This window comes from Dromiciops gliroides, chromosome 3 (assembly GCF_019393635.1).
Source record: "Dromiciops gliroides isolate mDroGli1 chromosome 3, mDroGli1.pri, whole genome shotgun sequence".
Classification (NCBI taxonomy): Eukaryota; Metazoa; Chordata; class Mammalia; order Microbiotheria; family Microbiotheriidae; genus Dromiciops; species Dromiciops gliroides.
The window spans coordinates 438117407-438189495 of NC_057863.1; positions in this window are offsets into that span (position 1 = coordinate 438117407).

Below are 72089 nucleotides of genomic sequence, written 5' to 3' on the forward strand. Positions count from 1 at the left end.
CTTTAAGGTTTCTAGCTCTTCTAGCAAGGCATGCCACCCCCAAAACCTTTGAGTCAAGCACAAATCAGATTACAATTTGATTAGGAAATATTTAACAAAATAAAAAATATGCAATAAAATATATATAATGTGAATTTGCAGTTTTCTAAGTCAATACATGGCTTACAAGGATCCAGTTGGGGTGGTGGGAGACCAGAGTCAGGAAGACTATTTGGTAGGCTACTGAAATAATCTAGGTGAGAGGTGACCAAGGCCTGAATAAAGGCTCTAGCTGCAGAAGTAGAGAGGAAGAGTTAGAGGTGGGAAATGGTATGGAGATAGAAATGGCAAGATTGGGCAAGTGGTTGGATATGGAGGGCAAAGGAAAGGGAGGAGTTGCATATAGCACAAAATAAAAGAGACTGCAAGAGACATAAAACAGGAGACTTGAAGAATGGTGGTACTTTTGTCAGAAATAGGGAAGTTAGGAAGAGGGAAGGTTCTTTGGAGGAAAGAGAATTAATTCATTTTGGCCACATAGTGTTTGACATGTCTCTGAGACCTTCTGTTTGAAATGTCTAATAGGCAAGTGGTGATGCTGGGCTGAAGCTTGGGGAGAGAGTAGGGCTAGATACATGGATCTATGAATCATCTACAAAGAGAATATAGTTAAACCCATGAGAGCTTGATGATGTTACCAAAAGGAGAATGAGAGGGAAGTTGTTGAATGAATGAATTGGATAAGTATATGAACTTACCTCAGCCCCCAAATTCTAAAGCTCCATAAAATATAATTTATGGCATTCTTTTTATTATTGTCCATTTGATAATGGGCCGTTTCATGGGCTCTCCATTATTATTTTATAGATAATTATAATGTCATTATCATCATTTTATAAACCTATAAGTACTATGGAAATGGGAGCTATTATGATTCAGTAGTAGAGGAGACCTCTCTGGCCATCTAATCCAATGTCTCTTACTCCAAATAGGAAGAGAGAAAAGAAGCTCTGGGTTTCAAGTCAAAGAAGAGAAGCTACAAGTTTCAGCTTGGTACAAATGAAAAGGTTCCTGAAAAGCACAGTGGTATTACAGTGCTACATTGGAAGGCATCAAGTTCTGGGGTCACTTGGTCTTTAGCTAAACCCTGGGTGATGGCTTAGGCCTTACAAGGTCATACATTTATTTTTTTGTTTGTTTGTTTTTGTGAAGCAATTGGGGTTAAGCGACTTGCCCAGGGTCTCACAGCTGGTAAGTGTCAAGTGTCTGAGGCCAGATTTGAACTCAGGTCTTCCTGAATCCAGGGTGGATGTTCTATCCACTGAGCAACCTAGCTGCCCCAAGGTCATACATTTATAACTGAGAAGGGAGCTTGGAAGTCATCAGACCTGGGGGCAGCTAGGTGGTGCAGTGGATAAAGCACCGGCCCTGGATTCAGGAGGACCTGAGTTCAAATCTGACCTCAGACACATGACACTTACTAGCTGTGTGACCCTGGGCAAGTCACTTAACCCTCATTGCCTTGCAACAAAAAGTCAGCAACTCAAACTATTCATTTTATTGGTGGAAAAAAAAACAGATGCCCAGAGAAAATAACTTACCCAAGGTCACATAAGTAGTAAGTGCTGAAAATTGGCTAATCATGGGGACACCTTTGTCAGAAATCTCTTCCTCACAAGTCCTGTCATGGTCTGCTAGCTCCTTCCAGCTTAAAGGTAGTAGGGTCAGGGTGTCCCCAAAGTCTTAGTGAACTTTTGGGCTTTTTAAATAGTAAATTAGGACCTTTGGGACAGCCTGTATAACTGAGATAGCCCCACTGTGCTCTAAGATTCTATGCTTCTGTGAGAGAAGAGGAAATGCTTAAAGGAAGGAGAACAGCAAAATCCAGGAGAGAAAGAAGATTCGCTATGGTTTCCTCCTCCTTTTTACTTTCCAAGTCAACAACCCTTTCACTCTACCACAGCTACTTCCATCAAGGTATTGTAGAGAGCTAATTGCTTGTTGAAATAGATGACCTCTGATATCCCTTCCAACACTGAGATTCTATTGTCTTACATTTGTGTTCTGAACTAGTATAGAGAATACAAGGAACAATGAATAATGAACAACATTATAACAGGGTTTATATTATTATTTTAGTTAATTAAGACTTATAGAATGACCATAATGAAGTTGGTCCACAGCTATAGCAGAGGAGTAAATGGATGGAGTGCCTTCTCTTGACATGCTGTTGCTAATAATAATAATAATAATAATAACAGCAACAACATTTTTATAGCACTTACTATGTGCCAGGCATTGTGCTAAGTACTTTAGAATTATTATCTCATTTGATCCTCACAATGATCCTTAGAGGTAGGTGCTATTATCATACCCACTTCATGGATGAGGAAACAGGCAACTAGTGGTTAAGTGATTTGTCTTGGGTCCCACAGCTAGTGTCTGAATCCAGATTTGAACTCGGGTCTTCCTGACATCAGCCCCATCATTTTATCCACTGAGCCACCTAGTATCTCTAAAAGCATTTGTTCTCCTTCTAATATATGTTGAAAATTTTTATGCAGATTAACAGTCAACAAGGAAACCATAGAAACTTTGCTTGGTGTGGGTACATATATTGCTCTTTTTGGCCCTTCTTGTGGGGTTAGCATTGTCTAATGGTTAAGAAGTCAAACTGAGGAGAGACCCAGAGACCTGGCTCATAAATCTCCTCTTGGTTCCTCCCCTATTGGTTCTGTGAACTTTGGCAAAAATATAATCTCTCAGGGTTACTATGCTGCTCATAATTGTTCCTTCTTTGAAGGAAATGACTGAGTGGAATAGCAAGTTTATTTTTAAAAACCTTTTGAATCATAAGGGAAAATATTAGTCAGACTATCTCCTAACTTTTCTCAATGATTATATCTCTAATACTGTATCAGTCTTTCTTTTATGCCCAAGACACTTGCTACTTGATCAGGGAAGAGGTAGGTTGAAGATAAGGAGTGAATAATGTTCTCTTCTATATTTAAAATAGACAAAAGTGATATCCTGGGATTCAAGGAACACCAGGGTCTAGAGCCTTCTTCCTTTTCCAGATATATTTCATGCTACTCTGCTTCATATAACCTACATGTCAATCCAGCATCAACATGTCTTGCACTTTCATTCCTATGTCTTTGTCCATACTATTCCTTAAGACTGAATTTTACTACCTACTAAGGCCATCCTCTCAACTTTTGTCTTGCCACTGGACCCTGATAACTCTGGAAAAGAGAGTGATAACTTTGCATAGCTCTTCCTCACTTAAATCCAATCCATTGGAGTGTCAAGAAATCACCATCATGATTTCTTTGGTGCCCTTCAAGAATGAAGAATAATCTAATCCATCTCTTATTGAAATTCTACTCAACCTTGAATTCCTCCTCCAGGAAGTCTTCTCTGATCTCTCCAACCCAAAGCAATCTCCTAGGAATTCTCATCATGCCTCATTAGTACCTCTCAAGCAATTATATTCAGTTTAGCATGTAGCCTTTATGTCAAAGACTCTCTCATGAAGTGAAGGACTCAGGTACATTTGGGGGGATTTCTCTCATTCTCTTCCCTTGGCCCCACACCCAGGAAACCTGGGAAAATATGCATGATACCCCTCAATATTCAGACATCAACTCCTCACCTTGCAAGAACATTGTTTACACTATCACAGGATGAAGTTTTATGAAAAGGACAACAACATGGAAATATTGTAATTAACAACCCTTAGTCTCAGTTAACAAGCATTTATTAAGTGTATAATAAGTGTCAGGTGCTTAGGGATAAAAAGAAAGGCAAAAACCCGGATCAACTGCCCTCAAGGAACTCATTCTAATGGGAGAGGAAAATGTGCAAATAACTGAGAAGTCATGATATACATACATACATACATACATACATATATATCAAATAAAATTCAGTCACAAAGAGGAGGCATTAGCAGTGTGGGGAGGTGAAAGGGGGGAGTGTAGAAGGACACAGAAGTTGGGATTTGTTGTTGTTTGGTCATTTCCATCATGTTGTAACGATTGGAATGACGCCACCTGCTGGATACTTACTGTAGAAGAGTTCTGCCCATGAAGCAAAGGTCTTTGAGGGCAAGACCAGGCTTCAGGAAGTGACGCGGACTAGTGGGAGGAGGAAGGAAGAGACTGGCGCTCGGTCTCACTCTCTTTCCTCTGGACTCTGGCGGAGAAGGGAGCTAGAAATGTGCTCTCCCTTTAATAGATAGGAATCTAGGCCTTTTTCTCTCTCTTTACCAAATTCTTATTCTCCTTAATAAATGCTTAAAAGTCTAACTCTTGCTAAAGCTTATAATTTATTGGCGACCACTCATTAGATATTTTAGACAGTTTAGCTAGAATTTTAGCCTTAACAGATGGCTGACCACGAAGAGGAAAGCTAACCCTCAGTCTTCTTCTGATCTTCTGGTTGGGTAAGAAATTTCCCCTCCCTCTCCCTTTAACTGCTAAGTACTGGTTTACTGGCTGTGTTTTCCTTTAAATTTTTTCAAATGGACCTTTTAAACTCCCTAATTATCCTATTTTTGATTTTAGTCTGTTTAACCAGACAAATGGGAGATAAGATCATGTTAATGCTTTGTTTTTGTGGATTTTCTATTTTTCTTTTTATTTTTGTTAAAAGAGCCAGCAACTTACTCACACAAGGAAATATCTCTCCCTCTCCCAACCATGCTTTTTCAGAGAAACCTGAAGAGATTCCCGCAGCTTTTCCCAGTTCTAACAGTAATTGTTGCTTTAATTTTGCATGCCTGGAGGCAATGACCCACCCTCTAGAAGCTTTTAATCCCCTAGCACCTGGAGGCAAAGTGGGGGAAGAGGAATCCAGGCCTGAGTTCAAAATCAAGTCTGATTCAAATTGTGCTGGTCCCTCCCCTCCTCTCCAGACCCCACCCTCTACTCCTCCTATGGCCAAGCCCATAGCTTCCCCTGCCTGGGAAGTCCAGAGATCTGATGCGCATGCTCAACTTTCTCTAACTACATTTGCAGCTTCAGGCTCAGCCCTTCCCCAGCCTGGCTGTGCTTCTGAGACAACCTTAGAAAACCCTTTAAATTCCAGATATGCTCGTTTTGTTGATAATTTTGCTAACCTGCTTTTGTCTTTCATTAGTAATCTTATAAAGCATTTGTATGGTGAAAAGACTGACAGACAATATAGGGGGGTTAAAGAAGAAAAATTTAAGCTGTATAAGAATGACAATCATCAACATAGTTCAAGACTCTGCTTCTTTTGCCATGGAAGGGTATATATTGTACAGAAATGTAAAAGTAAGGGGCAAGGTATTGATATGAGTGTTGGGGATTTTAGATATCAGAATCAAAAGTGTTCTGAATTCACTCAGAGTAATAGTATCAGTTCAGAGGTTACATAGGATTTCTATGCTATTATATATACATTTTGAAATTAATGGTATGGGTTTATTTTCATAGAGATTTTCATGCTTTTGAGATTGTGACTTATACTTAGTTTCTAAAACAAGGAGAATATTTGTAAAGCTTTTTATAGTCATATGATCAAGTTTATATTTTATAATACTCTTATTAATATTAAGTTCATATTCATTTAGATTTCCCTAGTTTGAATTTCATTGTCTTTTATTGTTCCGTGTGTATTTTTTTCTATTTATTCATCTCTCTAATTTTGAAACATTGCAAGATGGTTTTGATTTCATAATACAATGTTAATTCTAGGAGTATTGTGCTCCCATATTCTGAGTTGTTTGTTTTTGTTATTTTTTCTCAACTGATTATTTGATCAAACTCTTTAAAGCATTTCCCTAGCAAATTGTTTGCCATGGCAAGTGTAAATTGATTCTAGAAGTATTATTTTTGATAAGCATATTCCAAAAAAAAAAAAAAGAGGGGAACATTTGTAAAAGTTGTCTTTGAGATTGTGTTGTGCTTTAACTTGTATTTAAATATGTTCAGATTTTTTAAGAAAGTAATTGTATGCTAAGTAAAAAAAAGGTATTATTTGAAATTGTTGCATAATTATATATTATATTCTGAGTCAAGATGTATTCACATTTTTTGCAATCATTTATTATCCTCAATTTTTAAATCCATATGAGTCTTGGATTATGGGAACTTATCATTTAAGACATTAATTGCCTTTATTCTGAGTTATCAGATGCCAGTTGGCCAAGATGCCATCCAATCACAAGAGGAATACATGCAAGAGCAGACACTGAACTGTCACATGAGGGGAGACATGCATGAAGTCAAGGTATGGCCAAGGGAACGGCTTTTGACAAATGTTGAGGTTGGATTCTCTTGGTTTAATATTTTATTTTATTTTTCCCCACAATATCGTACAGATGGCTGGAAGTATTGATCCCACCCATCTCACTTCTACACCTGGCTTCTATGCTCCCTCCTATATGCCTGATGCCATGGACCATCTCAATCCCATGCATCTGATTAAGTCTGACTCAGTTTCCTCCAATATGTTCGGTGGCATGGACGTATATTCCATCCACCTATTTTAAGCCTGGCATACTGTATGGGCAGTACATATTGCTCAAGTGTGGGAATGCTCATATCCCATCATTTCTCTGTTCTTTTATGGTAACCCCCATAATTATCTCAGGTGTCATGATAAATAACAGTGTTGAATTTGGCCTTGACATCTGTTACTAATTATATTAGATTTTAAAATTTCTCATAATGGCATGAGGATAATTAGGCAGATGATGCAAAAAGTGATGAAACAGATAAAAATTATTTTTAATAATTAATATTGCAGCAATTGTCTTCTCAATTACCCTCCATAAGGGGGGGACTATAGTAATATTATAATTTTAAAGAATGTTTCAATTTTTGTTTTATTATATGTTTCATGTGTAACAACTAAGATTCTGTATTCCCTTAGACATGTTTTTGAGAACTTTCATTGTTTGATTTTATTATTGACAAAGCTATTTTAAAGTTGTGTTAAGCTCAATTTTGTAGGAAATTTCCTGGCTGATTACCAGCATCCACACATCAACCCCTGAAAAGACTTCCATTCTACGACTACACCTAGAGGACATCTGAGAAAAGACTTTCAGAGACTTTAAATGAACAGTTTTGTTTTGTTGTTGTTTTTTTTTTCTCTTTTCTCTTTCTGTTATAATATACACCATCTGTAACGTGTATTCTCTGCAGAGGCCCTCCCTTTGCAAGACTAATGTCAAAGCGTCGGTTCATGAGGACAAAAAAAAAAAATCGCCCCTCTGGACAAAACTTTCCTCTCTTCCTTTTCTATATTGTTGTTCACATATTATTAGTTAGCAATAGTTATTATATTGTTTTTACTGTTCCGTCAAGGAAACATTTTGTTTCTTGAGGAACAACAGGGGGGACTGTAACGATTGGAATGACGCCACCTGCTGGATACTTACTGTAGAAGAGTTCTGCCCATGAAGCAAAGGTCTTTGAGGGCAAGACCAGGCTTCAGGAAGTGACGCGGACTAGTGGGAGGAGGAAGGAAGAGACTGGCGCTCGGTCTCACTCTCTTTCCTCTGGACTCTGGCGGAGAAGGGAGCTAGAAATGTGCTCTCCCTTTAATAGATAGGAATCTAGGCCTTTTTCTCTCTCTTTACCAAATTCTTATTCTCCTTAATAAATGCTTAAAAGTCTAACTCTTGCTAAAGCTTATAATTTATTGGCGACCACTCATTAGATATTTTAGACAGTTTAGCTAGAATTTTAGCCTTAACAATGTCCAACTCTCTGTGACCCCATTTGGGGTTTTCTCAGCAAAAATACTGGATTTGTTTGCCATTTCTTTCTCTGGCTTGTTTTACAGATGGGGAAACTGAGGCCAGAAAGTGTTCAGTCACTTTCTGAATCACAGAGCTAGTGAATGTCTGAGACCTTGTGGTGCAGTGGATAAAGCATCCAGCTTGGAGTCAGGAAGACCCATTTTCCTAAGTTTAAATCTGGCCTCAGACTTACTAACTGTCTGACCCTTGGCAGGTCACTTAACACTGTTTGCCTCAGTTTCCTTATCTATAAAATGAGCTAGAGAAGGAAATGGCAAACTACTCCAGTATCTCTGCCAAGAAAATCCTAAATGAAGAGCCAGACATGACTGAAATGACTAAACGACAACAATACTAATATGATAGCTATGTGAGGGACAGGAGGGGAAATGGGTAGATCGATAGATAGTAGATAAGTAAATGATTTGGATATGGAGATATAGATAGATGGTATAGATGTAGATAAAAGAGATGGGGATTAGATATAGATGATGTAGTAAAGGTAGAAACAGCAGACTTAGCCGCAGATTGGCTCTACAGAGTGAGTATAAGAGGGAAATTGAAGATGACAAAAAAGTTGTGGGAAGATGGTGGCATGCTGGACAGTACTAGAGAAGTTAAGAAGAAGGGAGGGAGTTGGGGTGGATGCTGAGTTTTATTTGGGACATATTGAGTTTGATATTCCTACAGCATATCCAGTTCAAGATGTCCAAAAGGCAATTGTAATGGGAGACTGGAGGTGAGGAAAAAGGTAAGGGCTAAATATATAGATCTGGGAATCATGGACATAATGATGATAAATTAAACCCTTGAGGGCTGATGAGATCTCCAGTTGAATTAGTATAGAGGCAAAAGGGAAGAAAGTCCTTCACAGAGCTTTGGAAGACATTCATCCTCCAGCAAAGGAGATGAGGAAAGGGGGCCAGAAAAGTAGAAAAAGAATCAGGAAAGAGAGATATTACTAGATCCTAGAGAAGAGTGAGTATGCAGAAAAAGTAGATAGTTGGCAGCGCGCAGGTTTACAGAAAGGCCAAGGTAGATGAGGATTAGAAACGGCCATTAGATTTGCCAGTTATGGCATGATTAGTGAGTTTTGGAAAGGTTGGTAGACAAACTGCAGAGATTTTAGAATAAAGGGAGTGGGAAGTAGAGGCAACAATTGTAGAAGGTTAGACCCCTTTTATTTTCCCATTGTAGCTAAATTGGAAAGGGTTGGGAAAAGGGAGGGTAGAAGGACAAATATTCCAGTAATGACTATCTATATCTATAGTGATACACACATATGTGTATAAACTAACCCATCTTCAAGATCCCTTTTCAACATTTATGGCAGTCTGATTAATATGACTGGCTCAGTCCTGATTAGTGGGAATAATGAATCCCTCAAAGTAATCTTGTTGTTCGAATTTGCACTATTTCCATTGGGCTGGAACCAATCACCATATTTTATATAATTATAACTTCAAATTGTTTGAATATGTGTGTGTAGATAGAGATAGAGATATAACTTCCCATGTCAGATAGTTTTATGCAGTGGAAAGAAATCTAACCTTGGAGTCAGGAAGAATTGAGTCAAAGTCCTGCTTTTGGTATATACTAGCTGTTGTTTGTCCCTCATTCTCAAAGAGGACCGTGACATCGGGAGGTGATGTCATGGCTTGCACTGAACTGGATAAGTGAGGGAGGGCTGAGCAAGGTCACCAACCTCACTCTCCTCCAGAGCCATCTGGTTCCAGTGGCAAGATATATATCAGGATGACTGGAGATGGCCCAGGATGTTTTTAAGGCAATTGGGGTTAAGTACCTTACCCATGGTCATATAGATAATAAATATCTAAAGTGAGATTTAAACTCAGGTCCTCTTGACTCCAGGGCCAGTGCTCTATCCACTGTGCCATCTAACTGCCACCATATAATAACTTTGCAACCATGGGCAAGTCACTTAACCTCTTCAAGACTATATCTACCCATGAGTTCTGCATCAAGAGGTAGAATTTCTACATTGGGAGCTTCTCATAATGATGAAAACATAGCTAGGATTTTTCCCTTCTTTATTCATTCATTCATTTATTCATTCATTCATTCATTCATTTATTTGATTATTTATTTATTTAGAATTTTCCTCACTTTACATGTAAAAACAAATCATAACATTGATTTTTAAAACTTGTGTTTCAAATTCTCTTCCTTGCTTCCTATCCCCCTAAAGAACTCAAGCAATTCAATATGTTATACATGTACAGTCATGCAAAATATAGCAAACAAAAAAACTTTAGAAAAAGGAACTAACAACAACAAAATATACTTCCATCTGTATTCAGATACCATCAGTTCTTTCTCTGTAGATGGATTGCATCCAACCTCCTAATTTCGTAAGTCCTTCAGAGTTGTCTTGGATCATTGCATTGCTGCAAATAACTAAGTACTTCACAGTAGATCATCTTACAATATTGCTGTTACTTTGTATACAGTACATTTCACTTTGCATCAGCTCATGTAAGTCTTTCGAGGTTTTTCTGATAGCATCCTGCTCATCTTTTTATTTTTATAGTAAACTATATTTATATAGTACTTTAAAGGGAGATTTCCTTGCAAAACACCCATGAGGTTGATTGTTGCAACAAAAATAATAGCTAACATTTATATAGTACCTTATACCTGACAAAGAATTTTCTTCACAATAGCCCAGCAAAGTAATTATCACCACCACCACCATCATCCTCTTCTTCATCCTCATCTTACATTGCTCTTGCCTTTGCTTCAAAATTTTCCCAGTTACTACTGCGAACTGTGTTTTCCTCCATCCTATTCTCTCCCCATGATATTTACTCTATTTTCTATCTTCTTTTACCCTTTCCCTCCTCAAAAGTGTTTTGCTTCTGACTGCCCCTCCCCCAATCTGACCTCCCTTCCTTCACCCCTCCCTTCATACACCCTTCTCCTTCCACTTCCCCCATTTTGTTTTTGGTGAGGCAATTGGGGTTAAGTGACTTGCCCAGGGTCACACAGCTAGTAAGTGTCAAGTGTCTCTGAGGCTGGATTTGAACTCACGTCCTCCTGAATCCAGGGCTGGTGCTTTATCCACTGCACCACCCAGCTGCCCTCCCCCATTTAAAAAAATTTCTCCTCTACTGGATTATAAGCCTCTTTCAAGAAAAGACTTTACTCTGTTTATTTCCTTCAATACTTAGCTTAAAGTACCTTGAGTTATGAATAAGTGAATACTAAATTTAAAAATTTAAATAGTAAATTTAAAAAATCAAAAAAGTTATAGCTGTCTCAATTAGTGCAAACAATGAATCCCATAAAGTCATCCCATGTTTTCTAATGCAAACAATTTAAAGTTCTAATTATGTAAAATATGTTGATTGGTTCCAATCCAATGGAAATATACAGTGCAAATTCAGACAATGAGACTACTGGGGATTCATTATTCCCACTAATCGGGACTGAGCTGGTGATATGAATCAGATCGCCACAGCTATTGAAAAGGGATAGAGATGGGTTAGTCTAGCCTTGCATTTGAAAATGAAGGTTTTTATATCCTTTTTGTAAAATCTAAACTGATTAGTCTATAGGTATTTTCATTATATGAAAATTTTACAATACAGCAAATATCTATCATTGTATACCATTGATGAACCAGTGCTCATCTGACCTCAGCTAATTGAATTTTCTCCCCTATTTTCCATTTTGGGGAGAAAGAGGTAAAGTTTGAAGGAGTTATAGGGAAATGGTTTATAGTTATGTTTACATAGACTTCTTTTAAAATAAAAGGATTGTTCCTATAGAAGCCATGGCAGTTTATAGCAGCTACAAATATCCTCAAAGCTCTCTCTGGGCCCTTTATTTTTAAGTCTATAGCTGAACCCTCCCTTCTCTCACCCCTTAACCCAAATTCCATTTACTTAAGGCAGTAGCAGGGCTGGCAATACCCTGATATCATCGTTATTATTTTTTGTGGACTGATTTTAAGACATGCTTGAATTGATGCCTAGTACAGTGCATTGTGTCAAGCTTTGTCATGATTTATCTCAGGTTAAATGACACCACTCTATGGAGGGCAACTCAGGTATTGTGTGATGGCCCTGCACACTCCTACATCTTTAATCCTCCTTTAAAAGAATGGAGGAGCTAGAAACCGAAGGAAATGTTTTCCTCCTCACTAAGGATGACTAGCTAGCCTTTGGTATAATTATTCTAGTGCTTTGTTTATACAATGACCTTACAGTCAAGCCACCATATCAATCAAATGAAATTTTAACTGCAGCATATGAGCTACTAGTATAAAATCTTGCCTTTGGCAAACAGATTTTACTGCATCTACTGAAAGAAAAGCTAACTACCATTATATAAGGGATGGACAGAGAAGAGAAGATCATAGCATCAGAGATTTATGGCTTGAAGGACCTCAGAGATCATCCAATTCACTCTCCATTATAGAGAAGGAAGCTGAAGTCCAGTGAGCCAATCATTCAGTAAGCATTTATTAAGCACATAGTAGGTGTCAGCCATTGTATTAAGCTCTGGGGATACAAAGAAACAAAAGACAGTCCTTGCTCTCAGAGGAGTGAAATGACTTACCCAAAGTCATACACGTAATAAGCACTAGAACCAGGATTTCCACTTAGGTCCTTTGACTTTGGATCCAGAGCTCATTCCACTGTGTCATATCCTGATTCCAAATACCGATTGTATATACCAAAACATCTGGATGAAAAATGAGCATCTCAGTTTAATCATCTGGATATCTTACAATACAGTAAATAGCAAACATGGGAAAGCCTCAACTGAACAAAACTCAACCAATCCTCGGTTAAGCGGATTTCCACTCCCACTGCACTGTAATAACAATAACTGACTTTTATGTGATGTTCTAAAGTTTGTGAATCTTTTTATATATATATCAGCTCACTTGAGCCTCTCAATGGTCCTATGAGGTCATCGTTAAAGGTATTATTATATGATTTTTACAGATAAGGAAACTGAGACTCTGGGAGGTTAAATGACTTGGTCACAACAGTCAGTAAGTGTCAGAGTTTGGGAATTGAATCAAGGTCTTCCTGACTCCAAATCCAGCACTCTCATCCCTCCACAACTATTCACATCATTATCATATGATGACAAAGAATAGCATTATAATATGATGACAAAGAATGGGAAGGAACCTTAGATGTCATTTTGTCCAACCTCCTTATTTCACATATAAGGAAACTAAAACCCAGAGAGCCCAAGTTACATGCCCAAGGTCACTAAAGAAATAAATGACAGAGCCAAAATTTAGCACAGACCCTCTGACCCTAACACCAGCTCTCTTCCTGTGATATCATACCAGTAAGAAAACAGGTAAATGAAAAGAAATAGGTACCTGCTTTTATTTTTTAAAAAAACAGTTGTCAGTATATGCTTTAAGGTCTGTACACATTCAGCCTAATCATCTATAACATCTACAACCGTATCTCCAGTGTAATGCAATGAAAATTTATGTGTAAGATTGAGGTTCCTGACTCTTCAGAGAAAGATGTCATTTTCTTTCCTAAACTGTACTTACTGAGGGAAGAAAATGAACACACCAGAAGGAGTTTCAATGGCAAGAAGAAAAATTGTCCACCATTGCTAAGAGATAGACATTTCCTCTAAGCATCAGGGAGCTGTCCAGCAGAAGACAATTTAGGAGAATCTAGAAGGCAATACTCGTGTCTCTGAGTGCTGCCAACTGTTTTGGATGAATTCAAACCACCCCCTTCTCCCAATATTAGGTGCTTGCGACTTCCAGACCATGTTTCTTCAATTATTCCTTGAACCCTATTTATTCTTGCTACCAATTCATGCTTCCTCTGACCCTTGAATCAGCACTATACCTCTATACCCTATACCTCAAGTAACTAATCCTTACCTATTGCAATCAACCTGATTCAATAAAATTAAATTAAACAAATGTGCATTAAGTGCCTACCATGTGTAAGGCATTGTGTTAGGGGCAGAGAATTCAAATATTCCTGTCCTCAGAAAACTAACGAAGTCGGGGGGAAGGAGAAGGCTAAGGGAAGAGATGAAGATAGTAAAAGGAAGATGAGGGGAGATGATAGAATATATACACACAAATATGAATAGAAAAGAGTATTTGTGATACATATTAATTAATTAACAGGCATTTTTAAGCACTTACTATGTGCTAGTCACTGGGGATGCAAAGAAAAACTAAAAACAATTTCTACCTTCAGAGCTTACATTCTAATGGGAGAAATATGAAAGGTATACAACAGACATACAGAATAGATGATACAAGGCTACCTTTGAGTTGAAGGTTGAGGAAGGAAAGAGGAATTGGGAAAGGCTATCTACAAAAGATGCCATTTGAGCTGAATCTTGAAGAAAGCCAGAAATTCTAAGAGGAGGAGATAAGGTGGGAGGATATCCTAGGCATGGAAGACATCTAGAATAAAGTCATCAAGACAGGAGATAGAACACTGTGTGTGAAGAACATCAGAGTAAGCCAGTATGACTGAACTCTAGGCTGTGACGTAGGGAATCATGTGGAAGAAGACCATAAAAGTAGGGAAGGATCGGGTTGGGAAGAGCTTTAAATGCCAGAGGGATTTTGACTTGCTGCTGGAGATAATAAAGAGTCACTGGCATTTTTTGAGTTGGAAAAGTGAGATGGACAGACCTGTGATTTAGGAGAATCATTTTGGCAGCTCTGTGGAGGGTGACTTGGAATAGAGAGTGACTTGAGGCAGGGAAAGCAATTAGGAGGCTATTATATCAGGTAAGAAGTAATGAGGGTCTGAACAAGAGTGTATTACTAGAGAGAAGGGAAGACAGGTAAGAGATGTCATAGAAGTTTTATGTATGCATATATAAAATATGTGTATGTATATAGTAGTTATATACTTGTATGTATTTCCTATGTATGTAACTTCTGTGTGTATGCACATATTCATTTATCATATATATACATACATACACACACACACATATATATATACACAACATAAATTCAAAATTACTTCAGAAGGTCAGAAACACTAACAATTGGTGCATAATGAAAGACCTCATACAGGAAGTGGCACTGGACCTAAGCCTTAAGGGATACTAGGAATTCCAAAAAGCAGAGATAAGAAGAGCATGAGTGCAATCCAGGAAGGGAATGAACTATGCAAAGGCATGGAAGTGGGACATCACATGTCAGAATGAACAATAGTAAGTTAGTGAGTTTGTCCGGACCATAGACTGGGAATAGTAGAATAAAATAAGTCTGATTAAGTATACCGAAGCTAGGTTCTGCAAGGCTTTAGCAATAGGAGAACGCATTTTGTCCTAGAGGTAATGGGCAGCCACTGAATGAATGTCTTTACCTTTGCTCTAAGTGGAGACCTTCTACCTAAAGTTTTTCCCTGTTTCTTAGCTCAAACAAACATTCTCAGGCATCACAATGGGAGATCCCCAACTCTAGCCAATAGGTTGGAGGAGACCCATCTTGAGTGCAGGAAAGAGAAACATTATAGAAACAAAATAGGTTTGTTGCTAAAACCTCAAGAAAAGCTAAACTTCAACGAATCAGATTAAATTTTGATGCGGTTTAATAAACCTTTGGGGTCCCCTATTAACCCCGGATTTTTAACTCTTGCTCTGAGAACAATAATTAAATCAATACCTCTATCATTTCTGAAAAAGGTGTGACAATGTACTATCTCATAGCTATACTCAAGAATCTTGTGGTTCCTTCCATCAAAATTCTCTTCCCTGGCCAACCAGGCCCTTATATATGTTTTCTACCCCTATTAGAATACAAGCTCTTTGAGGGCAGGGACTGTCTCACTTCAATATTCGTGTCCCAGTGCCTAGAACAATGCTTGGTCCACTTTACACTTGCCTTTTCATTCATTCATTATGACTTTACTGTTTTGGAAGTCTCTAGATGTTTGATTGAATTATTTACTTATGATCTGAATATTAGGTATCATAGAGACACAGGTTCAGATGTGTTGAAAATATGATAAACTTACTTTATCACTTTTTTTTTTTGCAGGGCAATGGGGGTTAAGTGACTTGCCCAGAGTCACACAGCTAGTAAGTGTCAAGTGTCTGAGGCCGCATTTGAACTCAGGTTGTCCTGACTCTAGGGCTGGTGCTTTATCCACTGTGCCACCTAGCTGCCCCCTACTTTATCTCTTAATGAGAATCTAGGACTTGTAAGTGTTGTGATTACTGACCTTGGCACAACCTGAATCATTCCTTCTCCTGGAGTTACACCTGAGAAGACATCAGACATAATCCAGTGCTACCAGTTACTTTCTCTACTCCAGCCTTGGATCTATTTCCCTCGCAAGGATGCCCTTTGTTTTGTTTCTCCTCCCATCTCCCCAGTCATCCAAAGCCCATTATGCTGCCTCCCTTGGCCTACTCTTTCGGTAATGATGGGTGAGCAATTCATCTAGATTGCTCCCTTGCATTAGAGAAATGAAGGCAGAGATTCCAGAATAACAGAGAATAGCTTTGTTAGTCTGGTAATTAAGACAGGAGTGACATTCAAACGCTGCCTGGACAGGATGTGGCAAATTACTGTATTCTTTGTGTGAAAAGCTGTTCCCACTCTGCTTTGTCTGCCCTCCTGGGAGCTCATCATCTTCACTAAAAGTCAAAATGGGATTTTGTACCCTCTATTCCCTTACCTTTTTTCCCCCTAATATATATCTGCTTTGTGGGAGCTATGTTTGTCAAAATGTGCTAATTTATAGCATGGTGGGGAAAAATGAAACCTCAGCTTTCAATCCTTATTTTTAGGCAGGTTTACTTATGGTCTCCTCCCTCTCTCTCTCTCTCCCTCCTGGGTTCCCGCCCCTCTGTTTCAGAGGAGGTTATTTGCTAAACAGAACATGTCCTTTTTTTCTGGCAACATATGAGGTAGGCAAATGGCCACTCATCATCCTTTTTTCAAGTATGTTGTACATACAATTCTCTCTCAGCTAATAGCTCTTTCTATTGTCCATAATTTATCACTGTCAAGGTTCTTTACATTTTATTTCCTCCTTATGTGTTTCATGAGAAATCTATGCTCTTTCTATTGTGGTCCTGGATTTCATTAGCATAGACCGTAAGCTATCGATATATATCTCTATATTCTGTAACACACTAAGGCACAGATTCTTTGCAAAGAAATGGGATATGACTTTTATTGGTATGTTTTTCCTCATTTCCTCTCAGTCTCTCTTTTCTCTTCTAAACCATTATAAAGTAGGTACCAAAGGTATCCTGGGTAATTAGCCATTACAGTACTGTCACAGAGGGTTCCACAGTCAATACAGAGATAATTTGGGCAATGGTGAATGACAGTGCTGTCCAGACTTTTGGGATAATCAAGGACACATCCAGCTGTACCAGACATCTGTCAGACCCATGAATCATTTCAACTAGCTTTACAATAGCCAAGCAACCCAAGCAGAGATAAACATTACAACAGCCCACAATCACAGACATGAAGACTTCCTCTTTCAGAAAGCCTGCTTGATGCTCTAAGAGCACAACCTCCATTGCAAACAGAGGACCACATTTATTTTTTTTTCAGGTTATAAAAAAAATAAAAATTAAACTGTTAGGTGGAGGAAATCCCACCACAACAAATGACATCCATGAGAAACGATTTATTAATGGACTGTTTAGTTTGGAAATTGTTTTTGAAACCTATGTGACAGTGGTTGTTTTTTTCCACTTGGTCATTTTTCTGATTCAACATAGAGTGTGTGCATGCCTCTGTGTGTGTGTGTGTGTGTGTGTGTGTGTGTGTATTTTATGCCCCTTAAAACATTGTGCTATTAGGCACATTTTATTTTAACAAGTTATGAAGGATTCTCTCCTAGTGTGGTTTGTTCTTCACATATTGTGATCAAATGAGATGACATATGGAAAGTGCTATTGAAATGCTTACTATTCTTTTTGTGGAGCACAGTGGGACAGTCCCCCATCGTGGGCATTCTTCCCACATTGTCCTAGAATTGTCCCTCATATTGTCTTCTCCCTTGTCTTAGAATGGGGAGCATTGACGATCTTTTACTAAATAAGGATGGGGAGCAATGCCACAATCAAACTTGAATAGATACAAGAGACAACACTTAGACAGCTCATTCATAATTTGGAGAAAGTAGAGCTTTTCACCTCTAAATGAGAGCAGGCAATCTTTGTCATCCACACATATTAAGTCAGAACTCTGATTAGAGACTGATAATAAACTGTCTGAAAATTAATTTACCTGATGGGTGGAAGAAATGCTGAATGATTTTTTAAATATTTAGCATAATAGTTCTCAATACTGTTAGACTACCTGAAAACTCCATTACTGAATTATAGGATCTTTTTTTGGGGGGGTGGGCATGAGGGTTTAGTGACTTGCCCAGGGTCACACAGCTAGTAAGTGTCAAGTGTCTGAGGCCGGATTTGAACTCCTGAATCCAGGGCCGGTGCTTTAACCACTGCACCACCTAGCTGCCCCCAAGAATTTAGAAGATCTTAATTCTAAGCTAGAAGCCTACTCAAAGGTTATCTAGTCTAACTCTTTCATTGTAAAGGTGAGACAACTGAGGCTCAGGGTGATTAAGTGACTTACCTAATGGTCAAACTCAGGATTTAAAGCCCTTCATAATAAGACTCACAACCCTTTCCCGCCTTATTTCATATTACTTCCTTCCATATACTCTCTGATCTGGTAAAACCGTTCTATTAGCTGTTTCCCATATTTAACATCATATTTCCCCCTTCCATGCCTATATACACATCCCCACTTCTGGATTCAACTTTTGCCTTACCTATGTCTTACAGAATTCCTTAGCTTTCTTAGAAATCCAGAGCAGGTGCTACATCTTACAAGAACCCTTTCTGTTTCTCCACCCTCCCTTACCAATTATTCTTATCTCCCCTTCTCCTCTCCTTGCTTCCTCTTTTTCATCTCCTCTCATCCTTTCTCCTTCTCCTTCTCCTTCTCCTCCTCCTCCTCCTCCTCCTCCTCCTCCTCCTCCTTCTTCTTCTTCTTCTTGGTTTTTTGGTTTTTTGTGAGGCAATTGGGGTTAAGTGACTTGCCTAGGGTCACACAGCTAGTGTCAAGTGTCTGAGCCCAGATTTGAACTAAGGTCCTCCTAAATCCAGGGCCAGTGCTTTATCCACTGCACCACCTAGCTGCCCCCTTCTTCTTTTCTCTCTCTCTCCTTTTGTTTTACATATATTTTTAAATTTACTTGCGTACATGTCTAATTGATCTGGAGGAAAGTAAGCTCTTTGAAGTCAGGGGCTATTTTTCATTCTGTCTTTATCCCCACCATGTTAGATACTGCTTTACACATAGTAGTTTCACAAATGTTTACTAACTTGAATTGAATTGACTTCTCCAGCAGAGCCCCAGGGCAAAGATTTTGTCTATCTTGACTTTGTATCTTAGATCTTATGAGAAGTTATTGATACATAAATCATTCTTGTGGAGTCATCTAACAGGAAATTCACCACAAGCTCATTTTTAGTATCTTCACTGTCTGTAGTGGGGCACAGGGACAAAGAGAAACACCCCTTCAAATAAGGCTGCAGAGCTAGAAGTGAATGCATTACAACAGGGACTGTTGATCTAGCTTGGTGAAGCAGCCAGTAAGGGAACAGCACTTTTCTGACAATGGCATAATAAGGAAGGCCAGAAATTAATGAGCTAGAGATTCATGAAGCAGCAAGATTCTATAAGCTAGGCTGTGACCAGGAAGCAAAAGATAGATTCTAAGGGGTCACAGGATAGAAAGTGCTCATTTTCACATATTTACATTCATAAAGTACCTTATAGTTACAAAGTGTATACACATACATCATCTCATTTAGTCTTTTCAAACAGTACGATGAGTTAGCTAGTGCTGGACTTGGAGTCAGGAAGACCTGAATCCAAATTCTGCCTCAGACACATATTTAGCTGTGTGACCATAGGCAAATCACTTACCCTTTATAACCTCAGTTTCTTATCTGTAAAGTGGGGTAATAATAGCACCTACCTCCCAGGATTTTTATGAGTATTAAATGAAATAAAATATGTAAAGTGCTTTGTAAAACTTAAAGCAATACACACACACGGAGAGATTAATATACATATATATATATATATATATACACACACACATATATGTGTGTGTGTGTATACATATAGACCATACTATATATGCATTAAATATATCATCTATATAGGCTACATATACAAATGTATTCTCTCTATATGTATATGCACATATGGACTATACTATATATATTCTCTGTATATACACATACACAGTGAAAGAGAGACATGTACACAGGCCTGTAAATTAGCTATTAATAGTAGTTCTATGCTAGGAAGAAAAGTGCTCAGTTTGGAGATTGCAATCAAATCTTGCCCCCGCCACTTAATACTACTTGGGTGATGTGGGCAAGTCAAGGTACCTAACACCTCTAGAAATTGCCTATTTTTTCTGTCTAGTTGAGAATTAGGGCATTAGATGATCTTGGGACTTTTTCTGCTGGGAAATACATGATCTCCATCATGCAGATGAATAAACAGAGGATCAGAAAGAGGAAATTATTTGCTCAGGTTACAAGGTTAGTTAGTAGCATGACTAGAAATAGCGTTTCCTCTAATTTGAGATTAGGAGCAAAAGACTATGATACAGGAGCAACAAGAAAAAGAAGCTATAACCATATTTATTAAATGTGTGAACAGAATTTAGTTGGTTGCTTGAGGAAAGGTCAGTTAAAATGATGGTAAAATTTCCATGTTCCAATCCCTCCTCTTGAGAGGCAACAATTGTGGCTAGATGGGTCTCACACAGGGTAGATTTAGGGCCAGAGATGACTTTCCAAGAGTCCTCTAGAGACTAACTACTGTCTCTACTAACTACACCTACCTATTGTTCTGTGGTAGTAGCCCTAGAGAAGCACATCCCTGTGGCCAATGTCATAGAACCTTTAGTTTGGAAGAGGCCTTATAGGTTCAATTCCCCATCTTATTGAACAGTGGTGTCAAACTCCTACAGACATGGGGCCACTAGACCATACATAAGGATCCCTTCTAGACACATGTTGACTTAGAAAATCACACATTAACATTATCTATGTTCTATTGTATTTTTATTTGTTTTGTTAAATATTTCCCAATCACATTTTGATGATTCCTGCTACATTTAGGATTGTTTCAAGTGAATGGCTGTGAGTTTGATACCTTTATCACCAACAGTTCATAAGATCATAGATACAGAACTGAAAGGGATCGCAGAGGATCAATAGTTGATCTTCCAGAACTGGGGTCCAAAGAGAAGAAATGATTTGCCTAAGGTCACACAAAGAATAAGTAGAGGACCTGAACCCACATCCTCCAACTCTAAATCTAGCCCTCTTTCCACTATATAACATTTCCTCTCAAACAATGTTAGTTGATAGTTAGGTGACAGCTAGAGTATTGAGTTTGAAGTCAGGAAGACCTAAATTTGAATCCTACCTCAGATGATTAGTACCTGTATGATTCTAGGCAAGTCACTTAATCTGTCTTTCCTCAGTTTCATCATCTGTAAAAGGGGGTTTAAAAATAAAACTACATGCAAGATAGTTGTGAAGATCAAATTAGATAATATGGACAAAGTACATTTGTAAACCTTAAAGTGTTATATCATTTTTCTTTTGCACAGGGCAATGAAGGTTAAGTGACTTGCCCGAGGTCACACAGCTAGTAAGTGTCAAGTGTCTGAGGCCAGATTTGAACTCAGGTCCTCTTGAATGCAGGGCCAGTGCTTTACTGGCTACACCACGTATCTGCCCCCCCCCATATCAATTCTGATGATGATAATGACGATGGTGTTGGTAGTGGAGTTATTTTAACTAGTTATCACTAAGGCAAAAGCCAAGATGCTGAAAAGCATATGAATGCCCTTTGCACACAGTTGAAGATAAATGAAACCAAAGGTAGGAAAATAAAAGATGAAAGATGAAAATAAGCAAGACTAACCTTGAGCAAATTTGTCATCAACATGGATTTAGAGTCCTAGAGTTGGAAGAGACCTTAGAAAGACATTCGATCTGATCCCTAACTTTACAAATCAGGAAACTGAGGCAAAGAGGCACCATGGTTTATTCCAAATCATGAAGACATGAAAGAGCTGAATCATTGTTTGAACCTAAGCCCTCTTATTCCAAATCTGGTACCTTTTTGCTGCTGATCTTTCCCTTTTTCTCAGTATCCTAGGTCCTGTCCTAATTCTGTGTGCTAAGTGCCTTTAATAGCTACACTCATTTTGGATTTCTTTGACTTCTTCCTCACGCCTCCCTTTGCAACTACCTTTCAGCTCTTTTGTATGCTGTATTCCCCCACTAAATTGTAAACTCCTAGAGGGCAAGGACTATCTTTTCAATATTTGTATCTCTAGCACTTAGCACAATGCTTGGCACATAGTCAGTGCTTAATAAATATTTATCGATTACTGACTCTCTAAGCCCCATTCCTATCAAAAAGGAAAGGATCTGAGATCATTTACATCTAACCTGAAATACATTCATAGAGGTGTGCTTTTCTTGTATTTATATATTTTGTTTCAATACAGGAGACAACCCTAAAAGAACTCATGAACAAATTTCAGATAAAGCATCTTTCCTGGAAACAGCTAAGTAAAACTAACTTACACATACACACACATGTACACACTTGTGCACGTGTGTGTGAAAATATATTCTCTGGGGGCAGCTAGGTGGCGCAGTGGATAAAGCACTGGCCTTGAATTCAGGAGGACCTGAGTTCAAATCCAGCCTCAGACACTTGACTCTTAACTAGCTGTGTGACCCTGGGCAAGTCACTTAACCCCCATTGCCCTTAAAAAAAATAATAAATTTTTAAAAAAGAAAAGAAAAGAAAATATATTCTCTGTCTCCTCAGGCCTATTCTTCCTTCTTGTCTTCCTTCTTCCTGAACAAGCAAGAAATGGGATATGAGGTACTTAAGCAGATACAGCAGTGGAATAGCAGACCACCACAGAGAGAGGTATGTGTACTTGTGTGGCGTGGCAGACAGCTAGATGGCTGGAGACCCACTAGAGAAGGAAATGGCAAACCACTCCAGTATCTTTGATAGGAAAATTCCATGGGCAGTATCCACAGGGTCATGAAGAATTGAACACTACTGAATAACTGAACAAAAAAATATGTGTGTATGCATGTGTGTGTGTGTGTGTGTGTGTGTGTACATGGGGTGTTCATGGAGGACTAGCACCTCTAGCATAAGGGCTTCCTGAGCCTGTCACCCAACTCTTACCCATGGCTCCAAGAAGTTGTAGCATGCACAGCAGTCACATCCCTGCAAAAACTGGCTCAACAGATGGATTAAACCAGGTTGAAGGTTACCGATAGACCTCAAACCCAGCAGTGAGTTGGGGAGGTGGGGGGTCTACCCAAGCATGTGAAGGTTTCCCCTGGCAGAATGGGCAGGTGAAAACAATGTGTTCCAGCAGCCATGAATACAGGTAAAACAGGTGCTGTGGGGCACTTAGAACTTGTTCAGGCATCAAAGATGCCAAGGTCACCTACTGCTTCCTAGGCCATTGCCAGTCATCTTGATTTTGTCTTGCCATTGGACCTCGATGACTGCAAGAGAGAGTAAGGCTGACAACATTGTACATCTGTGCCTCATTTAAATCCAATGGTCTTCTTTGAAAATGAAAGATGTACAACATATATGCACATATGTGTATATATCTATATCTATATATATATATACACACATATAGGGGAAGGGAATACACACACATATACACTATGCATAGTGTATATACTCTATGCATGTATATATACATAGGTGTGTATATTATATGTCTATATACATATATATTTTTTAAAAATATAAAATCCTTTGTAATATATAGTCTTAGAGAATTTCCCTGTGTCACTGAAAGGTTAAGCAAAACATAAGAAGTAAGACTTGATCTTAGGTCTTCTTGATTCAGAGGAAAGAAGAATACGCATTTTAAGATAAGCTCAAGCTAGTATCAACAATGTTCACTGTATGTTACTTGCGTTTTCATTTATGTAGTATGTATATTGTTCTTTTCAGTATTGTTTTCTTCATTTCTCGTCACTTCATATAGGTCTTCCCACATTTAATTGGACTCATCACTCCTTATGGTGCAGTAATAGTCCATTATGTTCCTCCACTACAATTTATACAGCCATTCTCCAATTGTTCAGTGTTTTGTTTACTTGCAGCTTTTTGCTATTATAACTAGAGCTTCTATGAATACCTCTTAACAGATGAGGCTTTTCCTGCTGTCAGCCTCCCTGGGGTATAAACCAGGGAGTAAGTTCACTGGATCAAAGAGTATGTGCAATTTTGTAACTTTTCTTGTGTAATTCCAAATCGCTTCCCCAAATGATCAAACTACTTCCCAGTGTCTCCAGCAGTGAGTTGCGTGACTGTTATCCTAGTCTTTCCAAATGATGAATTATTCTTCCTGTTGCCATCTCTACTAATTCGGTAGAATGGAAAGAAAGAGCATTGACTCCAAAGACATGGGCTCACATCCCACCTCCAGTTATCACTACCTTTGTGACCTTGGACAAGTCACTTAATTTCCCTAGGCCTCAGTTTCCTCATCTTTAAAATGAAGGAGATTGATGAGAATGGCCTCCAAAGCTCTCTCTAGTTTTAGATATGTCCTATGAATTTGAGGAGAATGAGATAAAACCTCCAAATTGCTTTGAGTAATGTAATTCTTCATTCAAGTTATTTACATTTTAAAACTTTGTTTCTATAATTTTGGAATGAGAAAATGTTTATCTCTAGTCAAAGAAATTTCTTGAAGCTAGAAGCGGGTGGGAAAATATTAGAAGTGGGGTGAGAAGGCTGATTCTTTACCCTAAAACCAGGCTGAACTTCAAGGTCACCTGACTGTAGATGTTTTATTTTTGCCCAGGCACATCACAGAAAAAGGGAAGGTGTTTAAAATGGAAGATGTGCTCCAGAGGGCTGTGATCATAGGAGCAGTGCCATGAAAGCGAGTGGAGCATCCCTATAGGGATATCTGAAGGAGGGACCTTTCCCCTCCACTTCAGAGCAGTCACATAGTCTCATCTGCTATGAGAACACTGGACATCTATGGATACACTAAAGTCACCATCCTCAGGCCTATTATTCCTTCTGCTCTTGAGATATAAGAATGACTATCTGATCTCAAAATGTCAGAGGCAGGGTGCCTAGACCTGTGAAGACATAAGTCTCCTAGACAAGCCTATGTGTCTGGGATGGCATAGCCTCCTGCCTGCATATTCTCTTCTTGGTTCAGGGCCTTATGAGATCCCAAAAGGCAACTAGTCTTCCCATCTTCCCCCCTTTCCGAACAACCAAGAAGTGGGAAATTAGTTACTGATGTGGTTGTAGTAGTAATAATGGCATTAGCAAACCACCAGAGAGGAGAGATGTTATCCACAGAAAGGAAAAAGCCCATTTAGCATTCATTGGGCTGGACTCAGTGAGTGTGAAGTAGCTAATAACCTAAAATCATTCATGAGCATCCCTGTTGCAAATATCCCAACATGGCTCGAATATTAGCTTCTCAACTGATTATCATCCTTCTATGATTCTTTATTACATAGCATTCCTTTTCTGCATGGGAATCAAATTTCCAATTTTGTATATGATTCATGTTTATATTCTGAATGATTCTTTTCACTTCTTTCTCCCTTATGGGAAGATCCCTTCTGCTTCCTGGAACATGTGTTTTCCGGGGAGTTGTTCCTTGCTTCTTTGGTACATGAGTTGGTGAGAGTTTATGTCTATTTATGAATGAAGGAGGAGCCAAGAATGATTGCCTTGTTTGAGTTTTCCTTGTTATTTTATTTGCTATTCCATTCTATTTTGATAGTTTGATATTTGATTAATAGTTTCTGCACTTCTGTTGGTAAAGGATAAACTGTATTGGGGCACATACTGCCTTTGCATGGAACACAAGGAGAAAAAAGAGGAGGAGGAGGAGGAGAATAGCTAGCATTTATATAGTGTTTTAAGGTTTGCAAAACATTTTATAAATATTATTTTATGTACACAAGAACTATGGGATTTAGGTGCTATTATTATCCCCATTTTACAGATGAGGAAACTGAGGCAAATAGAGACAAAGGAACATGCCCATGGTCACACAGCTAGGGTAAGTGTCTGAAGCTGGATTTGAACTCAGATCTTCCTAACTCCAGGCCTAGCACTCTATCCATTGTGCCACCTGACTGAGTCATTGCAGACTTAATCCAGATACCAGTTACTGTTGCAGGGATCGATCTAAATTACCACATCCTACATGCACATGTAGGCTATACCCAAAGACCATCAATGTTACTGGAAAAACTTTCCTAAGGGAGAGAGTCTTGACAAGGAGTCCTGAACTTATCTTTTTACTATGTATTTTGATACCTGCATTTTAATATAACTGGTTCCTTTTGTAATCTCATAGATTTGATTTTATACATTTAAAAGAATTATTCTAAGAAGAGGTCCATAGGCTCCATCAGCCTGCCAAAGTTGTCTACAACACAAACACAAACATATAGAACTCCTTCCCTAAGGCAATCCATTCCATTCTGGAATAAGCTCTAACTGAGCTCCTTAAGATCAGAGATTGGATTTGTCCCCCCTTTCTTTTTATCCTCAGTGCTTAGCAGGAATTTAATAAATGCTTGCTGACTGAGTGGAGAAATTTTTCTTTGTGACAAGCCCAAATCAGATTTTCTATCATCTCAAACCATTGCTTCTAGTTCTTATTTCAGGAGACAAATAAAGCAAGCTCTCCCCTTCCACATTGGATCCCTTCAAGTATTGGAACATTACTATCATGCCCCACTCGAGTCTTCCCTCCTTTAGGCTAAACACTGCTAGTTCCTTCAATCAAACTTTAGATGACAGTTTGAAGTCCCATTACCATCATAGTCACCCTCCTTTGGAAACTTTCCAAATGGTCAATTTTCTTGCTAAAAAAGCAATAGCCAAAAGAAAATGTAATACTTCCAATGTGGTCTGACCACGTCAGAGTACAGATGGACCAAGTCTTCTTCCATTGACCTAGATACTATGATTCTCTCAATGTAGAATGAGACTACAATACTTTTTCTGACTGACATGTCACACTGTTGACTCATATTCACCTTGCAGTCCATTAAAAGCTCCAGGTTTTTCAAATAATAAATGGATGTCTTGCTACACATTTTCCAATACTTTAATTGTGCCATATATTTTTTTAAGTCAAGAACTGGACTTTGCATTTATCCTTCTTAAACATTGTCTCAGTAGATATGGTCTATCTATCATTCTAGTCTTTGTTAATCTTTATTTTGCTACTTCTGTGTTGGCTATCTGGTCCAACTTTATGCCATCTGCAAATCTGATAAGCATTCCAAATCACTGATACAAGTATTGAACAGAGCAGAACCTACAATGGAAGCCTGTGGCACTCCACTAGACATCTCATTGAAGGTTAACATTGGTCTATCAATCTCAGAATTCTGTCATTCAAACAGCTTCAAATCTACCCAATCCTTCAAATAGCCCAAATCTTGTCACTGTGTTCATAAGAATATCAGAACATACTTTTTTGAATATCTACTGAAATCAAGATATTCTATCATCTATGGCATGCTTCAGATTTGCTGAATAATGCTAGCCAAAAAAAAAAGAGAAATGAGTTTAATCTGATATTAATCCATGCTGGGGCAGGGATGATCTCTTCCTTATCTAAGAGCTCACAAACAAACCCTTGTCCTAGACCGGGGTTCTTAACCTGTCTTGTGTCTTGGACTTTATTGGCAGTTTGATGAAGTCTATGTACCCCTTCTGAGAATAATGTTTTAAAATGTATAAACTAAAATACATAAGATTACAAAAGAATCCACTTATATTGAAATACAATTGGCCAAATTTTTTAAAGTTCATGGACTAGAATTTTGCATAAATCAGTCATCTACACTTGATTCAATTTTTTTCAATTTTGAAAATCAAAATATCTCTTATCTTCCATGATTTTTCAAAGACCACCGAATGATGCTAATAGTTCAGGTCAACCTTGTCTTTCAGCATTCTGGAATTTAGTATATCTGGACCGAGTCTCTTGACCTTACTGAGGGCACTTAAGAGCATCTTGTTTGTAAGCAGGGTGCTTACTAGACTGCTTATGAAATACTTATGCCATCATAATGGCTCTGAGTGGTCATTTAAATATTGAATCTTTCCCTGGTGGAAAGACAGTAAATATTGGAAAATGTCTCATGAGGGTAGTGGCAGACATTTTCAGAATACTGCATTGTTTTTCTTTCTTGATGAGTGATTCCTAGCTGGTTGTGCAAAAGCCTACTTATACTTCTTAATTAATGGGGAAATATGTTGCATGAACTGAAAATTATGGAACATTTTCTCCATCACTTTCTTAAATTTATAAAATCAACAAAACAATAACTCAAAGGGCAACTAGGTGGTGTAGTGGATAAAGCACTGGCATTGAATTCAGGAACCTAAGTTCAAATCTGGCCTCAGACACTTGACACTTATTAGCTGTGTGACCCTGGGCAAGTCACTTGACCCTCATTTCCCCTCAAAAAAAGAAAAACAAAACAATAAATCAAGCCTTTATTTATGATGTATAAATGCTCGCACTGAAAATTTAACAATCAGTGCTGATAGGAGCGAGGGCAGCTAATAAAGGAAGGCAATAAATATAGAGGAGTGGTGGCCACAGAAAGATGCTTTGGTTTGGAAAGTGACAGAGGTAGTGAATGAAGGCACAAGGAACTAGACTAATGGTCTCTTTCTAGTAGCATTGTCAGTATTGATTTGATAACGCTAGAACTGGAAAAGAAGGGGAGGGACCAAAGTCGGTAAGCCAACAAACATTTGTTAAGGTCTGCTCTATACCAGACACTGCCAAATGCAGGGGATACAAAGAAAGGGAAAAGACAGTCCCTGCCCTCAAGGAGCTCACAATTTAGTAAGGAAAACAACATGTTAACAGTTATGTACAAACAAGCTATTTTTTTTTTTTGGTGAGGCAATTGGGGTTAAGTGACTTGCCCAGGATCACATAGCTAGTAAATGTTAACTGTCTGAGGCTAGATTTGAACTCAGGTCCTCCTGACTCCAGGGCCAGTGCTCTATCCACTGCACCATCTAGCTGCCCCCAAACAAGCTATTTACAGGAGAAGTAGGAAATAATTAACAGAGCAAAGGTACTAGAATTAAGGGGGATGTGAGAAAGGCTTCCCATTCTACAGTTAGAAGGAAACCAGGGAAGCCAGGAGGTGGAGATGAAGAAGAAGAAGATTTCATGCAGTAAAAATGCCCAAAGTTGGGAGATAGATTGTCTTGTTTAAGAAACAAAATGGTCTATGGTAGCTGGTGAGAAGATGGCCAAGGAGTAAAGTGGAAGAAGTCTGGGGTCAGTTTGATATAGGACACCAATTGAAGCACAAAGATCAGCAGTAGATGGAGGGGCATGGAATTTGGATATTGATATATGTAAATAAAGTAAGTTGAATTTTTATAATTTGAGGGGTGGGGTCCCTACATCTTTTCAAATTACTAGGACAGTCTATCTCCTCTTTATTACATTGCTCAGACCCTGTTCCTAGGCTTCCTGGTCACTCCAGGTGACTAATTTGTCCTTGGTTTCCCTGAGACTTTCTACATTCATATGCAGTTTTTTCTTTTCTCTTTTCTTTTTTTTTTTCTTTTTGGGGGCAATGGAGGTTAGGTGACTTGCCCAGGGTCACACAGCTAGTATGTATCAAGTGTCTGAATTCAGATTTGAACTCAGGTCCTCCTGAATCCAGGGCTGATGCTTTATCCACTGCGCCACCTAGCTGCCCCCGTATGCAGTTTTATTGAGCTGGAAGAGCCCCAGAGTTCTCCATGAAGCCAACTCTAATAAATGCACTACTGGTGGGCAGCACAAACCAAACTAATTTCCTGAAAAGCAATGCATTGCTCCTCCGGCTTCTCTCGGTGTCTTCACTGTTGTCCTTACTCTTACCTATGGAAATGTTCTATTTCCTGAGCTAAATGTTTAATTTACATCCTACCCTGGCTCTCTCACTGAATTCCCAATCTCTGGCATACTCGGTTCCTTTCTCTGCAAAGCACACTTCCATGTGTGATCCTTTAGCCCAGTTTAAATCAAGTCCAAAGATTTAACTATCTGGTATTGCCTTTTCATAATCTGCTTTAATTGTTATTGATTTGTATGTTTGGAGAGGGCTCTGAGATGATAAAGGCCTTCCGTCTGTTTTGCTGTTCATCATTTATGGAGCGGTCCCCAACCTGCTCTGTTGGCTCTTTAATCTGCCTCTCTTCAGCACTTCCACAGATGGACCTGGTATTAGTGTCCTCCCACCTCCCACCCTGCAGAGGTCCGCAAACTTGTAACAAATTGAATTATCAATAAAAATCCCCAGTAAATAAAGGTCAATTAAACAAAATCAATTATTCAAAAGCAGATTTAATATGGAGAACCATTTGGACTTTTACCCAGAAGTGAAGTGTCACGTAAGGGGAAAAAACTAGAACCAAGCTATGGTACCCATTTGTTTCTGGCACTGTCAAATCCCTAATCTCTATCTACAAAAATACTCTTCCCCCTTACTGGGCAAATTCTCAGCTTTTGGGTTTTTCCCAGGGGTGCAACTGTGGGAAGAGCATAGGGAACTTGAGGTTCATCTAGAGCAGGAGCTCTCGAGTCAAGAAGATTTGAGTTCAAATCTTTCCTCAGACATTTACTGGCTGTGTGACCCTGGGAGAGCCACTTAACTGCTTCCTAAGTTTCTTCAACAATAAATAGAGGTAATAATAGCACATACCTCTCAGCATTGTTGTGAGGATTGAATGAGATAATATTTGTGAATTGCTTAGCATAGTGCCTAACATGGGATAAGAATTTAACAAAAGCATGTTCCCTTCATTCCTTTTTTTCATAGACAACTTTGGCAATCTAGCAAGTCCCATGGATTCCTTTCCAGAATAATGCTGTTAAATCAATGGGAAAAAATTAAAAGATTACAAAAAAGTCAATTATTTAGAAATACAGTTATTAAAATATTTTTTAAAAACAATTTCAAAGACCCTAGTTTTAAAAAAAAGCCACTGAATTCTAGTCTAACCCCTTCACTTCATAGACCAGGAGACTGAGACCCAGAGAGTCTTAAGCAAAGGTCAGTAGCATGAAGTCAACAAAATTTTCACACTAAAAGAATTAAGGAAGATACTCCGATAAATTTTTAATGGAACTTTTCTTTTTCATATCCACAAATTGCTTTGGAATACCCAATGACAATTCATCAAGCAACTCATCTAGTCAAGGACATTATTTTTTCCTATCTTTTCCATCTCTTCTCCCCCTTCTGTGAGGTGAAAGGCAGCTGTCAGGACAGGTCCAGATGCCCCCAAATTGGGAGGAGGTCAGTTTAGTAGCCTCCATTAAAGGGGAACCAAGAACAAGTTCATGCTCAGATTATCTCAAAACTTATCATCTAAGATTCTTAAGAGATCAGGTCACAGCTATGCCATGAAACGCAGAGCACGAAAGAACCTGTCAAGCAGCATTGGTAGTGAAATCCTCCTTTCTGTGTGGAAACTACCAAGTATCTACATTTTTTAATGCAGATAGATTCCTATAGAGGCGTGATGGAGACTACCAGAGAGACAGATTGGTAAATTTTCAGTGTGAGCATTTATATTTGGGAAATCACTACAACCAGGGGGTTTGATTTATAGTTGAAATGTTTTAATAAAGCAGATTAAATTTAAAAGCATGTCCTACATATTTCTCCACCCAACATTCAGCGAGTTGGTTGTTAAACACTTACCAACACATCCCTGCAGGTCTTTTGTGGGGGGGGAAGGGATTTGAGGTTATTTTAGATGGGGGCAGAGGGGGCATGCCTTATGAAGCTTTTAAGAAGCTTCGAAAAGAGCTAGGAGTCAACTTAAGTGGTTAAAAATATTATTAAATGATTACCAGTGCAAATTAACTTGTATGCAACCTGGGCTTCAAAGGCCAGGAGGGAAGAAGGAGTTAGAACAAGGTAATAATGGTTGTCAGGGAAACCATTTTCTGATTAGGAAATGGGAGTTATGGGAATTGTAGACATGCAGAAATGTATAGACAGGAAGTAATCATAATTTCTTTTTTTCTAGCTTACAGCAAGCTGCATGAAATAGAAAGTAATTTCTCTCAGTGCAAAGAAGATTCAGGAGAGTAATGAAAAGGGAGATATTTAGCATTAAATGGGAAGAGCTCAAGAAAGCAAATTAACATCTCAGTAAACTGTAAATGGTTGGTTAAAAGCTAAAATGAAGTCACCAGCAAGGGCTTTTTAACCCAAAACTAATCTGAAGTTAACACCAAAATAGCATATTGTCTACGTGCTTTTGATTGTAATAAATATCCAAGATAAATTTTCTGATTGAACCTGGGAGAAAATCAGAGTTCCATTAGACCATGATTTTTTTTGGAATTCACATTTAGCTAGAAGGACATAAAATGATCCCTAGGAATTTGTATTTCTTTAAATCTTGCTCAACTTCAATTCATTCATATACAGGTATATCATAGGTTTGGGAATCTCCCTCTCCCTGTCTACTTTCAAAGGACCTAAAAAAATTATAACTTTCAATTCTTGCTTTTTTAATAGGAAAGATTTTAGGCAGCTATTTCTCTTTATGAATTCCTTTCTTTTAAAATAATGTTGTATAACTGAAATATATAATGGCAAATTACATATGATAGCCCTATTGCCTTGTGGAGAAGGGGAGAGATGGAAATTGGGGAAAAAAGAAAGAACAATAGGTAGCTAAAAAAAAATGCCTCCTCAACAGTTTTAATCCTTTCCCTTATAACAAGACTTCTTAAACTTTTTCCATAGGTGACCCCTTTTCACCTGAGAAATTTTTACACAACCCCAGGTATATAGGTCTATAAAATAGGTACACATAACCTTTTACTGTTGCCAAATGTTTTGTGATCCCCTCCTTCAGTTACATGACCCCATATAAGGTTGCAACCCACAGTTTGAGAAACTTTGACCTATAGGATCTCTATCCTGGCCTATAATATTTTTAAAGGAAAAGGATCCAAAACTTGCTTCTTTGTCTTTTTCTTTCATATGTTGAAATTATGATATTATTATAATTCTAATATTTGCAAATAAGTTGTAATCTTTTTCCCTTCCTTGCCTGGGTACATTATGAGACAGAAGATAAAGATCTCCCTCAAATATTATTGTATATGTATATGTATATGCATGGGTATTTGTTATGGGTATGGGTATGTATATGTGTATATGTATATGTATATATATTTTTCTGAAAATCAGGCTTCTGAGTTTTATGGTAAAAACAACCCCCACACACACAAAATAGGAAGGGTATGTAGAAATCCATTCCTTGAGATGAATTTATTTTCTTATTCATTGAAATGGCTTTGTTCTGTAAAAGAAAGAAAAAAATGAGTTTGTATAATTTAGAAGAAGAGATGAGAAAAGGCATCTCCCTCCCTTCCTTACAGAAGTCAGGGACTTGGATGGGACAGTTCATGAACTTGGTTCATATGCTGCTTAGATTTATTGAAATGCATTTTCCTCCCCTCTTTTTTAAAATGCTTTGTTATTTTTTAAAATGGCTTATTGGGCAGGGGGGCAGGAGGGTTATATTTGGAAATGAAGATGATACAAAAACAAAAGGGTAATAATAAAAGTTAATTTTTTAAAAGAAATTGCTTTGTTCTTGCATCTCTTTCTTAAGTACACTATAATTGTATATTATGAAATGTCTATACTACTTTGATATATCTTGTTGCTATATTAATATGACTATTTCTATTTGTTCCATGAGAATGCATAAATAGTTTGGGGGAAGAAGGCTTCTTAGCAAAGCATTTTTTTAAATTATGATAGTTTGCTTTTTTGTGGAGCTGATTTTCATAATTAACACATATTAGAGTCAAATTCATCTATGTATTTTATGCTCACTGGAGTATACAAAATTTAACTTCTCAATGGGATGTTTGTGCAATAGCATTTCCACAATAGCCTCTGCACATTCTGGATAATGGAAATATTATGTTAATGGGATGTTCTGAACCACAGCATATATTAGATCTGCATTTTGTAGAGTATACACAAAGCTACATTTGTCTGATGAGAATCAGCATAACACAGTGGAGTGTTGGACCTGGAGTCAGAAAGACCTGAGTTCCTATCATTTCCGAGCTGTGTTCTGAGGTCTGAGGTCTCTCTCTGTGGTCTCTCTGCCCACTTCAACTGCATTTGTTTTTTTCTAGCGGTCTCTATATTTCAGTGTCTTGTGTCAAAGCCCTGATTACCCTCATCTAGTTAAGACTCTTAAGTTTAGTTGGCGCGACTGAGCTAGACAACTGAAGATGAGGTTGGATCATCGCTTTCAGCATAGTCAACAGTCATGAGAAGTATTTACTTCATACTAGGTACTATGCAAGATTCCAAAGATACAAAAACAAATAGGACACTATTCCTGCTCTACACAATGGACATGGAGTGTTTAGGGAGGTGGGCCATGAGGAGTTGAGCTGATCAGAAAGGGCTTCATGCAGAAGCTGGGGCTCGAACAAAGTTTTGAAGGAAATAAGTGATTCAAAGGAATGGAAGTGACATGCATGAATTCTAGACATTGGTTATAGCCAATACAAAAGCTCAGAAACTGGACATGGGTTCTCTTTTGTGAGGACCAGCAATGCTGGTTTGACTGGATTGTTAATTATAGGAAGGAGGACAAGAGATAATAAGGTTCAAAAAGTATGTTAGAGTTAGGTTGTGAAGGACTTTAAAATATAAATAAAGGAGCTCATATTTGATCTGAGAGGCAATAGGGAGCCACTGAAGTTTCTTGATTAGGGGAGAGACATAGGCCTGCCTGCAACTTAGAAAAATCATCACAATTCCAGGTCTGTTGTATATCATATGTGGTCTCTGCAGCTTCCTAGAACTGTGACTCTAGGCTTACACATTTACCCCTGAACCCCTATCCCAATACTGCTTGATGATGACCCAAGGGGAAGAAAGACCCAAAACCACAGAAAGTACAAATATACTATAGCTTCTAGCCCCCATTAGTCTTTCTCCTCTAACAAGCTGTATTCACCACCTGCTCACTTCCTCACCAACTCATAGATAGGTTGGTTTGATTCCAGATAGGTCAGCCCATGGCTCATTATTCAGCTCCTCTTAATACCCTGGAAGAAGTACCAGAGTAATCAGCCGTCACTCATTTTAGCTGTTCATGACATCCCAGGACAATATAAGACATTGTGCTTGTTTACTTCCACTCACATGCCCCAGTGTCCTGTTATTTCCATGAAACAAACAGCGTGCCCTTCCCCAAAGGAGTGGTGATCACCAGGCTTCCATATGCCCTAGGTGGGAAACCAAAAAGTACCTGGCAGAAAAAAGTCCCCCCATTTCTTAGCATCCTGGAAAGGTGCTGGTTCACTGCTGGTGTTTGGTTGGTCAGGTCAGGGGGTCTGTATAAGAAAAGCATCTGAGAGGCAGCTAGATGGCACAGTGGTTAAATCCCTGGCCCTGGATTCAGGAGTACCTGAGTTCAAATCCAGCCTCAGACACTTGACACTTACTAGCTGTGTGACCCTGGGCAAGTCACTTAACCCTCATTGCCTCACTTAAAAAAAAGGAAGAATTCCTCATTTAGTGGATTGTTGCAATCTCTCTACCCTCCTTAATGCCTACGCTCTGTTGATCCTCTCCAGTTTATCCTTTATACATGGTATCTACATAGTGGTTTGCATGGTGTCTCCTTCATTACACAGTGATCTCTTAGAGTACGTATTGCTACTTGCCTTTCTTTGTATCCTTGGCACTTAGCACAGTGCCTGGCACATAGTAGGTGCTTGATAAATTCTTTCTGACTGCCCAACTGACCAACAGACCAACTGATCAACAGAATACATCTATTGGATCTGACCGGTCATCTAGAAAAGGGAGCCCGACAAACTGTCCTTGAGTTCTTCATTAAATCCCTTCTTAAAATTGTCTAATAACACTCTCTTCTTTCCAATTTTAAATGTCTGGACTCTGTAATGTATATGAGCAGTAATCTCCACCCCCTGCGTGGTACCTAGCATTAAAAATACAATATGGAGCCTCCTCTGAGGGGGCCCAAACAGCCTAGAATTCCTCCTCAGATTGTTGATAATCCTTCAGCTGTTTAGAGCTCTATGCAAATGAGGCCAAGGTCACGGGTTTGATCCCTTTTGAAATCAGTTACTTTTGCTGCTTCTTAGCTACAGACTCTATGTCTCCCTGGACATCTTCCAAATGTTTTTTATTTGTTCCTAGGAGGGGGGAGAGTGTGGATGGATCCATGCAAACTCATGGCTACTACCAAGAAAATAGACTAGCCATTGGGGGCAGCTAGGTGGCGCAGTGGATAAAGTACCTGCCTTGGATTCAGGAAGACCTGAGTTCAAATTTGACCTCAGACATTTGACACTTACTAGCTGTGTGACCCTGGGCAAGTCACTTAATCCCCATTGCCCTGCAAAAAAAAATTTTTTTAAATAGACTAGCCATAAGATGATGAAGGTCTGAATTAGGGAGGTTGAAGGAGAGAAGAGAGAAGAAGGGAGGGGGAGGAAAGCATTGTGGATATAGAAGTTGTAGAATTTAGCCATTGCTTAGCACCGTATCTGGCACATTTGTTATTCAGTTGTTTTAGTCATGTCCAACTCTTTGTGACCCCATTTGGGGTTTCTTGGCAAAGATACTTGAGTGGTTTGCCATTTTTCCTTTTCCAGATAATTTTCCAGATGAGGAAACAGAGATAAACAGAGATAAGTGACTTGCCCAGTCTGAGCCTAGATTTGACGATGAGTCTTCCTGACTCTAGGCCAGGTGCTCTATCCATTCACCACCTGGCTGCCCATCTATAATAATCTCTGATTGTATTATTGGACAGTGAGTACACGAGCAGTCAAAGATGGATCCAAGCTCTTAATTTACCCCCAGAAACCTAGTGACCTTAGGAATTTTCTAAAGAAAACAGGAAACAGGAAAATATTCTCACCTCTTGGCCAGCCCTAATGCAAGAGAAATAACTTTAGAAAGTTCAGGGGTTAAGGTTTCTATATGAAATCTTCCTGATCTAACATCCCTTAGAAGGTGAATGAAAACAGCCCCATAAGGTGGTCCACTAAAGGCGCACCCAATTTTTGTGGTTTTGCAAGAGCCAGTACCCAATATGCAGTTCAAAGGCACAAAGCCTTGGCATAACACTTTGCTCTTTAGATTAGTATCCCAAGCTGGGAAGGTCAGGCACATGGGTCTGATTCTTATATGAGTCAGGTAGCATAATTCTACAAAGGGACCACAGACCAGTGCCCCCTAACCCTGATCTCAGCATGACTGGGCCTCAGTTCCCTCATCTGTAGAATGAAAGGGTTAGAGTACATGACCTTCAAATCCCTTCTAGCTCTAAATATATGATCTTATGATCGATGTATATCATCCCTAGCAACTGGAAAACCACCTACCCCACTGTCCTGTTGAATGAAGGACAGCTTGTAATTGTTATCCAATAACACAAATGAGCACAGAGAGATTCCTTGTCCCCTGGTGCCTGCTTCGTAAAAGAGAAAATGCAAAACAAACTTTCATTGGGTAGACCTACATGTAGCCATTTTGCCTATGTTAAATAGTTTCTCCTAGTGTCCTTTTTTTTTTTTTTTTGAGGGTGGGAGGGAGGGTGGTCATTTGGGTTACTTAGTATTAATAAATTTCACAAGCACAGCCAGAGATTAAAGCTGGTGATCTGCTCCCAAGTATGGGTCTCACAGTACACATGCATACCTTTTAATTATCTAGCATTATGTATTATTAAATACAGGATATTCTGCTCAGACATCATGAGCTTAATTTAAACTGACAAGAGAAAAGGACATTCTGAATTAAGATAGCACTGCTTCCCTTTAATGCCATAAACAGTTCCATTTTATTAAGAGAAAAGCCTAACAAAGAAGGGGTTAGATTCTTTCTGGAGGTATTTCTGGAGGATGCAATCTTATGGCATTTTCTCTGCGTGACTTCTAATAGACACATATAAAGCAGTTAAAACATTGTTTATGACATGGATTTTGTCGTACACCACATTTTTGCCTTCTTGACAGGATTAGTGTAGGGTAGGACACTTAATAACAAAGGAACCTCCAAGTCCAGCTCCTTGCTTTTCTGAGGTGAGATTAGAGTCATATCTCACCTCAGAAAAGCAAGGAGCTGAACTTAGTGGTTGCTTTGTTGTTGAGTCGTCTCAGTCATATCTGACTCTTCATGACCCCATTTGGGTTTTTCTTGGCAAAGATACTGGAATGGTTTGCCATTTCCTTCTCCAATTCATTTTACAGATGTGGAAACTTTGGCAAACAGGTTTAAGTGACTTGGCCAGGGTCATACAGCTAACAAATATCTGAGACTGGATTGGAATTCAGGTCTTTCTGACTCTGGGCCTGGTATTTATTCTATCCACTGTGCCACCTAACTTCCCCTTGGTGGCCTGGCTTATTCTGCTTCTTTTCTCTGTCCCTCATTGGTTTCATTTCTGACTGTTCCAATTATCTATTTCAAAACTAAAAACCCTAATAGTAACTGTACTGGGAGTAACTAATGACATTTCCTACATGAAAAACAATAAAACTATCAGGAAGAGGGGACTCCTAGGATGGAAGTACAGAATCAACCTATAGAGTAAAGGAAGAAGTGGATGCTCCTCTCATTAGCATGACAGGATAGAAGTTAGCTAATCCATAACACACAGACTTGCTTAGTCACAAAGATTAGACCTCTCTGAGAGAGCAATTTTGGCTCCTGGGACCAGCCCCATAAGATACCACCAGATTAAGCAAGCCACTGCCACCTTTAAATCAACTTTTAAAATCATAATGTGAAAGTAAAATATAAATAACACAGGTAGGGAAAAGTAGCTAACATAGTTGTTCATGAGTGGGGATTATTAACAAGTCTGGGATCTGTTAGCTTCCAATTTTTAACTCATTATCCTTTCTTAGCTATATCCCAAACCCCTCCTAAGTAACTAGTTGTTTCTAGCAGCTGAAGGAGAACGGTGGCTAATTTTTGTACCTTCTAAATTTCAGTACCCTGAGGCAAGGTCCTCTCTGTCTAACTCTAGTTATGATTCTATTCTCTAAAGTCCCTCCTGGATGCCATGGTTCTATTCCTTGTTTGTTTGGTTTTTTTGTTTTGGGTTTTTTTTTGGCTGGGCAATGGGGGTTAAGTGACTTGCCCAGGGTCACACAGCTAGTACGTGTCAAGTTTCTGAGGCCGGATTTGAACTCAGGTCCTCCTGAATCCAGGGCCGGTGGTCTATCCACTACACCACCTAGCTGCCACTGCTAAGTTGTTCTTACTTTATGGAGTCCCCTTTTCAGTCAAGCTGGATCTCTGCATTAGAGAGAGAATGTTAGCTCTTAAGGGGACATTAGAGATAGTCTTGTTCAACCCCCTTATTCTATATATTAACTGAGGCCTGAAGAAATGAGATTACTTGCTCCAGGCCATATAAGCTAGCAAGCCATTGTGTCAAGATTTGAATTCAAGCCCCTTCCCTCAGACTCCTAGAGACCTCATAAGTCACAAAGCCCAACAATCCTGACAAGTGATCATACATCCTTTGCTTAAAGACATCGAGGGATGAAGAACATCCCTCATGTAGCAGTTTGTTCTCCAATTAAAGCTTTTGGATAGGTCTAATTGTAAATTATTTTGACTTATTATCAAGCCAAGATCTGCCCTCTGCAACTTCTACCCATAATCCCTAGTTTCTTTCACTGGAATCAAAGGCCAAGGCTCTTCCCATCATTCCGTATTGCCCTCTATACATTCACACAGTCTGGCCTTGCCCCATTCCCCATCCCACCCCCAACCCCCTGAAATGCCTTCTTTCATCTTTCTTCATGGCCCAATTCAGTCACCAGTGTCTCCTCCATGATGCTCTTCTTGATTCCTACCCCCCTCTGAAATTGCAATCTCCCTTCTCCAATTTTCTCAGATGCCTTTGCCTAGGTCTCTCCTTTTTTCTTCTCACTCCTATTCCATCTGATATCCTAATAATGGGTGTGAATGTCCCATTCCCACTGTAAGCTTCATAATAACAGCTAGCATTTACATAGTGCTTTAAGGTTTGCAGAGCTCTCTACAGTGTTCTTATTTGATCCTCATAACAACCCTGGGAATTAGATTCTATTGTCATCCCCATTTTACAGATGAGGAAGGTGAGGTGAACAGAGATGAAGTGACCTGCCCAGAGTCACAAAGCTACAAATGTCCTGTCTGAGGCAGAATGTGAACTCAGCTTTCTCCTGACTCCATATTCCTCGATCTACCCACTGTACCACCTACTTGCTCCTGTAGGGTAGAGGCACCATATTGGTTTCACCTCTATATCCCTGGGACCCTCCGCACAGTGTTCTGCATATAGTAGGTACTTAATAAATGTCTGTTGGATTGAACAGAATTAGAATACAGCTAGAGTCTATATGTTTAACTTAGCCCCACAGAACGTTTTATTTTAAGCCAGTGCATAATTAGAGAGCCTGCCATGGAAATGAGCGGTTTTGTTTATTTATTATGTAAGTATGCCTTTTATTAAAACTACTTTGTGAAAATCTAATTGCCAGTACAGTAATATGGCATAACAGTCCCTTCCATAAATACATGATTATTATGTACAGTCACTTATCTGTGAACGAGTTCTGCTCCAACTTTCCTTAATTAAGGATACAAAAGGGCTCCTTCATCTTTGCATATTCCCTTGCTAGGACATTGATACTCATTATTTCCTAAGTCCAAACACTGAAGCTGTGTCAAGAATGCATCCATCACCGGATGGGTACTTGGAGTCAGCGGAATTTTCAACCCCGTCAGCAAATTCAGCAATTTGCCTCTTCTGAATATCTGACATGTGTTTTTATTGGTGAAGATCACTTTCAAACACCAAGATCATGAGAATGATTCCTTGGTTAGTCTCTTCAGCAGTCTAACGTAATGACAGTAATTAACAGCCTGTGATTAGCAGCCACTCCAGAAAGTGTTTGAATGTTAATTTGCTTCAACTAATATGCAGCACTTCTGTGTAATGAGATCTAGGGTATAGGTTCATAGGGAAAGCAAATTATTTTCCAGCATTTAATCATACAAATGATTCTTAGTTAATCACTTGAACAGTAAACCTCAATGTTCTAATAAGTGACATTTGTTTTTTCTGTCATTCAATTTATTACAGTGTAGACCAGGGCAAAAAATACTATTTTTCTTAAGGGCAGAATGCCTAATTGCCCACATGGTTGTAGGCCACTCCAAAATCAGGGTTCATCATTCCTGGGAGAGAGCAAGTGGGCATTAGACTGACAGACAAAATACATGGCTTTTTGTTTGTTTTGTTCTTTAACCTTCAATAAACCACTTTATATTTCTTTATCTCAGATATCACACCTGTAAAATGGGATGAACAAGACTCTGCAGTTTCACAGAAGCATTCTGGAGCCCAGTATTTGCTGAGTAGTTGAATATCCTCAATTCTGAGGTTCAGTGCAATTTGTTCTTTCAATAAAAGATTCACTGCCTAGAGAGCAAATCAATTCATTGATTGTGTAAAGAACTCACTATGTGTAATGGATGAAATAAAGCTTCTATTTATTAAAAAAATCTTTATCCCTGAATGAGCCAGGTAATTAAACACCCAGCTCTACACAAACCAAGTAAGACAAGAAAAATTTTTCCCTTTCGGAGCTGACAGCTGAAGAAATGGTGATAGTTAGGAAAGGTACACTTTGATATACTGGTGGGTCCCATCATTGATGTGAGTACTTCCTCTTGTGGTATAGACTGCAACCCATCTGGGTGTGCTCATCTTTTTCAACTGTGGTGCATGTCTGCCCATGCATTTAAGTTGCTGGAGACCTTCTTTAAGTTCTCTTGATACTGAGCAGAAACCAATGGAGTTTGCACTTCATCTAGTAGTTATCCCTTGCTCTGACTGAGTGATTGGCTTTCCCCCTTTTCTGTTCCTAGGGCTCTCTGATGACATCCTTTACCATTCTCACTGGACAAATATGACACCTTGCCACATCCCTTGTACAATTCCTCACAGTTAAGAAGATTAACCTACCTGAGCCTATCATGCGCCTCTCCATTACCTCCTGGATGGCCCACAACTTTAATTCTTTGAAAAACACAGTAACAGGGCAGCTAGGTGGCGCAGTGGATAGAGCACTGGCCCTGGAATCAGGAGTACCTGAGTTCAAATCCAGCCTCAGACACTTAACACTTACTAGCTGTGTGACCCTGGGCAAGTCACTTACCCCCAATTGCCTCACTTAAAAAAAAAAAAGAAAAGAAAAGAAAAGAAAGAAAGAAAAACACAGTAACAAATTACAGCATCATGGCGGGAATCGCAATGTTCAAAAGATGGGTTTTTGTTTCAAGGAGAAGGGAGGGATCATTAGAAGCTTTAGGAAGTTTCCTGAAAGCAATCTAGCACTCATCTTTCTGTTCGATTCTGGGCCAAGCTCAGTGAACATATGTAGTGTTTCTCCAAGATAGATGTATGCATATACATTCATGCACACACATACATATAAACACATACATGCATTGGCATGTATGTGTGTATACTTATACATACTACACAGACTGGGTCTGTGTATGTGTGTACATATGTATTATATATTTATATATAAAATTGTATTTTCTGTGTATGTGTATATACATATGTATACACGTACACAAAATATATGTATATAGTGTGTGTATGTATATGTATATATACACACAAAGAAAGGCAAAAGACAGTCTCTGCTCTTAAGAAACTCACAATATAATAGGGGAGAGAAATTGTGTGCATGTGTGTGTTTATGTGTGTATATGAGTACATGTATATATAATATAAGGATATGTATATTATTGTATGCTTGTATTTATGCATACAAACAAAAGCAAAAGACAGTCTCTGCCCTTGAGAAGCTCACAATATGACGGGGCAGAGAAATTATATGCATGTGTGTGCGCATGCATGTGTATGCATATATATGTATAGGTATATGTATATTGTGTGTATGTTTGTATATATACATACAAAGAAAAGCAAAAGACTCCTCTGCTCTTGAGAAGCTCACAATCTAATGGGGAGAAAACATGCATGTATGTATATCCACACACATATATATTTGCATATATACACATGTATGTATATAGATATGTACATACACACTGATGGACTAATTTTATGAGTTGTATAAAGAGAGACATTTAAGAAAATGCATAAATGTCTAAGGGGTGTATGTAGGGCCAGCCTGTGAATGAGTAAAGGAGTGAGGTTGCAACCAGGTTGCATCTGATTGATATTATGAGCAAGTGACCACCCACGTGGTAGTATTTCAGTGATATCAGGAAGATCCATCAGGCCCCCAAACAGAGCCAGAGGACACGGGTTCAAATCCCAAGTAACTCCTGCTAGTTTTACTACTTTAATGACCTTTGACAAGTTCCTTACTTTCTCTGGGCCTTAGTTTTCTCAACCATAAATTATATTTAAACCAGAGGCTCTTCAAGGTCCTTCTAGTTCTAAACTCTGTGACTCTGCCTTGAATCCCACTATTTAGGATCCCATTTCCTCCCTGTGGTTTTAGCTGAACAGAGGATTTGTCCCCAGTTAAATGGCTAAGTTCCCTGGGAGAGAGAACATTGAAATCTTCTTAGTTATTACATGTCAAATGAAAATGAGTTCCAGACTATTTCCTGAGAGCAGACGTTGATAGGGAGGAAGATGGAAAGAACATAAAGTCACTGGGTGGCTTGGGGAAAGAGGGAACATTGGTATTATTGAGGAAATCAAGGGTCCAGCAAAGGAGAATGGGATAGATAAGAACAAACTTCATTTATTTAATAGCTCTGCTTAGGGCTAACTCCAGCCCACACGGTTTGCTTTGAGGACCTCTACTAAACTAAATTTCTGAACATCTGAAACAGTGCCTAAAATCCCACCATTCTGCCAAGATTAATTTTTTTCTGAGTCTTATGGGCTTTTTAGTCTCCAGGAGTCTTTATTAAAGACAAATAATCTCAGGAAGGTTGACTTCATAAATTACCTACTCCTCAGCCAAGAAGGGTTTCTTACCTTGAGGTCCATAGACCCCCCAAGGAATCCATGGATAGATTTCAAAGGGTCCATGAACTTGGATGAGGGGAAAATCACATTTATTTTAACTAACATCTAACTGAAATTAACTATTTCCTTCAATTATGAATATAAGTAACAAATACATAACAAATGTTCTGAGAAGGGATTCATAAGTTTCACTAGACTCAAAAAAAGATTAAGAACCCCTGGCCTTTGTTATTGTTCAATCATGTCTGATTTTGTGACCCTGTGGACCATATTATCAATGGGGGGGGGGTTGGCAAAGATCCTGGTTAGCCTTTTCCTTCTCCTGCTCAATTTATAGATGAGGAAACTGAGGAATAAGGGTTGACTAATAATTGTGTGAGACCAGATTTGAACTCAAATCTTCCTGACTCCAGGCCCAGCACTCTTTTCACTCTATCCATTTAGCTGCCCCTGGCCTAGATGAACTGAAAGCAACTCACCTTAGCTAAGATTATAAACTCATTGAGACACAGGATAGGGGGGAATATTATCTGTGGAGATCAGAGCATGCTAAAGATATATTTCCACGTCGTTCAATGCTACTGGGGCCAAACTTGTTATTTCATAAAGTATAATCCGACTCAATAAAACACTTACAAAATGCCCACTTTGTGGGATGCACAATGCCAGGCACAAAGTACCACAGTACAGCCATATGAAAAAATGTTCTCAATCACTACTTGATTAGAGAAATGCAAATTAAAACTATTCCGAGGTACCACCTCACATCTATCCAATTGGCTAATACGACAAAAAGGAAAATAATAATTGTTGGTGAGGCTGTGGAAAAATTGGAACACTAATGCACTATTGGTGGATCTGTGAACTGATCTAACCATTCTGGAGAGCAGTTTAGAACCATGCCCAAAAGGCTTTAAAACTGCGCATACCCTTTGACCCAGAAATACCACTACTAGGTCTTTATTCCGAAGAGATCATAAGAAATACTTATAGCTGCTCTTTTTGTGGTAGCAAAGAATTAAAAATTATGGGGATGCCCATCAATTGGGAAATGGCTAAACAAGTTGTGGTGTATGAATGTAATGAAAGATCATTGTGTTGTAAGAGATGATAAGCAGATGGATTTCAGAAAAACCTGCAAAGACTTACATAAATTGATGCTGAGTGAAATGAGCAGAACCCAGTAAACATTGTACGTAGTATTAACAACAACATTGTGGGATGATCAACTGCAATGGACTTAACTTTTCTCAGCAATACAATTATCCAAGATAATGCCAAAAGACTTATGGTGGAAAATGTTCTCCATATTCAGAAAAATAACTATGGAATCTGAATGCAGACTGAAGCATACTCTTTTCACTTTTATTATTGCTTTTTTGTTATTATTCTTGTTTATTCTTTCTTGAGATTTTTTTTCCTTTTGTTCTGATTAATATAGAAATATGTATAACATGATAGTAATGTATAACCTATATCAAATTTCTTGCTGGCCTCGGGGGGAGGGAAGGGAGGGTGGGTGAAAAATTTGGAATTCAGAAAAATCTTTAATGTAATTGAGAAACTTTTTTAATTTAAATTTTAAAAAAGTAACACAGTACAGTAATACTTAGAGGAATCAATTAATTTCATCAATGGGAAAACTCCCTTGGTGTACAGTTAGCAGCCCATCCATGCTTTTCACCCTGTGCCTGTGTCTTCCATGTCTTCAGGTTAATCCTCCACAAAGGACCCGCCTTTTAAAAAGAATCCAAAGAAAACTAAAGCTCTGTGCTTAGTTTTGAGGACACAAAGAAAGGCAAAAGACAATCTCTGCTCTTGAGAAGTTCATGATCTAATGAGGAAGACAACATGGAAACAAGATATGTACAGACAAGCTATATACAGGACAAAAGGAAATGATCGACAAAGGTAAGGTACTGGAATAAAGGGGGATTGGAAAAGGCTTCCTGTAGAAGGTGGGATTTTACATGGGACTTGGAAACTACAATAACAAACAGAATGTGAGGGGGACAAAGCGAAGATCCAAATAAAATATTTTGGGGAAATTTGAGGGAGTGGGAGATCAGTTTTAGGTAGGGGCATCCAGGAATGCTTCATAGAGAAGCTGGTACCTGAGCTAGGCTTTGGAGAAAGATTTCAACATATGTCAGTATGGATGGAGCACTTTCTACACATTGGAAAATCAACCAGATATGGTGGGAAGAGTGCCAGGCTTGGAATTATAGTATCTGGGTTCTATTCTTGATGCTTGTTACTCACTCATTTAGCTATATGATCTTGGGAAGGTCATATCTTCTCTGGGCTCCAATTTCCTCATTATAAAATGAAGGGAGTGTCCCAGATGACCTCTATGGTTGATGGCATAGTGGATAGCCTACTTGGCTTGGTATTAGGAAGACTTTAATTTAACTCTTATCTCCAATTATTTACTTACTACCTTTATGACCTTGGACAAGTCACTTAACTTTCTTACCTTCAGCTTCTTCATCTCTAAAATGAGAGGGTTGGACTTAACCATCTCTAAGTTTCCTCCCAGCCCTAAATCTACAATTCTATGATTCCTGTCTAGCTCTAAATCCCTGAATTTGTGACCCTATGAATAATGGCATCATTTTATAGAGAAAACAGAAGGAGATTAAAGAATAGCAAGTAATCCAGGTGGAATAAGGGATAAAGTATGTAAAGTGGAGTTCAATAGATACAGCTGGCAAAGCCAAATCTTAGTGCATTTTAATGGAGTGTTGGGCCAAGGGGAAACCATAAGCACTAGGGACAACTACTATCCCGCCATTTTCATTTCTTGCTAGCATCTGCTATCTTTGTTCCTTCATCCCGTTGGTCGTCATATACAATCTCTGCTTTTTCAACTATTACAGACATATGATGTTCACTTCACCAAAGTGTGGGGTTTTTTCTTCCATAGAGCATCCTTGAATTTTGTTTTCCTGTTTGAGGAAGGATGCTCTCAACAAAGTATAATGGAGGAAGAGCTCCTTTTAGGTAGTGTGGGCGTTGAAATTAGCCTCAGGCTCCCCAAGTGGAGCTTCCCCTCCCACTCTGATTCAGCTGCAGTGGAGGGTGGGCCTCTGAGCTGGGCTAAGCTGCACAGACAGAAACCCCCAAGACACAGGTGTGGTGAGGAAAGGCCCACAAAAACTCTCAGGGACGCCAGGGTTTGCTTCGCCCAGCACCCAGCTCGGCACAGGGAGCATGGGGTTCAGCCGGCCCTGGGGGCGGCCAGCCCTGAGTTTCACCTGAAAAAGAAAGTTAATAAAAAGGGATGCTAGAAGGGGCACCTAGGTGGCACAGTGGATAGAGCACCAGCCCTGGATTCAGGAGGACCTGAGTTCAAATCCGCCCTCAGACACTTAACACTTACTAGCTGTGTGACCCTGGGCAAGTCACTTAACCCCAATTGCCACCCCCCCAAAAAAAAGGATGCTAGAGACACTTTGGAGAAAGGACTGACGGAGCAGACAGACAGAGAAAGAACGATATGGAGAAAAGGGGATTTTATAGTGAGTTAGACTGAGGGAGATGGAGAAAAAGCTAAGAGCAAGGAGAGTCGCTGGACAACAGACAGAAAGCAACGGATAGAAAGAGGACGCCGGAGGACTAGGAAATCGTTAAGGAGACGGTGGCTACAGTAAAGAAAGGGGGCTTGCAACAGTAAGAGGCTTTTCAGGGGAGTTGGCAGGAATACGGAGCACGGCATTTTTCAGTGAGGGGAGCGTTAGAAGAACGTCCATTGGTACGCAGGAGGATGCTAAGAAAGTTAGCCGGCAGGGAGTAAGCATAAGTAAGTGGTGGCAGGAGAGAGACATGCGGGAAAGCAGTCAGGTTGTACATTTTATTTTCCTGTATTCTTATTTTTAAATTGTATCTCATAAACAAACTCTGCTTTGATTATTTAATTAAGAGGCTTCTTAATCATTTGCTTATCAATTTGGGAGCGGAAGAGCATGGAGAAATTTTTAAACGGCCCATTTTCAATTAATAGCAGTCAGATAGCCAGCCGGTCAAAAGTCCCCAGATTACGCCCTGCAGTCAGATTAGTCCCCCCCCAAATTAATAAAATATTCTTACAATAGATGGGGAGATTCTCCAGATACTCTTGCTTATGGTTTATGTGAATGTCTCCAGAGATCACTAAATGAGGGGCATGGTTATTCAAAAGAGGTTGTCTCGGTAATTCACACAGGGATAATCAAAAGCATAAAATACATGTTTCCAAGATTATGATGTGCAGTTGGGTGGGCAATCCAAGAGCTGAGCCAAATGGTTCAATGAATGGTTCAGTGTCAGCTTGGAAGAAGGTCTCTAGTGGAGTATCCCATGGGTCTGTGCTTGTTGTCTTTAACATATTTTCCAAGGACTTGGATAAAAGCAAAAGCGTTATATTTTTTTCTTTATTTTTCACTTCATACTCCTCCACCCACACCCCAGTAACCTCTTCATCCTGAAAGGTTGTTTCAGTCTTGGAATTCATACCTCAGAAATACCCTTCAACCCTGTAGCTCCTCCCTTTGACTAGATGGCTCCCCCTAGAATTTTCATGTAAGGAAGGATCCCAGACTAACCATCTCTTCATTTCTCATGAGGCGGAAATCTAGATTTCTCCGTTATGTCTTTGTGCACCCCACCCTTTGCAGCTTCCTTTTATATCTTTTCTTCCCCCATTAGAATGTAAGTTCCTTGAAGACAGGGACTGTCATTCCTTTTGCTTGCATTTGTATTCCAAGTGCTTAGCACAGTGTCTGACACACAGTGTTTCACATTTGTTGAGTCGCTAAGTGGTATGTTTGACAAATGTGCAGAAGACATAAAGATAGAAGGGACAGCTAAATGACGAGTCAGCATCCAAAAAGATCTCTGTGAGCTACACTGTTGAGCCAGATTCAATAAGATGAAATGTAATAATGATAAGGGCATAGTCTTAGTTGTTGTTCATTGTTCAGTTGTTCTTAAGTTTTGTCTGACTCTTCATCAGACCCTATATAGGGTTTTCTTGGCAAAGAAACCAGAATGGTTTCCCCCCACCTTTTTTTAGCTCATTTTACAGATGAGAAAATTGAGGCAAGTGAGGTTAAATGATTTTCCCAGGGTCACACAGCTAGGAAGGGTCTGAGGCCAGATTTGAAATCAGGAAGATGAGTCTTCCTGACTCCAGGTCCAGCACTCTATCCACTGTGTCATCTAGCTGCTTATACTTACATTCGAAAAAAATCCATCTCACAAGTATAAGATAGGGGACACATGCCTAGAGAATAGCTCATCTGAAAGAGATTTGGGGAGGAGACGGTTAGTGCATGTGAGTTTAATATGAGTCAGCTGTGTGATTTAGCAGCCAAAAAAACCAATGTGATATTAGGCTGCATTAATAGAAGCATAATGTCCAAGCCTGGAAAGGGAATGGAAGGAAGGGAGTGGTGGTGGCAGTGATAATACCAATGTACTCTGCCCTGCTCAGACCATATCTGGAGTATCATGTTGAGTTCTGAGTGTCAGATTTTTGAAAGGTTATTGATGAGCTAGAGAGCATCCAGAGAAGGGTAACCAGGATGGTAGAAGGCCTCAAATTTATACCACATAAGGGATTTAGCAAAGAGAAAAAACAACTTGTGAGGACATTGTATGTGTCTTCACCTATTTGAAAAGCTGTCACGTTAGGGATTGGACCCAGATAAAAGAACTAGGAGTTGTGGGTGGAAGATGCAAAGAGGCACATTTTGATTTAATAAATAGAAAACAGGCTGGAAGGTGGGACATAGGTAGGAAGGTAGTGGATTTCCCTTCTGAGGAGAGCCTCAAGCCAACATCACACGACCACTTGGGGATTTTGTGGAGGGGCTTTTTTTCAGGTATTGATCAGTCTAAATGGCTTCTGAGATTCCTTCTAACTCTTAGATTCTATGCTTCACTTATCCAAGCACATAATACATTATATACCATTCAAAAATCAACATTAAGTGAACTATTATATATAAGGCACTATGTTAGGCACAAAAGATAGAATGATGAAATAGGACAAAGACCCTGACTTCATGTGGTTCATAGTCTAAAAAGAGGAGTATCCCATAATAGATAGGAAAGTGTGATATAGATAGAGTGCCAGGCCTGGAGTCAGGAAGACTCCTTTTCCTGAGTTCAAATATGGCCTCAAATACTAACTGTGTGACCCTGGGTAAGTCACTTAATCCTGTTTGACTCAGTTTCCTCATATGTAAAATGAGTTTGGAGAAGGAAATGGCAAGCCACTCCAGTATCTTTTCCAAGAAAACCCCAAATGGGGTCATGGAGAGTTGGACATGACTGAAACAACTCAACAGCAATAATATTTATGATACAATGGAAGGCACTATTGGGGGAAATCAGAGAAGTACAAGGAAGATGAGGGATGCAAGGGAGTCCTTCCCCTTTAGGAGTTTATAATCTAGTTGAGAAGAGAAGATACCAACATAGATATTTAAGTAACAATATATGACAATATTTTGTTAAGAATCAGTATGCCTGATCCAACTAAGCATGTGCTTTGTGAATTCCAAGAAGGACAAGATCAGCATCAGCTGGGAAGAATGTTAAAGAAGTCAGGCATCGAGGTTGACCATGAAGCATAGAAAGAATTCAGATGAATGCACAATGCCTGGAAAAAGAAAGTAAAATGACATGTTGTGGAGACAGTCTAGCTGAAGCCAAGATTAATGTTGGGAAGGAACACTCCTGTTTCACCAGAAAGAGAACTGAAATGTTGGAGAGATGAGCAGGGAACCCTGAGACATCAGAGAGAGCATAGTAATATGGGAGGCATCCTAAAAGGTGAAATCTGTCAACATGCAGTTGTTGTCCACTGAGATTTCTCAAGGCCCACATTCAGTGACACCAAACCATTGGAAGGGAAATGTGTGTTATTGACATTTAACTTGCATACTTTAATCTACACCGAGTATGTCATATGTCTTCAAGAAATTTCCAAGTTAGCCCTTAATGTAGTCATTTGTTGGCTTTTTTCTCTTTTCTACGTCTTCCCATATGTTTAATAGCATCCATCTTCATCCCCTTTGTGGGGCTGCAAGAAGGAACTCATGCTTATCACTGGACCAGATTTGTGTCCACCGTCTCCTTGGTCACAAAGATCTTGGCTCTACTTCTACTCTCCCTCCCCCACACGCACTGCCTGTTGCCCATCACCCACCTTTGTGCATTGTGTTTGCTCTCTTGCCACTGGAACTGACAGGCAAGGTGAATGCTCAGTTTCAATTTAGCAAATTGAAGCCTGCCAATTTGGATAGAGGTATATCTTTTTTTAGAATCCTTCACCCAGGAAAGCCCAAGTCAAGAAGGTGACAGGGTCTAAAGTCAGCATTCTTGAAGATGGGAAAAATGAAGGGAATGGATTCTAATCTAATTGTAAATGTATTGGATTTTTTTTAAAGTGAATTCAGAAAATGCTCATCACTCCATGCAGGGAATACCATATAGAACCACAAAGCAGGGCTAGAGACCTAGTGATAGCAGCATATTTTTACATCCCAATGCACAAAAAAAAGGCAATAAAATATCTGTCGGACGAAAGAAATGGAAAGGACTCATTTAGAAGGATTTTTAGGTCAGAAAAATAACATTTGACACATGAATGAGAGAAATCAACATGTCATGCTCATGGAAAGCACAGATGGTCCTTTGTCACTTAATGGTCTTACAATGACCCATCAGAAAAGGAGGATTTTCCAAGTGGGCCCAAATTTTTACAGCCAAACAAGTTGAATTTCTGGTTAACGTCCCCCTCTGTTCCAACTTTTCATTTTCCTGTGTCTGTTGGGACGCTGCTCCTTCGCTTTTCCTTCTAATCCCAGTCTGCTTCATCTGGTTTCTAAATTGCTTATTCCCCTCTAAGGCCACCTCCCATCCCAACACCCTTTTAAAAGTAATAAGTCATCTGGGTGAAATACTAGCTAGGCACCAAGCCCCATTTAAAAAAAAATCAAATGGCAAAATAAATGATCAAATATGTATTTGGTATAATTAGTCGACTTGGTGATTCTGTTTTCTCTAGATATTTCTAGGGAAATCCCTCTTTAGAAGCTGCTTTCGCATGGCCATGCTGAGGCATGACTCTCTCTGCTCTTTGTAGGATTTTCTTACAGGCCTGCAGCACCATCCACTTGCAGCAGCCCCAACACAACCATGAGAATCACTAGTGATGTTCTGTAAATGCCAGCCAAAATCTATCTGCAAGAACATCTGCTCAACAGTGCAAAACTGATGTAATTACCAACCATCATCTTTTATCCTCCTGCTGGGGCAACTGCTCCAAAGCATGACTTTTTGCCCTGAACTAACAAGATCCAGAAACTCACTGTTATGTACAAAACCTGCCACTGAAAACTCATGTAGCTTCAACACAAATTAGAGCACAGCCTCTCAAGTACAAGGGTAACAAATATCCCGGTGCCATAGGGTCTCCTGGAATCTTTCTCAAAGCCCCATGTGTCCTCCTACCTCTCTCACTGCTCCCACCCCACCCCCACCCCCATTCCAACAGCTTGTTTTGCCTCCAGCATGAAGTGTCTTTGGAAGTCTATGCTAAGAGAGAGAGAGAAAAAAAAATGGTTTCTAGTAGGATATCAATAGCACTATTTAATGTAAAACTGTTAAAAGAAATAATGAAATGTTGAAAGACCACACTATAACCAAAGTTTATAAATAAAGGCTGGTAATCAGGAATTCCCTAGTTCTGCCCCCATCATATGGAGTGGATTTGAGAATGTATCTTAAACTCTGGGGTTTCATTTTATGAATCAATATAGTAGAGCTAATAATTCCAATCTACTAGAGATGTAGAATAGGAAATGCATAAAGACTTTTTCTAAAGAGTTATATTAGTTAGATAGAGATATGTGTGTTGTTGTTGAGTCGTTTCAGTTGTATCCAACTCTTTGTGACTCCATCTGGGGTTTTCTTGACAAAGATACTGGAGTGGTTTGCCATTTCTTTCTTCAGCTCATTTTACAGTTGAGGAACTAAGGCAAATGTTGTTAAGTGACTTGCCCAGGGTCATACAGCTAGCAAATGTCTGGGGCTGGATTTGAACTCAGGAAGAGGAATTTCCTGACTTCAGGTCTGGCATTCTATCTACTGCACCATGTAGCCACCCTATACAGGTCTTGGTGTAGTTTTACACTAGAATAACTTCATCTGTATAAATGCTACAGATTTATTTTAAAATACCATTGAATAGTTTTGTTATTTAAAGTTCTCTTATGCTTATTTAGTTTGGGGAATTTTGAATGAGAGATTTTTAGTTTTCATTTTAATAATATGGGGCATCCTATCATTATGCATTGTGTGTGAGACACTTTCTGGATGAAATTTTCTCAGACCTGTGAGTCAACAGAGCAATTTTTCTTGTTTTTCCACTTTGGTCACCTGATATATCTCCATTAGATTTTTGCTTGTTAAGGTCATATCAAGTATGGTGTATATATGTGCATCAAAACCTCATTCTTTGGATAATCTTAAAGCTAAGATTACAAATGAAATTCTTTCAGTCAGTGAGCAGAAGTATCTGTCAGGGAGAAGCCTGGCAAAGCATCATGTCCTTTTGTCATTTCATTTATTTTTTTTTTTTGGTGAAGCAATTGGGGTTAAGTGACTTGCCCAAGGTCACACAACTAGTAAGTGTCGAGTGTCTAAGGCTGGATTTGAACTCAGGTCCTCCTGAATCCAGGGCCAGTGCTCTATCCACTGCACCACCTAGCTGCCCCTCCTTTTGTCATTTCAAAAGAGAGTTGTTCATCCTTTATTTTCAAAGAGGAACTAATGATATGACAAGATGATATCTTGACTTGCGAGTGAATTAAATTTAAGTGAGGCAGAGTTGTATAAAGCCATCAACCTCATTCTCTCTTCCAGAGTCATTGCATTCTAGTAGCAAGACAAAAGTCAAGAAAACTTATGATGGCCCAGGATATATGTAATGACCTTGGCATCTTTGATGTCTGACCAAGCTCTAAGTGCCCCATAGTGCCTGTTTCAGCTGCCTTCATGGCCATTGAAACAAAATGTTCTTATCTACCCATGCTGCTGGGGGAAGCCTTCATAGGCTTAGGGTAGACATCCCCTCAACTCACTGATGAGTTTGAGACTGTCGGTTCTCCCCAGTGTGGTTTAGCTTGTCTGTTACCATATGGTTTACCAGAATGTGGCTGCTGTGCATGCTCCAGCTTCTTGGAGCCTTAGATGAGAGCTGGATGAAGGTGGATGCCAGAGGTGGATGAGCATCCCTAGAAAGGGCTCAGCAAACCCTCACACAGAAGAGAGCATAGTAGAGTTGAAGAGAGTTCAAAGAGGGTATAGTGGAACAATTGAGTATAGTTGAAAAAATGCCTTGGACTTAGAGGACATTGGTTTGAAGGGAAAGTTGGATAATTTAATCTCTTTCTATCCCAGTTTCCTCACCTCTAAAGAGAGTTGGTTGTATTAGATTATCTCTCATGCCCCTTCCAGTTCCCAGTCTCATGACCCTATGTCTGTATTACAGGAAGCAAAACCAATATTTCTGTTGTCTCCACTACAATAGATATTGACAACAAAGAAGGAAGAACATTGAGTACATGGGGCAGGCAAGCTCTACCACCAAACTTTTAGATCAGACTTGGTGTCTAGAAGCATAGTCCTGGAGCTAGAAGGGACGTCAAAGATCATCCAGTCCAACCCTCTCTTTTTTACAAATGAGGAATCTGAGAGTCAGTGACTTGCCCAAGGTCATGTGGGCAATAAAGTGTCAGAGCCAGGATGAAACATGACATTAGATATATTGTCTGAGTAGCCAGATTCAACTCCATCTTCTGAATATGTTTGTGTCCTTGGGCTTCTTGCAGTTTTTCAATAAACATATCATATGAATTACTTATTAGATTTCCACACTGGCATCAAGGAAGCTGTTGACATTCAAAAATACAAATCACCCTTATTGAAGTACAGTAATGTTTCAAGAACATTGTCAATCAAAAATCAAGAGAGAGTGCCTTGTAAATAGACTTAGAGGGCCATTCATATTCAACATGCAGACTTAATAGGCAACTGATTGAATTGCCACTTTTTAGATATGTAGCTTGATACAGATTTATATTTGCAAATCATAAACTCATCTGCATCCTTATGATGAGCTCATCATCTCTTTTTGGTTCAGCATTTCAACCTTTGCTTCCAGCTTGCCTATATGGATTTTTTCCAAGGATTATAGGTCTAAGAAGAACCTAGGAAGAAGCAAACTGGAACTCAAATCACCAAAAAAAACCCCATATTGCTCCTAAAAGCATTAATTAAGATCCTCTGTTTAGTTTTCAAAGACCTTAACAGTCTGGGTCCAGTCTACTTTTCCAGGATCCTTGAACATTATTCTTCATCTACTCCATATTTCAATCTACTTGTTAATCCCATTTTTTTTGCACAGACTATATCCCCAAACCTACTATATCCTCCCTTCAGCCTCATAGAATGTCTAGTTTTCTTTCATGTTCAGCTAAGGGAAGACCTTTCTACATGAAGCTTAACCTGGCACCAAACACCTTTTGTTGCCAGTGTCCTTTTCACAAGAAAGTAATTGGTAGGTAGTTTCCATTTACTTACATACATACAGCACTTGTTGTTCCCCTAATAGAAAATAGGTTTCTTGGGGGTCTGTTTCTATTTTATCTTTTTAATCCTAATGAATCACTCTCTTATTTTCTGTAAAGTCACTCAAACTAAACACTGGTATTATTAGATCAGGAAAGAATCCCAGAGACAATGTCATCCAAACCCTCATTTTATGACTGAGGAAACTGAGGCACAGGGAGATTAAATGACTTGGCCAGACTTTACACAGTGAGTAAATGTCTGAGTCAGCACTCAAGTCCATGGAATCCTGTATCCTGGTGACTTGGCCACACTTCCTCTCATCTCCACACACTCAGTCACTCAATTCTAGTCTACTTTGCCAACTGTGAGTACCAGTAACCCAACTCTCACCTGTGGCTCCAAGAAGCTAGAGCATGCATAGTGAGCACACCTCAGTTGGTGAGTTAGGGGGATGTCTATCCCAAGTATGTGAAGACTTCTCCAGTGCAATGGATGGATGAGAGCTATTTTTCCCCTTGCCATGAAGGCAGCTGAAGCAGGTGCTGTGAGGCACTTTGAGCTTAGTCAAACATCAAAGACCCCCAAGGTCATCCACTATATCCTGGGCCACTACCAGTCATCTTAGTTTGTTTTTTCTTATTTAAAAAAATTTTATTCATTTTTAACTTAAATACAGAAAAAAGAGAACATTTCCTTGTACACAGAACAATATAAGAAGATATAATATAAAACCATGAATTTCCATTTCACACCATTTACTTTTTTGTTTGTTTTGTTTTGGGGGGCTGGTTTTGGGGGGGTTTTGTTGTGGGGCAATGAGAGTTAAGTGACTTGCCCAGGGTCACACAGCTAGTAAGTTTCAAGTGTCTGAGGCTGGATTTGAACTCAGGTCCTCCTGAATCCAGGACTGGTGATTTATCCACTGCTGCCCCTTCACACCATTTACTTTAAAACATGCACACACACAACTATGTAATAAATATAATACATTGTTTTCAAAGCCTGCCTGTTTCTCTGTGCTTCTTTTTAAATTTTCTTTTGTTCTCTGCTGTGCACTTTTTTCTCCCTCCTTCCCCCCCAGCCCTAGAGAAAACTACCATTAAACACAAATATGTGTATGTATATATATATGCATACATACATATATAACCATACTATACATACTTTTATTTATTATTTTATCTGAATGTAGATAGCATCTTTCTTTATAAGCCCTTTGTAGTTTATTTCAAAATTACTTAGCTGTTTAAAGTTGTTCTTAGAACAATATTGCTGTTACTGTGTGCAATGTTCTCTTGGTTCTGTTCATTTCACTCTTCATTATTTCATGCGAATCTTTCCATGTTTCTTTCTAAAATCAAGCAGCTCATTATTTCTTATACTACAGTAGTATTCTATCACAATCATATACTACAACTTGTTTAGCCATTCCTCAATTTCCAGTTCTTTGCCACTACAAAAAGAGCTCCTATAAATATTTTAGAACATTTAAGCTTTTTTCCTTTTTCCCTAATCACCTTGATAAACAGACCTAATAGTGGTATTGCTAGGTAACAACACACACACACACATACACACACACACACACACACACACACACACACACACACACACACATGTTTTTATAACTCTTTGGGAATAATTACAGACTACTCTCCAAAATGGTTGGATCAAGTCACAGTTCCACCAACAGTAAACTAGTATCCCAGTTTTTTCACATCACCTACAACATTTGTCACTTTCTCCTTCAATCATTTTAGCCAATCTGATAGATGTGAGATGATATCTCAAAGTTGTTTTAATTTGCATTTCTCTAATAGTGATTTAGAGCATTTTTTCATATGACTGTACATACTTTCGTTTTCTTTATCAAAAAACTGCCTTTGACCTCATCCTGACTTTTGTCCTGCCATAGTACTTTGATGAAACTGGAAGAGAGAGTGGGGCGGATTATTTTGAGCAACTCTGCCTCACTTAAATCCAATTCATGCACAAATCAAGATATCACCCCATGATATCAATGGTCTTTGAAAACAAAGGACAAACAATTTTGCCACTATCACCTAAGAAAATCATACTAAACAGGGCACTGGTAAATGGTGAAAAAATGAATACATGACACACTTTTAAGTTTAATCTGCCATAACATCTTCTTCATGATTTTATTAGGTCTCAAGGGCAGCTAGGTGGCGCAGTGGATAGAGTACAGGCCCTGGAGTCAGGAGGACCTGAGTTCAAATCTGGCCTCAGACACTTGACACTTACTAGCTGTGTGACCCTGGGCAAGTCACTTAACCCCAATTGCCTCACCAAAAAAAAACAAAAAAGACTTTATTAGGTCACGATAATCAACAAAACAATAAATCAAGCCCAGATTTATAGTATTTATCTATTTCAGAGATGTAAATGCTCATATTGAAAACCTAATAATTGGCTCTAGCTGGTTAGAGCCTCCAGCACACCTCTGTTTCTAACCCGTCTAACCCCCCTGTTACCAGTATCAAGAAAATGTCTTGGTGCTTTCTTTTAGCCACTATGAACCTCCTTGACCTGATAAAAAGTTGTGGTCTATTCAAAGTCTGTTATCCAAAGATGATAACAGGGGATAGATAGAGAGAACTAATAAGAGGCAATCCCTGAAATTACTGTGAAAGTGGGGTGACTGACACGGAAGCTAGTAGATAAGAGAAAAAGGTGGGGAAAAGGATAATATAGCCAAATGATATGGGCCTAAAAAGATGAAAGATCATTGAAGGCTAGTACTGGAAGAATGATCTGGAAATTACCCTAAGGAAAAGGAGACTTTTTTTTTCTCTTTTTTGTCTTAATACCCCCATGAGCTAGCACAGTACCTCAGTAATTGATCACTGAGTTGGATTGGTCATATTTGCAACTCTCCTATGGAATCTTTCTGAATTTTCCAAATCATAGTTTTCTTATGGGTCAACAGCAGAATTTAGGAGTCTAATCTGCTCAATATTAAATATAGGCATGGAGGGAGAGGGGCATTACCTCATACGGCCTAGATTTCATTGGCCTATATGCATTTAAATAGGACTAAATCATTTCTATTTACTTAAGAATCTTCAGCTTGCAATTTATTATGACTGGCCTTTTTTCTGTCACTTTTGGTAAATGGGTTCTAAATGTCATTCTAGGTGGGGGGCAGGGACAGTCTTCTCTTCGATTGTTGCTATATATGTTTGAGGAAAAGCTGGCTCTAGAATGAATGAAGCTAGGCTTTGTTGAGAGGATAATGTGATAAAGCATGCTTCTGGAAGGGATATTTCAAACACCCAAGCTTCATATAAGCTATAAACAATGGGCCCTGCTTAGCATTTGAGCTAATTTATCTTATTCTCTGATTCATGGGGAGTCACTGCTGTGCTCTTGGAGTGTGCCAGGATTCATTATACATAATAGGCTGGTTAACATCTTGTAGACCTCCTGGAAGACTTGCTGAAGAGCTTTCAGGGCTAACACATGTGGAAGAAAACTTTCTGGAAGGAAATTTTTCATGCTTCCTCTTAGAATAATGGGAAATCTTGTCTGGAACATTTTAGAAAAGACAGAAATAAAGACCCTTTATCTCTTGGTCCTCTTTGCAGATTTTCATTATATAAACAAAGAGTAGGCAGTCAATCCTTTTGGATAGATCTGTTTCATCCATCATTTGGAGACATGGGTTGTCTTAATCTTTATCGTGACTCCAAACACCTTGCTCCAGTCTTTACAATGTACTCTCCTGCTTGGGAGCTAGTATATATAACCCTTAAAAAGTCACTTTTTTCTGACAGTATTTCTGTTTTGAGACTTAAACATTATTTCCTCATACCATAATTTTCCTTCCTACATTCACATCCCTTGTTTCTAATTAACAATTATCATAAGATTCTTTGTGATCATTGGTATAATCTCATATTGCAAAATGGTAGCCAATTCAGAATTCTTTGATCTTTCTGTCTGTACTACTTATATGAATTCCAGGTCAGGGTTACCTAGTACTTCTTGTTGCTCAGTTGTTTCTGTCCTGTCTGATTCTTTGTGAACCCATTTAGGGTTTTTTGGCAAATATACCAGAGTTGTTTACCATTTCTTCTCCAGCTCATTTTATACATGAAGAAACTGAGGCAAATAGGGCTAAGCGACTTGCAGAGAGTCACACAGCTACTAAGTATCTAAGGCCAGATTTGAACTCATGAGGATGTCTCCCTGCTTCCAATCCCACTGCTCTATCCACTGCACCATCTAGCTGTCCTGTTAGCTAGTACACTTGTCAACTATTACATGTAATAAAATGGGGATTTGCATGTAGAAAGAAACTATGAATAGTGACAGGAAATTAGTGCTGAATTTAGAGTTAGAAGACCTGGGTTCAAATTCTGGCTTTGCTGCTTACTACCTGAAAGCAGGGGATGGATCTTGTACAAATGGCAGCCTCTTTCTGCCTCCATTCCTCATCTATAAAATGACAGGGTTGAATTAGATAATCTTTAAGGTTCCTTCTAGCTCCAAATTAATGATTCTCTGAAATACTATGAATATCACCACAAGAGGTTAGTAGTTCTTCAAAAAAATTCGTTGAAAAATCTCTTTTTTTCTCTCTCTCTCAACCAACAATTAATCAACTAGCATCAAGTGCCCATTAGGTATATTAGATGCTCAGAATGAAAAATTTTAAATAAATTTATCCTTACTCTCCTGGAGTTTACATGTATTGGGAAGCATCATGTGCATGCAAGAGCATATACAGCAAAAATCTACAAAATAATAAATATGTAGTAAATCTCACCATCCTTCAAGACCTCGTTCAAATCCAACCCTTTCCAAGCAAGCATGAATATTCCCCAGTTACTCAGATTTTTATTGAATTCTCCTGGCTCTGATCTCCTATAATTTGGACACATAATCATCAACTATCTTAAATATTTCTTTGACTACTTTGCAGCACTAAGAACAGTGTACTAACACATAGTCAACATTCAATCAACACTTATTGAACTCAACTTCATATCCTTGTCCCAATTGGTTAGGGTGTGGTGTTAATAATGCCAAGGTCTTGGGTTCAATCCATGTCTAGGTCAGAGCTATATTCTTTAGGTAGATCGGTGGATTAGTGCAAAGAACATTGGGCCTGGTATCAGGAAGACCTGAATTCAGATCTGGCCTCAGACACTTACTAGCTGTGTGACCCTGGGCAAGTCACTTGATCTCTGTTCGCTTTGATCTACTAGAGAAGGAAATGACAAACAACTCCAGTATCTTTGCCAAGAAAACCCCATGGACAATATGATATATGGGGTCACAAAGAATCAGATATGACTGAATGAACAAAATCTTCAGGTTTGTGCTTCTTCTGCCCTGCTTTAACACTTGTTTATAACAATACCACTCTCCATCCAACATCTACCTATATTAGTGCTAGTGGGCATACCATTCAGATAGTTCTAGAAAGTCTGCAGTTCAACTACCCATATAGGATTTATCCATCCTTTTGATATCCCTTTTTTATGTACTGCTAAGTAGTTTTTCTCTTGAACTTATTATATTATAGCCTGACTGCTAAACATGTTATACAATTCCCAGCAGGTGAAAACAGTATCATACCCTCTATTTGTTCTGCTACTCCCATAAATGAATGACTTCTGTCATATTTCTTTAGCCCTCCAGTACACCACTATTAAACTCTGGATGCCATTCCTTAAGTTCATTGACTGTTATATAGAATTCTCCATTAGAAAAATAATACGTTGGTACTTCATATTTCTCAATATTATGAATTTTTGATGATGCAGAAAAAAGACTGTAAAATTACCCCGAAAGAGTTATTACTGACATGCAATCAACCATTGACTCCCATATGACTCCTCTTGTGAAAACATCACCTTTGGTTCCTTCAAGGTCATGCTTAAAGCTGAAGGAATGCCCCTTACAAAACCATATTAATCAAGGAACTTTGAGCACTCAGCTCTCATTGTTTCCTTCACACAAATATAGTCACATCAGTTATCATTGTTTATATCCAAAGCTTGGGCACCTGGGAAACATTTAATTTTCTTGCTTTTGCTTTTGGTCTTTCTCCACAATTTTCTCTCCTTGTCTCTCCCTGTCTATCTTCTTTCCTCCCTCTGACTCTAGAATATTATTCTTGTCCCATGTAGAATCACGAATTGTTCCTCATCCTCCTGTCCCATTTTACAGATGAGGAAACTGGGAAAAGCAAAAATGCTTGCCTAAAGTCCCTCAAATGGAAGAACCAGAACTTAAACCTGGGTCCTTTGACTCCACATCCAACACTCGACTATACCACATTGCCATTTCCCAGGAGACTGGCAAGACCTTAAATATTTTGTAAATGTAACATATGTAACACATGTTCCATTTGGTAGGGAAACACTTCCTCTGTTTCATTGCATGGTATCCTTGACACAGTTCCTTGCCAAGAACTTAAAGGTTTATTCACTTTGTGCTCTCTCAATTCCCTTTCCCTGTATCATTCCCATTCCAGATGGAGAAGCACACACTTCCATTATGGACTTCCACAGGAGCTGTTGTATCAATACCAACACCTTCCCTCTGTGATTATCTCCGATTTGTCCTGTCTCTATCTTGCTTGTCTATAGTTGTCTGCACTTCGTCACCCCCATTAGGTGATGAGCTCCTCGAGAGCAGGGACCGTTTGGGACTTTTGTTTGTTTGTCTGTTCCTTGTTTTTATTTCGCTTTTCTGTATATCTCAGCACTTAGCACAGTGCCTGGCACATAGGGGATGCTTAACAAACGCTTGTTGACTTGCTTGTTTGTTGACTGTCACCCATCATACTTTGAGTTTGGTCTGTTCCTTCAAGTGTTCTATATTAATTTGTGCATCATTGTTTTTTTTGTTTTTGTTTTTGTTTTAGTGAGGCAACTGGGGTTAAGTGACTTGCCCAGGGTCACACAGATAGTAAGTGTTAAGTGTCTGAGGCCGGATTTGAACTCAGGTACTCCTGACTGCAGGGCTGGTGCTCTATCCACCGCGCCACCTAGCTGCCCCCATCATTGGTTTTTACAACAATGATTTGTTGTTTGTCTTACCTTCATTTTGGAAGAGAACCAATGACATCATAGGTGATGTCTTGACTTGTAGGCAAATTGATTTAAGTGAGGTAGCAAGCCAACAGTCAAGAGAACTGGTGATGGCCCAGGATGCAGTAGATGATCTTGGTGACTTCAATGTCTGACCAAGCCCTAAGTGCTTCACACTGTCAGCTTCAGTCACCTTCATGGTCAGTGGAACAAATTGTTCTCATTCACCCATTCCACCAGGGGAAGTCTTCACATGCTTGGAGTAGACTTTCCCCTAACTTAATGATGGGATTGAGGCCTATTGGTTACCTTCAACATGGTTCAGCCCTTTACCCTCAACCTTATTTAGCTCATCTACTGAGAAATTTTACCAGGGTGTGGCCACTGCATGTGGTACAGCTTCCTGGAGTTGAATGCCAGGTGAACACCAATGTTAGATGGGTAACCCCGAAAAGGGCTCGACAAGCCCTCATACCAGAGCTGTGAAGCCTCCCTTAACACCCCATACACCCACGCACAAATGATTTAGTAAAGAATGAAACACCAAATCACCATGGATCCAGCTTATGATCACATGAAGAAAACAGCTATGCATGTCACTGTTTCATTACCTGTATTTATTAACTTAAACTTTAGGCATATGTTTTTACCACTGCATTGGGTTCCTAGTATCTGGTAGAGTATAAAATTGGCTCCATTTTCAGTTTATTTAGATAATAAAATTCAGGAAAAGGCCCTGAGCTGCAAGCTATAAATACATTTGGTCTTAATGCTGTCCTATGAGTTGGCAACTATGTGACCTTGAGTGAACTCACAAAAACAACGCATCTTCATTCCAAAAGTCATTGCCACTGGAAAGAAAAAAGTTTCCTGAAATGTAGCCCAGGGCTCAATGCTTAGTGATGGAGTCCACTGTCTCTTGGCAAACACATTGCATGAGCATCTCTTTTCCTCCCTCAAGGTCTATTCACTTGGGCTATAAGCTCACTGAAGTTTATCTTCTAAAGAGATAATATTTGTAAAGCACTTAGCACATTTCCTGACTTATAGTGAGCACTATATAAATACCAACAATTGTAGCTATCATCATCATTACCTGAGTTCTATATAGATTGGTAATTCATGGTTTCATATTCATTTTTGTGTACTAGGGAACATCTTCTCTTCTCCTTAACTTTCCCTTTCTTAGAAGAATTCATGTTTCTAGCACTGAGACAGGGTTGAAATTGCTGGTAAATTCCTATAAAAACTGTGAAATTCTGCCCTAGTACTGTACAGGTAGCTAGGTGGCACAGTTGATAAAGAATTGGCCTGGAGTCAAGAAGACCTGAGTTCAAATCCAACCTCAGACACACTAGTTGTGAGACCTTTGACAAGTCACTTAACCTCTGTTCACTTCAGTTTCCTCATCTATTAAATGGGGATAATATGGTAATATTTTATATAATTGCACATGTATAACCCATATCTGACTGCTTACCACCTCGGAGAGGGGGAAGAGGAGGAATAGAAGGAGGGATAAAATTTGGAACTCAAAACTATAAATAAAAATGTTTATTATTTTTAAAAATGGGGATAATAATGGCACCTCCCAGGGTTGTTGTAAGGACCAAATAAGATAATAGTTGTAAAGTGATTAGCACAGTGCCTGATGTATAGTAGGTGCTACATAAATGCCAGTTATTATTATTATTATTATTATTATGCCTTCACCTAAATTATCATATCATATAAATCATATTTATGTGATTAAGGTTGTATAGACAAAATGGTTACACTTATTTCAGGAAGGAAAATTGAAAGGGTTAGCTCTATAGCACTCAATATGTTTACCTGTGTATCTTATATTTTTAAAAGATATTGATTAATTTAATTACTCATAAGTTTTTTATTTCTAATAATGATAATTATCATTGAGAGGCAAGATGGTATAGTGAATAGAGGACCATCTTTGGAAAGAGGAGACCTAGCTGTGTGACCTTGGGCAAGTCATTCATCCTCCCTATTCTTCAGGCAAGTCTCTAAGTCCTTAGGATGCATTGATTGGAAACTGAATTTCTTCGTGGGAAATTCCCTATAACAGTGGGACTTCTCATAAGTTCCATTTAAATAGTAATAAAAAGAGCTCAGATTATATAGTCTTTAAGGCTTACAAATGGCCTTACATACATTATCTCATTTGATATGAACCACAAAATGCCTCAGAGCAAGGTTAAGAGAAACAAAACCTCTTAGGTACTAATTAAGTGCCTTATGATTAACTTAACTGTTATAAACTCTACTTTTCTAAATGTACTTATTTTTCAGGGCAGATATGTGACACAGTGGATAAACACAGTGTTGTGCCTCAAGTCAGGAAGACCTAAGTTCAAATTTGGCTTCAGACACTTACTAGCTGTGTGACCCTAGGCAAGTCACTTATCTGCATTTGCCTCAGCTTCCTCATCTGTAAAATGAATTGGTGAGTGGCGCAGTGGATAAAGCACCGGCCCTGGATTTAGGAGTACCTGAGTTCAAATCCGGCCTCAGACACTTGACACTTACTAGCTGTGTGACCTTGGGCAAGTCACTTAACCCCCCGCCAAAAAAAAAAAATTTAATTGGTGAAGGAGATAGCAAACCACTCCAGTATCTCTGCCAAGAAAACTCCCAAGCGTCAGACATGGCTGAAAATGACTAAACGACAATTTATCTTTCTCCCAGTTGTGGTTGGTGGGGGAAGATTCTGGCCCTTCCTGTTCCAGCTTGTGTTTAGCTAATAGTTAGAATACAGCTGTTAATTACTTCCCAGAACACATTTCTTCCACTCACTCTAAGCACTAAATATTCCAATTGGCTCTTAATTTTTCTGGCCCTAAGCGGTTAATTGCATTTTCTCCCTTTTTTCAAGCGCATGTTTTTAAAGGATGCATGAAATGTATTTTTTTGCATACCCAAATGTTCCTAAGTCACTTGAAGCCTCCACCAAACTTATTAAGAATCCATTCTCTCTCTCTCTCTCTCTCTCTCTCTCTCTCTCTGTCTGTCTGTCTCTCTGTCTCTCTGTCTCTGTCTCTCTGTCTCTGTGTCTCTGTCTCTGTGTCTCTCTGTCTCTGTCTCTGTCTCTCTGTCTCTCTCTGTCTCTCTGTCTCTCTCTCTCTCTCTCTCTCTCTCTCTTTCTCCTCCTCCTTGTCCTCCTCCTCCTCTTCCTTCTCCTCTCCCTCTCTCCTTTTCTTTCCTCTCCCTCTCAGGACCAGACCTCCTTATCTAACGCAGAATAGAAGTACCTGGACTTCTCCTGGGCCCAGTCCTATTTTGATCAGCACAGGAGCTTTGACCTGCTAATGTTTTTGAATAAGAACAGTTTGCTGCTCTTTATTTTATTTTATTTTTGAGGCAATTGGAATTAAGTGACTTGCCTAGGATCACACAGCTAGTAAACATCTGAGGTCAAATTTGAATTCGGGGGGCATCTAGGTGGCGCAGTGGATAAAGCACTGGCCCTGGATTCAGGAGGACCTGAGTTCAGGCCCGGCCTCAGACACTTGACACTTACTAGCTGTGTGACCCTGGGCAAGTCACTTAACCCCCATTGCCCCTCAAACAAAAATTTGAATTCAGGTCCTCCTGACTCCAGGGCCAGTGCTCTATACATTGTAGCACCACCTAGCTGCCTCAAGTTTATTGCTATTTAGGCAATCTAGTGGGCTCTCTTGCTGCCATGGAACTCACCATGTGAGGGTTGAACTCAGTGCAGACATCTAATTGACTTAGCCCTCTGTAGCTCAGAACTTCTGAGCTTAAGCAATCCACCAACCTCAGCCTCAATGGTAACAGGGAGTACAGGCATGTGTCACCAAAGCCCAGCTTTTTTTTTTTTTTTTTTTTTTGGTTTTTTTCGGTAAGGCAATTGGGGTTAAGTGACTTGCCCAGGGTCACACAGCTAGTAAGTGTTAAGTGTCTGAGGCCGGATTTGAACTCAGGTCCTCCTGAATCCAGGGCCGGTGCTCTATCCACTGCGCCACCTAGCTGCCCCAAAGCCCAGCTTTTTTATAAAAAAATAAAGTAAATTGATACCTTTGGTTTTACATCACTTTTAATCATTCAATCAGCAAACATTTATTCAAGCACCTACTATATTGCATGCATTGTGCTAGGCACTAGATACAAAAAGACAAAAAAAATTGAAACAATCATTGGTTCAAAGAGCTTACTTTCTGTTAGGAGAGGGAAAATGTATATAAAAGTCTATAGGGAATATATACAAAATAAATATTAAGTAGCTATGAAAGGAGAGCACTAGACAATGATCAGGAAGCATTTAATGTGGAAGGTGGTAGAGCTATCCCTTCCACATCATGGGTGTTAGGGGAATAGCACCTTGTGATCTGGAAAATCCACATACATTTTTGGCCCTCCCTTCATACCAGAGAAGTCTCAATGTTTTCTTTTTCTTCTATGGGGTGTTTACAAAACCTTATTGTAAAATTCGAGTTAAGTATTTGGTCATGGGTTCTGTATCATCTGTTGGCCTTCACCTGTCATCTGCAGCTTCCACAAAACTCTACAAAAATTCCCATTTAATTTCCTATGCTGACCTGTGATATCTTGAAACTGCAATGGGGAAAGTTGCAATGTGGCAGGCATAATTGTGCCTGAGCTGAGTGTTGAAGGAAATGAGGAATTTGATGAGGTGGAGGGCAAGAATTCATTGTAGTCATAGAGGATGGCTGGTGAAAAGGAACCCAGAGAGAGCTGGAGTGACTTGTGTAAAGAACAAAGAACCTTTTGGCTGGATTACATGGCCGGGGGTGGGGTGGGGAATGACAAAGGAGAATGGAAAGATAGAGTGGAGGAAGGTTGGGAAAAGTTTTAAGAGCTAAGCACAAGGGTTTATATCTTATCCTTGGAAGGTAATGGGGAACCATTGGAGTTTATAGGGAGAGGAGGACAATATAATCAAATACCCATGTAAGGAAAATCTCTTTGGGAGAAGTGGCAAAGTTGGGCCAGAGTAGGGAGAAACACATGTGAGGCAGGGAAACGAATTAGGAGGCTATTGCAATAATCTTGGGGAGAAGTAATGGGGTCTTAAATTAAGCTGGTGGAAATTTGCCAAATGGTAGGATTGGGCTGGTTGAGGAAGAGGGAAACATTGAGGATAATGCCAGGGTTACAAAACTGAGAAATTGGAAGAATTGTATTATTGTCACCAGAAAAAGGAGTCCAGCAAAATTATTCAAAGTATCATCCAAGTCCAACAACATATGTAGTTTTCCATATCCATAGTTCCTCACATCTGCAAAGAAATCATCCAGTTCCTTAAGGGAGCCCAAGTATTATTCTTTATGACATTTTATTTTTTGATTTTGATTTTTTTAAAGCATTGGTTCAAGTTAGAGTTCTCTTCATTGAAGATTTCAGTATATTTGACTTGTTCCAATCCCCTTCTCTAACTCAAACAGGATAATTTAAAAATTTAGGATGTAATTTGTGGCCTTTGAACCTATTTCTCTAGAATCTAATCCTTGCTTTTCCTTTGGTTTCAGAGGTAGGTAGGTTGCTCAATTGATAAGAGTTCTGTACCTGCAGCCTAGAAAACCTGAATTCAAATCCATCCTCAGATACTAACTAATTGTGATACTTTGGGCAAGTTGTTTTAAAAAAAAAAATCTAAATGTGCCTCAGTTTCCCCAACTGTAAAGTGGGGGTGAGTACCTACCTTGCCAAGTTGTTGAGGATCAAATGAGATAATATTTTTTAAAAAAATACTTCACACATTGCCTTATGCATAGTAGGTACTATATAAATGTATATTCCCTTTCCCCCCTTATTTTGTGAACTGAGCAAGGCATTTGAAGTTTTCTTGACCCAGCTTTCCCCATTTGTGAGTAGGAGGCAAACACTCCTTGGCATTATTTATTTCCCAGGGATGTTCTGAAAATAAGCAGGATAATATTTCTAAAATCTTTTTCCCTAGGCTTGTGCTCCAGCATTCCAAAACACGGCACTTCATTGCAGTTTCATCTCACAAATTTAGGGTTTATTTGTCAAGTCTCATATTTAAAGGGCCAGAACAGTCAAGCTAAGAGCAGAAGTCTGTACCACAGATATGTGGGCAGTCAATATATAATGTCATAATAATGAACAACAGTTCAGCCCAGAGATCAATCTCTGGTTGTCCAGAGTCACAGTTCTATCCACCAGCTACACTTTGGTGATGTCTTCACAACCCCAAAGCAACTGCATCTCTTGGTCAGGGGATAAAGTATGTTCAGTAACTCTATACAGACATTTTTTTTTTTTTTTTTGTCTAAGGTGCACCGGGGGTGGCTAGGTGGCGCAGTGGATAAAACACCGGCTTGGATTCAGGAGTACCTGAGTTCAAATCCGGCCTCAGACAGACACTTGACACTTGACACTTATTAGCTGTGTGACCCTGGGCAAGTCACTTAACCCCCATTGCCCCACAAAACAAAACAAAACAAAAAAACAAAGGTGCACCCTCTGCTATTTTCATGTGCTGTTTTCAGTATAGGTTCAAAAAAGTGTTTTGCCTAAATATTTTCCTTCTTCTACTGTCTTGTATGGTTCACAAATCTATCACCTGTATAATAGCTACAGACATACATAGGGTGTAGGTTAGGCGTGCCTGCACTCCCTAGAAAAATTGAGCCCACATTCTCTGCACACCTATAGTACACTTCTCTCCAACCTAAATGAAAGCTTCTTGAGAGCAAGAACTATGTTTTCTACTTTTTTTAAAACTTTCACTAGCAAAGTAAGGTGGATATGATAGAGTACTCAGAATATGGTGGCTGAGCAACCAGCTGTTGATGCTGAAATTTCTTTAGCAATTCCCTTAAAAGCCAAGAGAATTAACCAAATATAAGAAAACATGGATTTAACTCCCAGCTCTACTACCCAAAGCATTATGACTCATATCTGGTCTCTCCTGGTAGATAGACAGACAGATGAACGGACAGGCAGGTCGGTAGATAGCCGTTTATTAAGCATTCACTATGTGGTAGGCACTGTGGTATTGGGGATACAGAACTAGGAAAGAGAGTCCTTTCCCTCAAGGAGTTTACATTCCAATGTAGGGAGAGGGAAATAATACAAAAGAACAACAAAAGAAGTAGTACTTATGTTGCTGAATGGCCTGGAAATGACTAGGGAGGGATGTGGAGTTCTAGTTGAGGATAAGAGGAGCCTGACTTCCCAGGAGCAAAATCCAAGGTTCTGGTGGGCAGATGATGAAAATAACAGTCAGAGTGGAGGCAATTCAGAATGAAGGTAATAAAAGTAAATTGTAAATTCAGTGTCTAAGGTGCTGTGTTCTTTTCTCCACAAAGCCAAGAACATGGTTAGCTCTCTACATATTAAATAATAAACATTAAACTAATTCTAAGTCAAATAGGATTTTTGTTTGTTTGTTTTTGCAAGGCAATGGGGGTTAGGTGACTTGCCCAGGGTCACACAGCTAGTAAGTGTCAAGTGTCTGAGGCCGGACCTGAACTCAGGTACTCCTGAATCCAGGGCCGGTGATTTATCCACTGCGCCACCAAGCCACCCCCTAGAATTTTTATTAAATCCCAAATCAGAGGGGCAGCTAGGTGGTGCAGTGGATAAAGCCTTGGATTTAAGAGGACCTGAGTTCAAATTCAGCCTTAGACACTTGACACTTACTAGCTGTGTGACCCTGGAAAAGTCACTTAACCCTCATTGTCCCACAAAAAGAAAAGAGAAAAGAAAATTATTAGAGCTGCTAACATCACATTCCAAACTTAATTTCTGGATAGGCAAGCTCCACTTTTTGCTTGTAAGCCCCCCATGAATACTTGAACTTAAGCTCTTTAAAAAGGCAGATCTCAGTCTCAAAAGTATATAGGGGGGCAGCTAGGTGGCACAGTGGATAGAGCACCGGCCCTGGAGTCAGGAGTACCTGGGTTCAAATCCGGCCTCAGACACTTAACACTTACTAGCTGTGTGACCCTGGGCAAGTCACTTAACCCCAATTGCCTCACTAAAAACAAAAACTAAAACTAAAAGTATATAGGAACTTATTTGTAGAAGGCCAAAAATGGAATGAATAGGTAAGATCCAAAATAACACATGTACATTGGACCTGAAAGCTTTACTTCCCAAATGAATATGGTACTTAATGTCAGTATATGTTATATTTGTCTTTGTATTGTTTTGTGTTTGTATTTTTATTGTTATATATTTGTGTATATATGACATATATGTTATACACATATATGTCCACATACATATACATGCACCCAAAATGTCAAATATATATGTTTTCTTGCTTAGATAAAGTTTGAGCCTCTAGTTGTCTTAAATCCCTTGCTTCCTGTCTTGGGAGTGGTCAGATCAGTTTCTAATTAATTTGTATTTCCCATGCAGGAGTGATTAGATACAGTAGATCCCATTCTATCCACTGTTGTTGTTGTTCATCCTTTGTTCTTGAAGAAGACCGATGACATCACAAGGGTGATATCTTGACTTGCTCATGAATTGGATTTAAGCAAAGCAGAACTGGGCAAAGTCAGGAGAGTTATTCTTTGGACACTCATTCAACATCTGTAACTAGAAATTATCTAATTTCTTGAAATATCTGCTTTTCTCTACGTAACATTCAATATGAAGTTTAGTAGATTTAGGGTGTTGTGGTTTTGTTTTTCTGTTATAGCATTTAGAGGTCATACAACTTAGATTATCCTTGAATTTCCCTACCTCCAAAAAAAAAAATTGACAAAATTTGATGGCATCTAGCTTTTAAATACTTACCTAGATTTAACCCTTCCTTCCCTGGTTGTAAGCTTTGACTTCCACTATTTGGTATTTCTGGAAAACAGTTCTAAGTTAATGAAAGAGAATATATACCATTAAAAATCTATACAACGATTAGATTTATAGAGCATAATTCAATAATATTTTACAAAGCAATAAAAGCCCTTGCCAACTCTCATGAAAAACAGCCATATGTTTTAGTTTTAATAATGAAAATGTTTTATAAATAAGCTCCAATTATGGAGCATATTATTTAAGCAACATTGAGTCTTTTCCTCTTCCAGGTACATTTTTCTCTCATTCTTCAGGTCTTCTAAATCATTTACACAATCATTCATAGTATTTCAACATTTATTTTATTTCACCAAAGTAAAATATACTATTTCACTTTCTCTTGGTTTAAAGTATGACTCAAAAGGGCACTTAATGTGTTCATATCACTAATTTACGAATTAGAAAAAAGCTTCACAGTACTAGAACAACTTTCATTAAAAGGATAGCAAAGCGATTGATGCATAGGGTCACAGATTTTTAGTTGAAGGGGACTTTTATCTAGTTCAACTCCCTCATTTTACCATGAAAAAACTGAAAAAGGTTAAATGTCTTGTCCAAGGTCACATAGATAATAAGTTCCAGAGTCAGG